The following is a 71247-nucleotide window of genomic DNA, read 5'->3' on the forward strand; positions in this document are numbered from 1 at the left end:
CACACAAAGTGTGTGACAAAATTTTTTATTTTTGTTTTTGAAATAGAATGAGAGAGGAAGAGAGTGATAGAGAATGTGGGAGTAGGAATTTTTTTTTTTTTTTAATATTTTTAATTAGAGATATGCTATGATTACACGTAGGTGAGGCTTTGAAGAAAAAAAAAAGCAAAATTTAGTTGTCTGAAATTTCATTTCTGCCCCATATTTCTTATTCCTGTTCTGTTTTAATTAGAGAGTTAAACTGATAATTTTACAGAATTTTGGTTGACAACGAATGCTTTATTAATTAGTAGAGATAAGTTGCTAGATATTCAGTAAGATTTCTCGTAAATAAAGCAACTCTTATATTAAATAGAAAATACACGAAGTCGGTTGGCTAGACAAACAAATTTCACTTTACAAGAAGCGTTTTATGGATATGTTTATCTACACAAATTTTTTTTCCTAATGCGGTGCTCATCGGTCTTTATATTTTTTCCGGGACGTCTTCTTCTGTATAATAAGGTCACATGTTTTGATGTTGTGGATAAGGATAACACTTTTTCAATTTTTTATTTCATTTCAATAAATCACCGAACATTTAAAACCTCAACATCCACCGTACCTTAGTTTTGCTTTCGTTATGGGATCCCTGTCTTGTTGAATATGACAGTGGAGCCACTCAACTCAACCCTATCCTGTTGAACTAAATAAGGAAAATATATAATTACAAGATAATCCGAATATCATTCATAATAATTAATTTCTTATCTTGGCATAATTGGATTATTAGTCCGTAATGATCGGATAATTGGAAGATAACCCATATGATAAAAAAAAATTAGGATTTAAGTCATTGTGGTGAAGTGTATTAGGATTTATGCTAAAAAATTGAAATTTTCGTCAACTCTCTATTAATTATTACCACATGAGCCACACATATTAAGCTAGTTAGCATATGGGGCTACACGTGTGGCTAACTTTATCTTTTTAATCTCACATGTGAGCCTTCACTTAACGGAGAGTTGACGAAATTTTCAATTTTAGGCCTAAATCATAACAAATTTCACCAAAGAGGCTTAAATCCTAATTTTTTTTATCACAGGGGTTATCATCCAACTACCCTATCACTACAGGAACTAATAATCCTAGTAAGCCTTCTTATATTTTACACTAGCATATGGGCACACACAAAGTGTGAGAAAATTTTTTATTTTTGTTTTTGAAATAGATGGAGAGAGGAAGAGAGTGATAGAGAACGTGGGAGTGGAAAGTTTTTTATTTATAATTAGAGATATGTTAGGATTACACGTAGATGAGGCTTTGAAGAAAAAAAACAACAAAATTTGGTTGTGTAAAATTATATTTTTGCCCTATATTTATTTTCATGTTATGTTTTAATTCGAGGGTTAAATTAGTAATTTCATAGGGTTTTGGTTAACAATGAGTGTTTTATTAATTAGTAGAGATACTAGCATATGGGCGCACACAAAGTGTGTGTAAAAAAATTTTATTTTTATTTTTGAAATAGAAGGAGAGAGGAAAAGACTGATAAAGAATGTGGGAGCGGGGAGAGGCTTTATTTTTTATTTTTAGTTTTTTTAGTTTTTAATTAAAGATATGTTAGAATTACATGTAGGTGAGGTTTTGAAAAAAAAGAAGAAGAATTTTGGTTGTGTGAAATTACATTTCTGCCTATATTTCTTATTCATGTTCAGTTTTAATTAAAGAGTTAAACTGGTAATTTCATAGGATTTTGGTTGACAATGAGTGTTTTATTAATATTTAGTTTAGATGTTATCAGAGTTCAAATCTTCTATGGCCAAAACGCTATGTGATTCTTTGTGACCTATTTATTTGAGTGACACGTATCCTTCTAACTTAACTTATCATTAGTTTTTAATCTGTTTATTGAGAAGATAAGTTGAATACTTAACACTGTTAAGTGAAGTTTAATTGAACGATCAGGTATCAACAAATGAGATAAGTCACTGAGAGTCTTAGGTGCAGAAGATCATTTTGCACATTTTGTCAAATTCTGGGCCATGTTTAATTGTCAATAAATAAATGTTGGATAACTCTAATAAATATTTTACGACCAACTATTAAATATTTTATGACTAACCACACCTCATAAACTATTATTCAACTTAACTCGAAACTCAATTTAACAAGTCATATTTTGCTATAAGGTACTTGTAATTCAAGTGTTTAAGAGCATTACCTTTATACGTGAGATCTTGGGTTCGATTATATACATATAAAAAAAAATATCTAATTTGTTCGAGCCGTTATACGACGAAGAATATACAACTGCTAAAGCAACGACTTTAGTAAAAACAAAAGAAAAGTTGGAAAAAAAAAAGTTGTGGAACAAATCAAGGAAATGAATTGATCAAAAGTTTTAAATTTTATCAAAATAATGAATTGAAAGTCCATGTCACCAAAATTAAGCACCAGCACAAGCCAAGCCCATAACTCCAATGAACCAAACCCTAAGAAAACACACCTGCCTAATATAATATGCACTATCGCTGCCACTTGAAGCCGCGCCGCTATTAGACTTATCTCATTTACTTCGTAACTGTAAAGGTTAAATATTGTCACATGTTGGTTTGTTGGTTGCCCTTTTTCAAATTCAAGGCAACCTAAATTTAACCAGAGATACAATATTCGGTGAGTGTAGCCGCGTAGGTGAGGCAATTCCGTCACCAAAACGAAAAGGGTTAGCATGATTGGAACTGGATCCTTTCTTTAGCTTAAGATTGGGATTCTCTTGAGCAGCTCATCTAGGCCGTTGAAATTTGATCAAACGGCTACAAACAAGGGATCCTCTAAAAGTTATAATAATTGCAGCCGTTGGATCAAATTTGAAAGACCCGGATGGGCTGCTCATGAGGATCCCCATCATGAGCTCAGGAGAGGATCCAGTTCCAGCATGATTAACCTAAACACCTTTTGGTTAAGCATTTTTAGAGTGAAAAGCATTTCCACAAATTTTATTAATTAATATTATCCTCCAATACTGTAATTTAATATTTTCCCTAATCACGTACTAATTTTTTATGCTACTTGTTTAGATTTAATCGTGTACAAAGTGTTCTCAGAGCATTTCTAATAGAGATGTCAAAATATAGATTGACATATCGATTGGAGTTTGCTCTTGCTTTCGAATTTGATTAAATGACTTTTTATTTAGGATTTGATATTTCTTTTGAAGATGTTATAACTTGTTTATTAAATTGAACTCTACTTCATCCAATTGTATGGGCTTTCATTAAGACAATGAATTAATAATTAAATTAACACAATAACCCACCACTTTTTATTTTTTATTTTATATTTTTATGTGGACACCAGTAGTGACAGGGTTGTGATAATCTACACATGAAAAGGCTTTTTGCAATGTTCATTTAACCTTGAGAGGTTCAACGTACTTCCCCCTAACAACAAGAAATAATATATGATTTCTAATCAACAAGAGATCTTCTCAAATGCCGAAATATGTCGTTGTACTTCATAAGTCATTATTTAAGTTCAGAAATTTTTTTTTTGAAATGTTATTCTACTTGTAGAACGACATATAGTGTATCTGTTTGTGTTTTAGAGCACGTTGAAAAATTTCTCCAAATTAAATAATTGACTAACTTGTTTAGATAAAATAAGATTATCTGCAATTGAGATGTGAAATTATTAACAATTAAACTAAATTTTCTGCAAATGTAAACCCGAAAAACATATCGAAAAATGAGGTCTCAATGATCAAATCATGCAAAATTGAAAAAAATTAAAATTGCAACATATTAAACTAATTAAGATTATAAACTCAAAGTCTCCTTATTTTGCTCATTTAATGATCGAAATATGGTTACTCACTATTTTGAACTTAATATTAATCGGCTGGCAAAAGATTAAAACACTAGAAACACGTTCATGTATTCTTCACTATAAATATTGATTTCAAGAGAGACAGCAAAATAATATTTTTCTATAAATATTTTTATAGAAACTATACGTTAAAAAGTGGACCGAAGTGAGCTGTGCGTTAATAAATGACAGCTGGGTCGGTTCGCGGCTTCGCGTTGCGGTTCCCCGTGCGTTCATAAATGACAGCTGAATGCATTTGTTCTCATCATTATTTAGTATGATGTATATTTATTATTCTATTTATTATCATTAGATGAATTTGAATTTTGATATTTGTGCTTATTTATTACACGAATCTTGAAATTTAAACTTATCTAATAGTGATAAATAGAATAGTAAGCATACACCATGCTAAAGGATGGTAAGCGAAAATACTCCCTTTTAATTTTGATTAACTTAATGCTTTTTGCGTGCGTGACCTGGCGGACACTACTACACCACTTTCACAGCTGGGATTTCGCTTGAGGATAAGGTTAAAATGGGACCATGACCCACGCTTTTACCAAATTACCGTTACCCTCTTCACTTTTAACGGGATTAGGTATTATTTTTAAGAAAAACTAAAAAATAAAAATAAAAAATTTTGAAAATTTTGAGTTTTAATAAAAAGGATAAAAAAGTATTGTAGATGAATAATACTAACAATGACTTTTTAAAGTAAAATTATTTTTTGTTGTTAAAAATAAACAGTACTAGAAATATTCTATTAAAACTTCTTTATTTTTTAAGTCATCGTGGTGCTAAAGTAATCGGAACATAAGCCTTGTGATATGATGTTACTATGTTAATAAATTTAGTGCAAAATAATGTCCATTGAATACAGGATAAAAATGTAATTTCACCTTCTTCCATTTCGAGATGCTGTATTTTGCATCTTGCACATGAGCAAGCACATGGATTTCTTCAATTGGACTAGCACATGGATCCCTTCATCGGAGTGGCTTAGCTCCGTCCTCACCAATCAAAACCCACCTCTCCATTTCTCAGCAGAAAACTCAAAATCAAACCCTCATTCGAATCCCAGCTACCTAGTTCATCCAGAATTACAATTTCAAACTCCAAAACGCTGCTAGTGTTCGCATCCGGCGCCAGCGAGTTGATCCACGCCATCCACAACGTATTTCTGGGTGTGGGATTGGGGCTGCTATGCACGGTGATGGAGTGCGGCGACATCATATATAGAAGCACTGGTTCCCAAATCCGATGACTTGATGCTCACGACCCCTGGTGCTGTTTTGATTTTGAGCGCCCTGTCATATTTTTGGGCCACCCTTGGCGTGGCTCCATGGCTCTTTGACTTGTTTGTGGTTGCTTTTATTGACAGGCTCTTCAGACCCACTTACAAAAAGGTGAAAACTTTAGTTGATTTTTGTTTAAATTATGGGTTTTGATTGAAATTCTAAAGTGGGTTTTGTGTTGATAGTTGTGGTTTTGCAGGATATTTTGTTTTGGGGAAGAAGGTGTTGATAATGCATAGTACAACATCCCGAAATGGAAGACAGAAAATGCAAATTACAAACGTGGTAGATAGACGGGGAAGAAGACGGTCTACATATGTTAAAGTACATTTTTATCCTTGCATTTAACGGACATTTAACAGAAAAATCACTTTTGTACTAAATTTGCTAACGGACTACAGCACCATGATTTAAATCTTTGTTTTTTTGTTTTTTGTTTTTTTTTTGTAATATAGAAGTTATCTTCCAATTACTTTATCATCATCATGATTATTTATCCGATTAGGCTTTATTTTTATTGGTGATTTTTTTTCATTTTAAGTAAGCATTATGATACTGGAGAATTTGCATGCAATGAGATACCTTAAATGAGTGGGTTAGATTCCAACAGACGGCGAATTATTTTTACTTTTGCTTTTGCTTGTGGTTTAAACTTAATATTCTAGTGGGTAGGGTGTTGAGTTTTTATTTATATGTCCCAGTTTAAAACTCATTCTCTTCTAAATTATCTAATAGTCTCGAACTCTCTCATCTCCTTTTATAATAGTAAAAAAAAATTAGGAAAAAAAGATACTGGTCAATGACCATATAATAAGTCAATCATGAATTATCGTGTAAGATATAAATCACGCACTGCCAATATATGAATTATTATCTCTCTAATGTAAGTTAGTTTTATGTGCTATAAACACCAATAATTATATTTTAATGTTCCTTTTAGATCATAGAAAAGGAGTTTCATACGCATATATTTTTGTATAAGCAAACATATAATACCGTTAAATAATATGAGCACAATTGTGGAAACTTGTTTAAAATGATATTTGTGGTGTTAGATTACTTTGATTTTGTAACATTTTTGTCTCTTTGAACTCAAATTCAAGTCTCTTTTCTCATAAGTTAAGAAAGTTTATACTGCAGTCATCTTCTAAATACCAAATATTTTATCAAAAAAAATACGTCAATGTAATAAATAGTATAAAAACATAGATAAGGACACCCAATCTTAATTAGATCACATCATCATATTCTAGAGTCTTAAAAGGTTACCATATACTTCCCTTTCAGGTGGAAGGGGTGTGCTATCCACACATCCTATTTTACTTTTCACACACCTCTTGATAATTTATGTCTGATGATCTTCTTCAATTCATCCGATCTGAAGGGCGAAAATTAAAAAAATGTATGAGAAGTAAAATAAGATGTGTGAATATCACACCCCTTTTGGAAAAGAAAAATGTCTCACAATTTTAACTATTTTAGGTCAAATTTTCCCCCCAAAAAAGAACAATGGCATGCACGTAATTATACTAAAGACGAGGTGTTGTTTTTTAATGGCCTAGCCTCGAAGTAGATAAAATCAAGCAGACAGGGATGTTCCCCAACATTTACCCCCACTTACAATTTTCCTCGTCCCAGTACGGACCCCATCGACACGTGGAGCACTCAAAACTGTCCCCAGCGAGGGGCCACCACGACGACCTAACGCGGACGGGACCCACCGCCATCATCCCACCACCACCGTCCCGTGTCAGTCGTCCACGTCGCCCAACACCCGAAACCGACAGGGAGCACGCTCGAGAAATGCGTCCGTCACGTGAGATATAAGTCAAACAAGTGGAACTCTCTGTGGGCTCGGGTTTATCTACACGCAGTGAGATTTTAAAGGCGGGTGCAATTTTTTTAGAGAGTTTTAACAAAATAATTTTGGAACTGTTTATTTTTAACCAAAAAAGACATTTGATTTTTTTTTATACTATTTACTTACATATTTATTTGTCATTTTTCATTAAAATTAAATAGTACATAAGACTTTTCGTTAATTTTTCTATTTTTTTTAAGATAATGTTAGACCATTGTATTTGTATATGTTCATTAATTGGATTTTAAAAATAAATTTATTTAACAATGATAAATAAGGTGATGGGCGTGAGTTTCAGCTCTTGTGGAGTCCAGAGTACCCCATATGCTATGATGTTTTAGATGTGTTTTTCACGCTATCCAACTCCAAAAACATTATCCACCCACTCTTTCTTAATTTCTGTTATCTACTTCATTCAATTCGACGATTGAAAATTTATAGACGTTTGTAAATGAATGTGTGGATAGCATTACACTAAATCAATAACTGAATTTTTCGTTTTCTTGAATACTTTTGTTTATACTGGCATCTACCAATACATTGTGTATATGAACATTTTTAGTTTTGTTTTTAAGGAGAGAGGGAGGGCGAGAGAGAGGGTGGGGTGGGAAGAAGATTTGTTATTTATTTTTTAATATTAAATATATGTTAAAATACCTGTATGTGAGGCTTTAAATATTTTAAAAAATATATATTATCTATTTTTTATGGTGTCGGATAGTGCAACATTTTTATTTAATGAAAATAATAAATTGGGGTAGTTAAGAGTGAGAAAGGATTCTCGCGCGGATTGTCTTTGTGAGGATTCTGTGAATCTTCTAATTATATTTGTTTATCGTACATCATGCGGTTATAAATTATTGTAAATTTTTTATCTAAAATTGAATGTAAACAATACATAAACGAATGTAATTGGAGTATCCCGATGATCCCACAATGAGAATCCAGCAAGAATCCTCTGTTGTTAAGAGTGAGCTATGAGTTGTGTGATTGCTTTATCCACAATATTTTTCTATTTTTTATTATTTAATGTGCGAAAGTATTTTATGCGTATTTGAAGTGTGGTAGTAATAAGATTTATCTTGACTGATCGATTAATATGCGTATTCAATAAACTTCCATCACTTAATATGTGTTGTCCGAGTGTTTAGCTTGAAAACTCGTCACACAAGAAAGCACATGTTAAAAGTATGAATCATGCACCTAAGAAATAAGAAAGCTTGCATGTGCTTGTATATGGTTGAATTAACTCTATTGGAGTCATAACCAATTTAGACTGATCAGTTCACTCCAGTTTGACTAGTTTTCTCGGTTCACTAGTTCAATTTTGTTAGATTGGTCTCGTATTTCTATTTTCCACAAAAACAAAATAAAAATGAATAACCAAGCGATTCCCCATTCCACTACTCACACCTATGTCAAGATTCAAGAGCAATGAGCCACACAGATACTGTCCTTCAACTTTTCATCTTATTACTTACACATAAAGATAATTCTAAAAAATTTATCACAAAATACCTCACTATAATTAAATGTTGAACGTCTTAATATAAGATATATTTTAATTTGATTGATTTTTCGGCATGAGATTCTTGTATTCTTCGAACAACTTTTGTTTAACTCTCCAAAAAGCATCCTCTACTGGAGCACAGGCCCACCTACAACTTCAAATGTTGTGGGTTTCCATTTTCCACTAGGCCTAAGCGAAAAGAGTTTGCAAGTGCTTCAAGACTCTACCCATTAAATGTGCAATACGAACAGGCCTGCTTATAAATGGCCCACAAATTGGCCCAACGTATTCATAACAAGGCATTCCTCTAAATATTTTCCTTCGGCGATCTTTATAGTTTATAGACAAGATGGAAGAGATTCTCGAGTGTCAACAATTGCATACAAGTACGTGTTTATTTCCGATTATGTGATTGGTCATGTGATAAGAGATTTAGATACAGTGGCGTACAACAGATCTTTAGAATTGAAATGTAACCACCTAAATTCAGCATCCCACATATATGCGGTTGTGGCAAAATTGACTATAGTATGCTCATCCTTTTGCACTCAAGTTCGAACCCCATTTTACTGGTTCAAAACATATTAGAATGTCGCTCGAACGAAGACAAACAAGAGAGATTATAGTGTAAGAAATTTGGGTATCTATTTTATCTGAGACCAAAAAAAATAACCAGTTCATCCTCCCACATCACAAAACCAAAATGGAGGATGACGAACAAGACCCTGCACCAAGAAAATGACTCAATTTCTGGGTATCTTTTGCATCTACTGTCAGCTGTAGCTACTGCACAACGTTACAAGATGTTGAATTTACACTATAAATTCCTCGTACGATCCGAATCATACATGGTAGATCATCCCTACCTCCAGCGTAGACGCGTGCGGTACACTGAATGCGTGGCTGGATGTCCTGCTGTTCCTTCTCAAGAATTCATATCCATAGTCGATCGCAATCCTTCTCATCAAACTAGATCCTTTCTTTGCATTCATGTATGTGTTTCCAAGTATGTAAGCTATTCCAGCTTCCCTAGCTTCCATTAGCTCCCGCAGTTCCTCCCTTACGCCGGTGTTGATCTTTGGACTCTCCGGGACAATGAATCTTACCTTCTTCCTTCGTTGGGCAACTGGCGGTGATGGGCTCATTTCTACGTTTGGACTGTCCTCGCTCATCTGAATTCCATCTGCATGAGTGGAACGTGTGCCAACTACCGTCATTTTATCATCTTCCTTCCCCGCGTCTTCAATTGAAAGACTGGATTCGGTGCTTCCTGAGCGTATGAACTCTGCTATGCTACACATAAGATCGTTCTCAAATTCCATGTCATCTTTGTGGATGTCGCGATATCCATATCTCACAATGCACCTGTAGAGCCGGTAGTCTTTAGGGCCAATTTGGCCCACTAGAAACCGTTCCTCAGGTCTAACATGGGGGACTGGGACGGATTTGATACAGAGGAAAACTAGGACCTGGTGGAAGGCCGGAAGGTTGGTGACAAAGTGGGAGAAGATTGCCGGAATTCCAGATACAAGATCGGTGTGTATGAGGCCAATCCCACGGACACGTACAAAGCCAAGGCTGGGACCAAGGCTAAGCAGCCAGTTAACGGAGACCTTGTTTTGGACTTCAAAATTGTACTTTTTGATCGTGCCGTAATGCCAAACATACATGACCAAGAAAAAACAGAAAGCAAGAGCAACGGGAAACCAGGCTCCATCAGGAAACTTTACAAGAGAAGCCGAGAAGTAAAGAGCTTCAATTGTGCCGAAAAAGGCCACAAAGCCAATTGCAACAAAGACACTCTGCTGCCAGCATAGGACGATAACAAGGGACATTAAGCACGTGGTGACCAGCATCACCGAGATAACTGCAAAACCTGTTCGAAATAAATCTTTAGTTTAATTAACTTTCACACGAAAGCGTCAACACATAAGGGATAACTAAATGTTAAAATCCAGCCAATGCATGCAGAAGCATTAGGGTTTTAGGGTTTACTAATTTCTAAAATGAAATATCGAACATTAATGGGTTTACAAATTTGTGAACAATGTCATACCTGAAGCATTACCCATGCGCTTTGTGTCTCTGAAACCAATAGTAACAGCCAAACACAACACCATCAAGATCCAATTGACTTCCGGGATATAAATTTGACCATGAATTTTGGATGATGTATGGACTATTTTGACTCTTGGGAAGCAATCCAGAGCAGAACATTGCTTGATGATTGAGAAAGTTCCAGTGATGATGGCCTGGCTTCCTACTACGGCAGCGAGTACAGCTATTACCAGGACGGGCCATCTCAATTTTTCTGAGGAGGGCGGGGTTGCTAGATTAGCCAAGAAGTTGCATATCTTTGAAACCTAGAAACTTCTTGCTAAACAAATCAAGCAATCTACCTGGTACAGATGGATAAAATCCAATCGGAGAATTCTTCCCAACATTGTGGTGTGAAGATATATACGCAGCCTGTCCCATATATGCTAGAACCAAAGCTGGATAAACCAAAGAGGTGAAAGCAATCTGCAAAAACGTGAATATTTATCAGGCAAAGCGATTGTTTTGAGACTGAATAAGGGCAGAATGTGTGCTGAAGTTTTACTACTGAAGTGCCGAATCAAATTTATACAATCATTATCAATACTGCCGTATGAATGCTTTCCGGATACTATAACAAGCCATGCAAAAATAATATAATCAAACTGAATTGCAGTTTGTGATTTCTAAATATATACCTGAATTGACAATTGTGAAAAGTGTCCAAGATCAGCAAACATGGCTTCTGAACCTGAAAAAGTTTTGTGTATTAGAGAAACAAGTAAACCATTTTGCTTGCGACGTAAGTCAATCCTATATATGCATACTTACCTGTTATACACAATAAAATTCCGCCGAGGGACATCCAGCCCCCTTTCTGAGTTTTCCTTAAAAATTTGTACATATGGTATGGAGAAAGAGCTTTGTACACACTCGGATTGAAGTGAAATATATTATAAACACCGATTGCACTGATGCATAGAAGCCATGTCAGAACTATAGGAGCAAACAAGAACCCGACCCTGTGAGTTCCATAATGTTGAAGTGCAAACAGGCCTATCAAAATGAGGCATGCAATTGGAACTTCTACGTCTGCAAAAAGATTATCACAATTTCAGGAGGAAGTATAAAGGCAAAGCATTGATAGAGTAAAATCAAATTGTCCACTCAATTACACGATGAGATCTATGGAGGGCGGACAATTTAAGAAAAAAACCTTATCAAGTTAAAGACCAACAACAGGACAATACATTTCTTCTGAAAAATAATATTCCAACACCTGTAATCCAAAAATTTCGCAGATATTTTAGTTGACCAAGAAGGCAAGAACGATGATGATTTGTTAACCTATGCGAGTACTACTTGGATCTTTGAAAATTTACTGTACTGGAAGTGCTAATAACACAACATCCAAGTCTAAAGGTGCCACTTCAGACTTGAGAAGCATCTGCAATGACTTAAGGAGAATAGCATTATAGGCAATCGAGGGATGACAACTAGAAAATTCCATACAACTAAAGTAAGGATATGATCACGATTAGCTTGAAATACAAGGAAATTATGATTGGTAAGGATGAGATACACTGTGGAGTTCCGGAAAGAGGTAAATGGTTGGTGTATTAAGGTGCAAAACTCAGTTATTCAATTTAACTCTTAGGAAATCCGAGTTGGAACAAACTGGATTGATTTATATACCTTCAATTCCAGAAATTCAAAGGAAAAAGTATACTAATAACAGATCTCTACTTATATCCAAGCTCTTAACAACTGCTAAAGCTCGAAAACTGAATGGGAAAAGAAGTTAAGCATCTTACATTTATGATGCTTTTCGGACATGGAAAATTCCAGCCCTGAAACCGCAGAAAATACTGCACCAATTTAAACCAAATTCAAGTTAGTCTCTAAAAACACAAAAAATTCCAACTTTCCAATAAAAAATAAAAAAAACCCAAAAGCACAAAATTAAAAGGGAAATTGGCTAAAATGGTCAGAAATCAAATTATAACTGTAGAATTGATCAAGATTAAATATCCACGATTAACGATATAGCGATCAGATACCGATGACACACTGTAAAGCTGATCATTTTAGCAATTTGGATTTGAAAAAACGATCATTTTGGTCAATTTTCCAAATTAAAATCCAAAATTACCAGAAAGAGCTGGTGTGAGAACACCGTCACCAATCACCATGCAAGTTCCAATCAAAGCAAGAACAAGCAAAAATCTTTGCAGTACCCTGTGCCTCTCCAACGTCGATTTCAACCTCGCCCCGAAGCTCGACTGCAGCGCCGTGCCGGCGCGTTCCTTCTTGTAATCGGAGAGCTCCTCGTCGGCGGACTGGCAGTTGGGCAGCGAGCTGACTCGGGCGTGTCGACACAGCAGCGAGTACAAGGCGAATGTTCCTCCCTCGCCATTGTCGTCGGCTTTGAGCACAATAAACACGTATTTGAGAAGGGGGACGAGAGTGAGAGTCCAGAAGACGAAGGACAAGACGCCGAAGATTTCTTCGTTGGTCTCTGACTGCTTGATATCTTCAGCAAATGTGCTTTTGTAAACGTACAGAGGCGAAGTGCTTAAATCGCCATAGACGACGCCGAGGCTCTGGTAAGCCAGAGTCAGAATTGTCCTCCATGACGCTTTCTGCAACACAAAAAATAAAGCAATTTGGTCACAAAACTCAATTGGGTTTCCTTCAATGTAAAGACAGACAACAATTTGATCACAAAATTCAATTGGGTTTTACCGTTTTACTCAATGTGAAAATACAGAAAAACACTGTACCTTTATATGGTTCTGATAAACCCCAGTTTCCAGATCCATGGCGGGTCGACTCAGTGATCGAGTAGAACCAGTATTGCTTCAGATTGGAGAGAGAAAACGAAACCCATTTAGCAAAAACAGCCTCCCCGAGTTTATATGCAGAGAAAAGTCACTTTCTTTTGGTGTTCATTAAATTGCTAAAAGATGAAATGGACTGTTTAATTTGATTCCCAATCTCGGAAAAAGAAACCCACATAAACAGAAGAAAAAACTCAGCAAAAACAAGCAGTTTCTGCAGAAAACGCCTCCCCAGAAATGGGTTTGGAAAACAGAGAGTAAAAAAAAAGGAGCGTTAGAGGAACACGAAAATTGGTTTGTAATCAACGAGGGCAACAGAGAAAGATTGTCTTTTTAGATTTAATAAGAGTTGAAAGATAACAAAAAGTAAAGAGGGAAATGTAGACAGCAGGTGAACAACCAGAAAATGGAGAACAAAGACGGTGGTGTCCGTTAAAAAAATTAGAGTATTTGGCTTTAAGCTTATATCTGGGAGGAGGGAGAGAGAGAGAGAGATTGAGAGGGAGGGAGACTGACTTGTTTTTGTATTATTTGTTGGTGAAGTTGGTGGATTTCTGCGTTTTCTTTGGGGAAGTAATTTAAAGACCGCTTGGTGGCTGTTGAGACGGAGAGAGTGTCGAAGTGGCAGTTTCTTCCGATTTCCAGCAGAAAAGTTAGGAGTTGTGATGGGGTTTTTTTACAAATCCAATGCTTTTTTTTTCTAAATTGCAGGTGGTTTGACTCAGAAATGGCACCGTGGAAAGATATATAACTGACACTTCTCGGTCAGCGTCAGCTCAATAGCGCATTAAAATGAATTTCGCAAAGTAATTATTTACGTGTTCCAATCTGATCTTCTATAAAGGGCAATCATAGCAACCATCACATATGGATATTTTCTTATTTTACTTTTCCAGCTCTCTTTTTTACTCTGTTGCATTGTTGCATGACGATTTTTTTGATTAAATATTAAAGATTATTTATGCAAAAATTAATTAAATCTGAAAATATTTAATTATTTAACGGTTATTCATTATATAGATGAATCATGTTTTTCACTTAAAGACTGATATTATGAGAACATTAATCAAACAGTTAAAATTTATAATACATTTTTTTTTTTTTTGCATAGTTAATCTTTAAATCATGACAAAGTTTTTACACGGTTCTAATTACCTAATAAATTGCATGTTAAAAAAGAGGTGCAAAAATGAAACGAGAAAGTTTGTGTGAGAATATCCCCGTTTCATAAATTAGACGTAACAATGACGGTTATTGGTTAAGGTAAATAATCAAGATAATATGTTCGCTTCTTTGCAATTAAATTTGAATTTCCTTTCTTATAATAACGCATGAGAATGGATAAGAAATTTGTTTTTCTAAAAATGGAACTAAGTGAACCAAATCTTTTGGAAGCTTTATGATATAAAAAAAAAAATCAAAAAGGAAGAACATATTATTATTTTCCATTTGTGGGGAGAACCAAATGTTTCAGCATTTGTTCATTGTTAATGTCTTGTGATCTTTGTGTGAATGCCAAGTACATTAGTTACTTACTTTACGGAATACAATTTGTCTACTTCTTTTGGCAGCCACCGCATATGAATTTTGACTATCTTGATATTTTTAGTTGAAAAGTTTTTTAATTGGCTCATAATTTTGGGATTTTATCATCTCTCTAATTCTCTCACGACTTCAAATCTCGTACGCAATTTTTGTGGTGGGTTCAGAAAGTTGAAGCTCAATAATAAATGGAGTAGGTATTTTTTAGTTATTTTTATTTAAACGATAACGATTAAATTACGTAATATTTTGTTTTTGCATTTTCTTATAAAGAGAGACAAAAAGAAAAATAAGAGAGAAAGAAATGGGAGGAGATGGGATTTGGAGGAGAGGAGATGCGAGATTTTTCAGAATTCCCAGAACACGATATATACATCATATGTCATTATATAATAGAGGGACACTTGAATTTTTTTTATCTTTACTTGTATAATGACATATATTGTATTCCTCTGTATTTTAGGTATATTAAAAAAATCTGTTAGAAAGAGAAAAAACGCTACTCCATAATAAATTGATAAATAATGGAAAAAGCAGGCAGCTTTTGAGCCTTTGGTGTGTGATTATTTGAAAAGCCAACAAATTTGAAGTTGGATTTTGACTAGAACTCAACACGTACGTGTAGTGTTTGATAGGTTATCACTAATAAGCAAGGGCAAGGTGTGTTAACAAGGAACATTCCTAATTTCCTACCACTCGGAATCTTACACGGAATATTTCTGCCTCCATTTGGGAGGTGCTTTAATTGTCTTTCCCTCCTACCACAAAAATTAAAGTTGAAATTGATGATTGAGAGAAACAATTCTGCCACTAGCTCGATTGACTAATTCGCTGATAACTACCAAATTAAAAGGGATTGCTGTCACTGCAACAACTTTGTTGGAACTTTATTGGCTGGCTTATTTGCCCAAGTGGTTTTTAAGGGTAACTCTAAGCTTTTAACGAGGAAAGAAATTTAGAAGGTTTGGTGACATGACATGGACAATTGTTGTTCATTGATCTATTGCCAAGTATTAGAACAAAATAATAATTACTCACCACAAACACGTTGCTTTAGAACCAATGTCAACGCCACCGCGTTATATATTGCATTAATTTTACCTATTCACGATAATCTTAGTTTTTTATCATATTAATTTGTAAGCAATGAACTTATACATCCAGAAGGCAACTTACGGTCAACTCTTTTTGAAGGTGATTAATATTCGTTTATGATGGAAACAAAATCGTATACATAAGAATAGGGTGCACAAGCAAATGCCGCGTTAAAATTTTGTCGGAACTTTCAATCTGAGAATAAGGGAGAGTACCATGCAAACAAGAGAAAACTTCAAATTAAGCAGGATTGTTTGTTTTTTGAGGGGTGGGGTTTGTTAGAGTGTGGAGTTTTCCATGCAAGTAACTTAATTAATTAAACATTAGTTAGCTTATGGAGTGTGGTTTCCTTTGTCTGTACTCTTTTTCTAGACAATTCTATGGACGTTGACAAGAATTAATGTGTGTTGTGTCAGTCGGCAAGCTTTTAACCAGGCACACACAATGGAAGCGTCTAGAAACCAAATTAGCCCAGGATAGGAAATAATGGTACACTTTGTCGAAGTAGGACTGCATCTACAACGGGGGATTAATAGTATAATTAACTATAAACTACAATAATCCAGAGGGTTCCTTTGATAAAGTTAGGTCATTTCTAACTGAAGGCTGGTCAGATGGTTCGTTTTAGCTATTTAATCCTCCAAGAAATTAATATTTTAATGAACAGTACAAAGCCATATTTCTTACCATCTCCAACTGAGGGCCAAAGGGCCATAAGGCTCGTTTTAGTTCTGTCACAAAAAACCGTCTCCAACTAAGGGCCAAACATAATTTATTATTTAAATTTAAAAACTACAACAACGTAAATTTAATATCCATAATCAACATCATTTTCATCATCCGCTATTGTATGAGTATAGTAAGAGGTAAACAACTGCTTGCCGGGTCATAATATATATATATTTTCTATCGAAATAAGCCTTACTCATTGGAGTGTAATTCGAAGTGTTCATTTCCATATTCTTATCATCTATCTCTTCTTGTATTTGTTTGGCCCGTTCTTTATGCCTACGATTCCTATCTTCCGCAATAATGGCATTTTGCTCCGCCATTAATCGCAATGAGGCCGCCACTTCCTGTTGAGCGACGTAATCATCATTTGCCTTACTATTTTCCTTCAACCTTCGGGCCTTGTTTCGTCCCATAACCTTAGGTATGGAATCTTCACCTGAAGACGGATTTTCTACCCTTATTTGTTGAATGGTAGGAGAGCCATCTTCATCCATATCTATAGCTGAGGATGCAATTTCGAACACTGGCACTTGATGTTGAGGTGGATCTTCAAATAACACCCACCCTTTACAAATTTCCCAACAATCGTGAAACTGAAAGGGTTTCAAGCTGCCCTCCATATACAATTCATCCGCTTGGCGTACCTAGAAAATATAATTACAAAAATTAAAGGAAATTAATTTATGAAATTAAATGTAATATAATTAAATATTTAAAATAAATTGTGTAAACACTTACTTCGTCATAGTAATTAGCGCTGCTTTCATGTCTACTTGCGGCTGCTAACAATACTTGATGTCACTTGTTCAAACTTGGCAGAAGATGTTTCTTCCATCTTGAAGAACAACTCTTGTGGTTTCGGGTATTTGGTGGAGTGGTGCCTTCGTAGAACTCTAAGTATTTTTTGGACACACGAGTCCAAACACCTGCCCTTGTTTGAGAATTTCCCCTCACACTATCTTCCAACACCCATCTATAAGCCTTCTAAAGAGCTTTATCTTCTTTTCGGGTCCAACCCCTACCTTTCATTATAGACGAGGCTATTTGAAAATTATAGAAAAAATTGAAGGAAATATTTTTGGAAAAGGTAAGAAAATATGAGAATTGATGACACACCCCGACCGGAGTCGAGACGTGCTGGCCATCACATGAGGGTGACGTAACCAAGTGCGCAACAGAAGTGATAATAATAAGAAAATGCGAATAAATAAAAACCAAAACTAAACTTATTTAACTAGAGATAATATGTAAGAGTGTGAAAGTGATCAAGTATAAGATACACGCATTTCAGAGCATAGGTAAAACAAAAGTGCAGTCGAACTAACTAAGTACTAATTATACAAATAGGGAGAAGATCCCTACTTTTATTTATGGAAACGTTAGAACCGCCGTGTAGTCCTTGTGAGCCACCAAAGATGAACAGCTACCTAGAACTTGGAGGGGCTTAAAACAGAAGGGTGAGTGGGCAAAAACAAAGCGTTTGAAAATGTATTTATCTTCATGAACATAATAACCCCTTTCCGTAAAACCCGAATAGTTTCTAGAAGATACTATTATGTAGGTATGAAAATCAATGAACAAGAGTGGCAAAAACTGAAGTATGTCATGTCATAATATCTTAGCAATAATAAATGTAAGCCAGGTGTGAAACCAATATAAAATAGTACGCCAGTCGGAGTCACCTAACGTGACCTGTAGCTCATCAATCTAGGCTAGCACACGAGTCGGAGTCACCTAGTGTGACCTGTATGACAGGCTGGGTATAATTATGTACGCTCAAGTGTTACGATCACGTGAAGGCTGTGCGATAATTCGTCGGCCACCTACGAGTCGGAACCACATATTGTGGTCTGTACGACAGGCTGACACCAGACTTGTATTCAAGGTGAACATACGGTGCAGGAGGTGAACAATCACGTGAAGGCTGGCCCTAGCCCCGGGCAAGAGCACTAATAACGGGTGCAGCCATGATGAGCTCTAAATAAATGTGTGCATACCAATGCAATACAACCCATTCAATCACATAATACTCACCTGAAGTTTACCTGAGTCTCCGCAGCATCTCACAATACAATGCACAAATGTAATAATGCAATATTTAAAATGTAACTTATTTACGACATGGCAAGCAAATCATAGTTCTATATAAAAACGTTTCTAAAACTGTATATATATATATATATATATATAAAACAAATGCCCACTTACTGATAAGTAGCAGGATCATAGCCTTCTAGCTTCGCTTATACACGCTCGTCCTAGGTGTACATCTCACCTATATGCGATACAACTATTTTTACGTTAATTAATTAGCACATAAACAAAGCCTAGGATTAATTCCTCATACGTTGCTCAAATGGGGTGTTTGAATAAACCAACGTGATATACTCGACAACATGAACATCCCCATATTTTTAGAAATTTTTTTGGATGTCGGACGTGCCCTCACGCTTCGGCTAAGACACGGCCACACACGCCGGCCATGCGTAGGCAAGTAACTGGCACACTGAACGGAAACCCTAACGGCGTTAGGAATATTCCATTAAAATAGCAGAATATTCCGTTAAATTCTAACGGTGTTACGTGACGCTGTTAGAATATTCCGTAACTTTGACGAAATATTCTTCTTCACTGGTGGATCATGCCGGTCTCCACCGTCCACAGCCACCGGCCGCCTTCTGGTTTGCCGATTTCCAGAAAATTTTCAAAGCTTAATATCTACTTCATTTCTCAACCAAAATCCATGAAATTTATATGGATTTGAAGGTCTTGAAGAGTAGAACACATTCATACCTATTATGAGTTCAAAATCCTACGAAAAAAGGTCGGAAAATTCCTTGGAAAATCCGGCCAATTTTGCAACTTTCCAAACTCACCTATACCGACGTCCGCTTTACTCCAAAACTACTCCAAAGTGTTAGGGAAGTTGCGTGGATACCTTTCCAAACCCTAAAACCTCGAAACCACGTCAGGATCGCATTGGAGCTCGTGAGTCGACGATCAAAACTCACCAAAACTGAAACCTAAGGGTATGGCTAGGTTCGTGAATTTGTGAGGAGTGCGATGGTAATCTTTGTAGGTTCAATCTGTATTGTTTTGGTGTGGTTTATGCGTGTGGGGTGTCTCGGGTGTAGAAGGAAGAAGAAAAGAGAAGAGTCGAGAATGAGGGAGAGAGTGTACGTGTACGTGTGTGTGTGTGTGTGTGTGTGTGTGTGTGTGTGTGTGTGTGTGATTGGCCAGAATCAGAAAATAATATTTTCTGATTGGGTCGCCGTGAGAGAAAGATAGAGTTCCAATTGGCTCAAAGAAAGATAAAAGCCCAAAATCTGATTGGTTTAGAGGTAATATGAGCTAATATAATTGGTTTGTGATTTACTCGTTTACGTATTCAATTAATCATAACTTTTCGTTACGAATCCAATTCGGCCCTAACTTGCGTCGAAGTGCTCGTGATGTCGAGTACGATTAATTACGATGGTGAGGAAATAATTTAAAACTACATATGTACATCCACGTCACTAAGCCAACGAGGATAATATCGTCACTTTAAAGACTAGGGGAGAAAATATATAATAATTTGGGACGGGTCGTCACAATTGAAATGGTGTAGGAATGTGAAAAATTTGTGAGAAGTGGTGAAGGAATGGTTTAGGTATTTATAGGAAAAAATGAGAATTTTTTAGAATTAAAAAAAAAAAAAATTGGCCCAAAAAAAAAAAAATTAAAAAACTAATGGTAACTGACTTCAGGTAGTCGTTGGGGATTCAAAATGGAGCCCTGCCCGGGGCTGGTTGGCTGGCTAATTTAGGCCAGTTGGTTGGCCCTTTTTTGTCCCGTGGGGCCACGAGCCCTTTGGCTAGGTCCTCGGTTGGAGATCGTTTTCGGACTATTTTCGGCCCTCTGGCCCTCTAGACCCTTCAGTTGGAGATGACCTTAGAGGTGACAAATCAACCTGTGGAGTTATTAATGAGCACCCGTTAAGACTCATTTAATTTGATTTTACCTTACACCATTATCATCATTATCAATCTAACCTCTATATCTCCAAATGTACAACTAGCAAGAGGTTTGCTAGTCAATTACCGTTCTTCGTGCATATGAACACGACTATAAACTGTTGATAAACGAAAATGTATTTGCATTTTATACGATACATAGTCATTTACATGTGTACATCATCGGTGAATTGCAAATAGCATTTTCTTAAAAAGATTTTTTTTTTTTCTTTCTAAAATTGTGAACAAATAGGGTTCTTCTTTTGCTTTATCACCCTTTTTGGCTTTTTTTGAAGGATGGTCGTTGGATGAGTTGCTTTCTTCTGGTGAAGTTGGTAATTTCCACACTCTTCTTTTTCATTTTGTTTTGCAGACTTTTGTTCCTTTAATTTTTATTTAAAGTGTTAAATTCAATGGTCTCTTTTTGGCAAAGTTATATTCAATGGTTGAAAAAGAAAGAAATGCAAAATCTAAAAAGAAGAGTGCAAAATCACACTCATTTTTCAGAGCATGCAACACTGCAGCTTGGTTTACCTAATTTTTTGTTTTTTAGAAGGCTGATATTATCCATATATATTTTTTTATTTTTTATATATTGTTTTCAATTTTGGCGGTCAGATTAAATGAGTTGTAGAAGATCAAACGATAAAAAGTAACATGAATGTGTAGGAACTAAAAAAGAGTGTGAATAGCACCACTTTGTAAAGAAAAGAGAGAAATTTTCAAGAATAATGCTACATTTACCATCAAGTTGTACCATCATTTGTACAAATAGATGATGAGAGTAGTATTTTTGAATTTTTGAAAGGAAAGGGATCCTCCCCCTTCCACCAAATCCATAAATCTGAACCTTTAAAATTTGATCTAACAGTTAAAAACAAGAGATTTTTTTAAAAGTTATGATAACTTTAGCCGTTTGATTAAATTTTAAGGATTCGAATCTGTGGATTCGGTGAAAGAGATCCAAAAAGGATCCCTTTCCTTTTCGAAGGGGCGTTCGGATGCATGAATTAGACACATCTCGTGCATGAATTACACTTGCCACTCATGCATGGTTGGAATTTGAGAACGCATGCATGGCTCACGTTTTTTTTACATTTGTGTGAACATTTGGAAGCGTTGACAGGTCGTTTGTTTTCAGTTGAGTAAATACGACATCATGTCGTATGGATCTTCTTCGAATATTTTTCTACTGTTGTTGTTGGTGCAATTCTACAAAATATGATGAGGCAAGCCGCAAAGGTGGAAAGTTTTATTTGAAACTTGAACTTGAAAAATCATTTGATGTACTGAATTTCGTATTGTTCAAGCATGACCTCATTTGTGATTTTTCCTCGTTGACTAGGATTCAGAATTGCGGCCAAAATGACCGACTTGGATGAAGGGAGTTTTAACGAAATATTTTTAGTATTATTTATTTTTAACGAAAATGATATTTTTTTTACTTTAAAAATTTATTCTTGGTGGCTGGTACTATTCATTTACAACACATTTTTGTCATTTTGATTAAAACTTAAAGTTTTTAAGCTATTTTTATTAGTTTTTCTTTGAATGAATGATGTTCCAATTTGCACATGTGTATGCCATAGACAAAATAATTGTTGACAGTAACAGAGCTAGCATGGGTTTATTGATTTCCTTTAATTATAGCAATTAAAAAAAAATTCACATATATTTGTTTTTGTATTGTATTTGACCTTATAAACAGTTAAGACAAACTAAATTACAATCTCCTCTGCCTACTTCTTCTATTTATCATCTTTGTTTTCCTTCTCTCTTCTTGTGTGCGACTTTGTTGTGCATACTAGGTGCTCGATGAAATATCTTAGTTGACAAACCTTGACAGTCTTTACTCCACAATATGTTACATCCACTCTATACAAGCCTCTACAAATAATGGTATTTGTCGACATATGTTGGCTTAAGTTTTTGACATATGTTGGCAGGAATGGGTAGGTGGATACTAGTGCTTGATGAAATAGACAAATGAAGTTTTTTTTATTGATATTATAACCCTGTCATTTGAAAATCTTAATTCAACCAATGATAAATACGTGTAACTTCTTGAGCTACAAATTCTTTAACATTTAGCTACTGAAAACTCATTTTTATATACAAGTTACAGTATTTTATTTATTATCATACCTAAGTGGTTATCCAAATTACTTTATTAGGTGACAATCAATAACAGTACTATTATATATCAACGAATTTTGAAGTTAGGATTTTTAATTTGCATGGGAGGAACCCAAGGTATTAAGTAGGAGAGAGAGATTAACAAAAAATAAGAGTCGGTATCAAAACCAGAATTCAAGCTATAAATGCAGCAAATATGCATGAATCAAATTAATTAAATTAGTACAATTCAGCCTGGGTGATTAGGTAGCTTGATTTAACCTTCACCATAGCATGCGTATAATAAATTAAGTAACCTAATTCTGTCTTAATCTCAACCATGTTAGGAAGCACCGGATCTCACTAATTAATAAATCAGTAGTAGTTTAATTAACTACTTCGAGCTCTAAGAAACCCTAGGGTTTGTCGATGTTTGTGGTCCATGGATGGCGATGGATACAGTAGCCTGTCGGTTCTCAAATAAACTAAAACGATTAGTCATTATTTAATAGGAAAATTTTAACGAAAAGTTTTTAGTACTATTCATTTTAACGAAAAATCATATTTTTACACTAAAAAGTCAATTACAATACTATTCATTTTACCCTTAATTTTGTCTTTATCGTTAAAACTCAAAATTTTTAATCAATTTTCATTAGTTTTCCTTATTTAATATCATTTAATTATATTATCCCTAAGCATTCCAAACCAATCCAACCCCCATGATCTTTATAATGATGCTCGCCTTGTTTGTTACACTACCGCACTTATTAAACCCACACTAGGTACGTTCCCAAATAGTTATGTCTTCACCGTTAGAGATACTGTATATGTTGGAGGTTCACAATATAGACTTTAGTTGCAAAATCTTTGAATTATTCCAAGACTCACCCCACCTTACTACACTACACGTGAGAGACATGGTTGAGAGCTCTTATTGAGATTATCCGAAGTACTTGTAGTTTTTCATCCATGGTTGAGTCCTAACGACGATCCATAAAAACTATGCCGTATGTATCAACCATACCAAAACATGGTACATCAACGAAGTCAATGCTAAGCATATTGCCTCTACATAACATCATTAGAGCGTTAGGAGATTGAAGTTAAGCAAACTGAACCCAGACAACTTTACCGATATTTTCACAAAGTCATTGTCAAAGTCTACCTTCTAGAAGCTTGTCTGAAAAATTTGTATGCGTAACTATCTTATTTGCAATGCTTTACTTGTATCTCATTTGAAAATTTTATTAAACTCACGAGTTTGATGTGTAACCAGCATCACATTAGTTTGTGCAGCCAATAATTCTTTACAGTTTTCAAGGATTTCAGTTCAGAAAATTAGTTTTCAGGAATTTCTGATGAAAATTAAACCAACAAGAAAACAATTTTAAGTATCTGAAGTCTCTCTAGTGTGCTTTCGTCACGTTTTAGGACATGCTCTCCAATCTAATTGACCGGGAACGAGTCCAATACTGGTCCCCAATCTAATTGATGATGTAAAGTGCAAACCCTACTCATCTTCGTCTATTGTCCATCTACGACATGCTCTTCACTTTCATTCTTTTTAAAGTACGCACAAACTCTACTAAAGACGATTCGTTTAAGATGCCTTTAAAATAACTGAAAGCGTTTAAAACAACATTTGATAGAGCAAATTGATATGATTGTAATTTTAAGGATACTCTTTACTAGGGCTGGGCACGGGCCGGGCCGGGCCCAATTTTGAAGGGACCGGACCGGACCTAGGTTCAAAGGGAACGGGGCGGGCCGGGCCGGGGATTACATTTTTTAATATAAGAACCGGACATTACCCGGCCCGGTTGAAACGGGCCTGTTCGGGCCGGGTCCACGGGTCCCTTTGTTTTTTTTTTTTTTTTTTTTGGTTGTTTGAAAGAAAAAAAAAATTGTACAGATTCACAGATTGCAAATAATCAATCAAAAAGCTTATGCAATTATGTTTGAAAGAAAAAAAAAATTGTACAGATTCACAGATTGTACAAATAATCAATCAAAAAGCTTATGCAATTATATCGCAGTAGTCCATAATCATATAATCAATTAGAGCCATAAACAACTTCCTACACTGATATACATAATCGTGTTATGAAGTAAAGAATCTATTAAATAAGTAGGTTCTTTTTAGGCCACATTTCAGCCTCGAATGGCAGGCAACAATACTAGAAACTAGGTTTGAAATCAGTTATGAGAGTCATAATCGGTTTTAACATTTGTTTACATGTATGTTCTGAAGTCAATTGATTAGTTACCAACACTTCTTGAAGCAGCCAATACTTCCTGGAACGAAATTAAACTGATTAGTTACCAACAAATAAATATATTCCCCGGGAGCACTGGCTAAACTTCAACTAAATCAAGAACTAAGTATTTTGCATTGAGTTGCATCTGAACCATAGACCTCATGAGGTACTGCAACAAATCAGAGGTGTTCAAAATACGGTTTAAAGTTTAAACTAGGCTTACGTATCAAGGCCTTCCTCAAGAGGTTCATAGATATCAGTTATGTCTGTGGAACCAATTGTAGTGTTCTGATGAAGACCAACAATTCTTCTCTGAAACAACAGTAATAAGAATATCTTGTCAGGCTAATCCAAGAACGGAAACAAACATCTCACAAACAATATATAACGATTCAGAACAAGACACATAACCTTGATTAACTCCACAATCGTTAGTCTTGTTGATGGCTCTTCCCATGGCCTTGAACACAACTTCATCCGATCCTTTTTCCTGCAAGGATGCAGCACAAGCAGATAAAGAAAACCTAAGGTATTGTAATAACTAATATAGGTCTAAAATAACCTAAATTACATCCGAAGTCTCTTGGATAAGCAAAATCTAAGGTGCTGTATCAAGTAATATAGGTTTATCAAAACCTAACATAAATCCGAAATCTCTATTCAATCTTTATTCATTCATCCCTACGCATTCTCAAACTTCCATACGCATTATATACTACCATATAATCGCATACGAGCAGAAAATCAACAGCAGCAGGTAAACACACAAGATTAACATCATGGTTTGAATTTGTTTCATCATAATACACAACAAAATTTCATTATTTTCAAATTTTTTTTTTCAATTCTATGCATCCGAAAGCAGAAATTAAACACAAAAAATGGAAGAAAAAAAATAAAGGAGAGGGAGAGAGAGACCTGAAGCAGGGTCATGGCGTAGGTGATGTAGTTGCGCATCCTGCCCTGACTGGTAATCCTAATCTCGTTCTCATCGATAGGCGTCTCCACTCTCGGCGTCTCCACTCTCGGCTTCTCCACTCTCTGGTAACGATCCATCTCTTCCGCCCTACAATTTTTTAAAAGCACAGAATTAATCATCTCCAAAAAAACCAAAAGAAAATTTAAATTAAACAATCACGCTATACAAATTCCAGGACAAACAAAACAAAACCAGGTCCCAAACGCACAGCTCAACACAAACAACAAAATCAAAAAATTTCTTTGGAAAACAGATTCTCGGAAACCAAACAGAAGCTAAGGAGGCGGAACATGCAGAATCGAGAGGGGAGAGAAGGAAACGGAGGGTTGGATCTGGACGGAGAGAGGAAGGGGAACGTACCGGTGGTGGTGGTGGTGATTCAAAAAAGGATAAGTAAGCGCTCCTTGAGCTGCTTAGCCCCAAAAACCCTAAATTCCCAAATAAAAAACCCACGTAATTCCTAAATCAATTGAAAAGCTTATGCAAAAATCCTAAATTCCTAAATCAGAAACCCTAATTCATATATTACCTAGGAATTTGCAAGATGATGGTAGTGTTCTCGACGGCGAGGTTGGTGTGGACCGTGTCGTGGTGGTCGGAACTCGCGATTGGGAGGATTGAAGGAGAGTCAGGACTCAGGAGACGATCCTGCGATGGTGATGTCGACAGTCACTGACTCACTATGAGTCTCAAGGAGTCGAGTCAGTACTCAGTAGGGGTCTGAGACGAGAGAGGAGAGGAGATTTGGGGAGTGAGGTCTGACTCTGAGACGATCGAGCGAGGTCTGAGACGAGAGAGGAGACGAGATTTGGGGAGTGGGGTGTCAAGTTGAGTCAGTCGACTGTGGGTGTGGGAGTCTGGCAGGCAGAGACAGAGTGATCAGATTAAATCAACGCATCAGATTAAATCAACGGATTTTTGGAAGGTGGAAACGGTTCGGGTCGGGGACCCGTTTCCTCAGCAATTAGGACCCGTCCCGCCCCGCAAATGACATGGACCCGACCCGCCCCGCCCCGTTTCAGAATTTTAAAAACAGGACCCGCCCCGTACCCGCCCCGAATCGCTTGGACCCGCCCCTAACCGCGGGTCCAGGCCCCGTTTGCCCAGCCCTACTCTTTACAGTTAGAAATGAGATTGCTTTTAAAAAAACTAAAAGAGTTTTCTAATATTACAAAACGTTTCTAACTGCGTTTGGCAAAACAATCTAAAAGTATTTATAGATTTTAGAAGCATTTACGAAAAAAGCACATGGATGCTACTTTACGAAGCACTTTAAAAAACCTTGAAGCAATCCCAAACAAGTAGTCTTATGCCGAGTGCTTCTTTTGAGAAGTAGCTTTTCTAAAGCGTTTTTAACAAAAGTTCTTACGAATATAAATGAATGTTTACGATAAGAAACCTCAAGCAAGCCCTTGCATTGAGTTGGCCTTATTAAAATCCATTTTTGATGTCGGCCTTCTGATTAAATCCCTACTATGAGAAGAACAATATTTGGCTATTTAAAATTCTTCAAAATTGTTCGTTGTCAATTAATAGAACTTCGTATTTATAATAAGAACCGTTTATATTATAAATCATCCTATAAATATCGTATCTACAAAAAATCGATTAAAATTAATGTCGTTTAGTCATCAAACTATTTAAAAACAAATGAATGGTATTGATAAAAGCATTACGAACCGTCTATATATTTGCTACAATAGATTGACTAAATGAACTTAGTTTTAATTTATTTTTTGTAGATATGATCTTTATGGTGTGATTCATAATGTGAACGGTTCTAATCATAAGCACAAAACTCTGTAATTAAAACACTAAGAGTTTTGAGTAAGAGTTCACACACATTTTTGAGTAGTCAAATATTATTCATGTGGCTCTAATATATTTATACAAAGATATTCTTTATTTTTTATACTAAAGGTCGACACCTTTCCACCAAGAAAATGAAGTTGCCACTTTTGCCTAAAGGCAGACAAGAAAAATTGACCCAAGAGGGGCCTTCTTGTACGGCACGAACTACTTCGGTTGGTGTTGAAAAAATGAACTAAAACCAAGAGAAGGAAACACAAAGAGACCGACAGAAGGGGGAAAAAAAAATATCACTTTCAACTGGCACGTTAAGATGGCGGCATCGCAAACAAATCACGTGAAACCACATATGGTGTGGTGAGTCAGTTTGAGATAGCGTCACCTGAGCGTCATAGTTACATGTTTATGATGTAATAATTCTGTTACAGTGTCTCGCATAGAGGTTGCAATATGCAGCAGATTAATCTGAATAAAATGAGATAAATTCTACAAGTGAAAATAAATGAATCAGACCATGTAAGTCATTCCCACTCGCATGATGTTCATGTGAGGCACACTCATATTTGCAGGACTTGCTCTGCTGTTCCTCCTCAAGAATGCATAGAAGTAGTTTATGACTAGCTTCTTGAAGAAAAACGATTTCTTCTTTGCCCTCACATCTCCGTGCGCTAGCAAATACGTAAATCCTGAGTCCATTGCTTCTCGAAGTGCAGAGAGCTCATACTCCAGACTCGGGTCTTCGTCCGATGACATCACACTGGACGGCAATGTTGCAGCGGCAGCAGTTTCTTCAAAGGTTGAACTTCCTCCTACCCCTCGTGATCTTCCATTGTGCATCAATGGAATCCTGAGTTCCTCAATCTCATCGCCTCCTGGGACTCCCGAATCCCTTGAGCTGGAAGAATCGTTGTCAAAGTCTGAGTCATTTAAATTGCTCTCCAAGGCAATCTCGTGAGCTTCCATCCTCAGAAACTTCTCCAGGCTTTCAACAAGAAGTTGTTCAAATGAATGGTGATCTTCCTTCCGGATATCCTTGTAACCGTATCGGGCTACACAGCGGAACATATGGTAGTCTTTTGGGCAAACTCTTCGAAACAGAAACCTTTGTTCCTGAGGAACCACTGGGACAGGGACATACTTAATGCAGACAAAAACTATAGTGGAGTGGATAGCTGGAAGGCTAAGAAGGAATTGCACAAAAATGGATGGGATGCCTTGGACAAGCTCACTATACAGCAATCCAATTCCCGGGACTCTCACAGTCCCTAGTGTGGAGCCAAGATCAGTCACGGAGTCCATGGATAACTTCTCCCTGACCTCGCTTCGGTACTTCAACACACTCCCATAGTTCCAAGTGTACATCACACAGAGGAAGCAAGAGGCGAAGGCAAGAGGCAACCAGCCACCCTCTTTGATTTTTGATAAAACCGCACACAAGTAGATAAACTCTATTGATCCAAATACAAGCGGGAAACATAAAGCCAGAAACAAGTTGGTCTGCCAAATGAGAAGCATTACAAGTGTCACCAAGGTTGTGCTCACCATCATGACACCGACTTCAGCTATTCCTGCATGAATAAATATAATTGTATTAGCAAAATTATCATTACACATTTATAGTTGATATATTGTTAGCTCAACTCCAGTCGGATTAATAAAACTCATATATATTGTTGTGAAGAATATAAGCGGAAGATTCCTGCCTCGCGGCATATAGAATTTCATGTGATAAAATCAGAATATGAATGTTAAACCAACTTCATTTCAAATATAAGAATATCTTTGCATATCGAAAATATTATAGGAAGGAGAGGAAAAGGATAGTTCACCATATGCATTGGCAATCTCTGTGGTGCTTTGAAAGATGGAAACTACAACTATGCACATGATCATTAAAAACCAATTGATAATAGGGATGTAAATTTGGCCCATTCGCCTCTTTGAGGTGTGAACTATCTTTAGCCTTGGGAAGCATCCGAGAGCCATTGATTGCTTAACACATGAAAATGTAGCAGATATCATCGCTTGGCTAGCAATCATTGCAGCAAGGGTAGCTACCACAAAGACTGGCCAGAAAAGACTATCTGTTTGTTCACAAGATTGAGGAACTGTAAGTTTCAAACTGAGGAACCAAATAAAGAGAGATGCCCCTTTACGGAACAATAAGAGTAAAGCTGAGAAGAATGGTAGCCAAGATGTTGGAAAGTGTCACCTGGCACAGAATCATAGAATATTCTAGCCGATGAATCTGTATGTTTCATCAGATAGGCAGCTTGGCCCATGTAAGCTAAGAGAAGGCAGGGGAACACCACAAAACTGAAGGCAACCTGCACAAGATGTATAGATTATACAATGCTTTCGGTAAAATAATATGGATGAAGCTATTCTTCAAGGGAGAGATGAAGGTATGCATTGGCCAACCTGAATGGCTCGCACAGAGAAATGTCCTAGATCAGCAAACATAGCTTCGGCTCCTGAAATAGCATAACCACAGTTGGGAAGTTTTCTTTACTATAATCCATAGGAGAAGTTGAAAAAAGGAAAAACAAATGGCTCTCATTAGAAAACCTAACAGGCTTTAAAGGTGAGATATACCTGTTATGCACAGAACACAACCACCAAGAGCGTACCATGCTTCCTTATCGTTCTTCTTGAAGAAAAAATAAATATAAGCAGGATTGAATGCCCTCAGGACGGTAATGTCATATTTCACTAAATTGTAGATTCCAATTGATGCCAGGCTGAAAAACCACAAGGCAAGTATTGGAGAAAACATGACACCCACTTTACCAGTCCCAAACTGCTGTATGGTGAACAATAGTAGGAGAATTACAATCGAAAGAATAACCACAGCATCTGCAATAAAGATCAATCAGATAATGGGTCATATTGTCCACAACTCATAAGTTATTATTTTTGCTCTACTCTTTCGATTCCATCCCAGGTAAAAAAAATAGTTCAGTAAACAAATGAACCACAGATTCTCAATCAGACAAAGAAAAAGATACTCACTTGTACCAAAACCTGGCACTTCACCTTGCAGGCCACTCACAGCAGACATCACTATGACAACCAAAAAGAAGAAAGTACATCAATATACTCTCCTACACAGATACAACGGAAAACACTTGTATGTAATGTATGAAAATGATTGTGCACAATATCACAGTTTCAGCCAGGTTTAATGAAAAGTCCTACTTCCTCATTATGATTTCCTGTCTAAGGAAGAGGTACTTGAAAACGATGCCAGAAAAATCCATGGCTGTTAACAGGAATGTAATTTCATGTCAGTAACTACAGCTTAGACATATTTTCGTTGGCTAAGTATATCATGAATTTCCACCTCAAGCCCAATCAAGTAATGTACCTGATATTGCTGGGGTTAGAATACCATCTCCTATAACCATTGACGTTCCCATCAAAACGAACAACAAGAGGATAGTTTTCAAGAGTGATTTCTTTTCTAAAGTTTCTTTTATCTGCAAAGCCCTTTTCAATTGTGGAGTGGGCAATTTGAGCCTATAATTTGAGATGTGTTCATCAGCTGGCTGACGATTTGGCAGCATATTAACATTTGCATACCTGCATATCAGTGAGTACAATGCAAATGTTCCTCCTACAATTGGAAACATGAATAGTGTAAAGGTTAACAAGTACTCACACGACCATATTACTACCAAGCAACTAAGGACAAAATAATTGTGAAACGAAAAAGCGCCTACCTTCTCCATTATCATTGGCTTTGAGAACTACGAAAACATATTTTGCTAAAGGTATAAGCGCAATTGTGTACATCACAAGTGACAAAGCTCCCAAGACATCAACATCTGATTCGACGGGCACCCTGCTGAACACATCAGCAAAGACATATAAAGGGCTCGTTCCCACGTTACCGTAGACCACACCAAGAGTCTGGAATCCTAACAGAAGAGTGCTCCAAACAGAATGATCCTGATTTATTAATTTAAGTTAGTCATACATGGATAGTATTATAGTAGCATTTTCTAACTCTTTACATTACAGAATTGAGACAAGGTAATTTTGTCAGCAAATATGGAGTACCAAATCATGATTCTGCTGACATACAACCTCTTAAAGAAAGGGTTCACACGTTGTAACATAAATGCCATATTATAAAGATTATGTTTTTGATACAAACGATACTCTACCCCAAACTAATCTAAATTGCAAGGACGAGGATTCAAACTCGGGTGCATAGCGAAGCACCTCCGCTCTAGTGGATGCGGTTACACCCACGTCTGCAAAGTAACATATTTCATTCCAAATATACCAAATTACCAATCTTACACCTTTGATGAATATGGAAGTAATTAACACATAAAGAAAAACACTAAAAGCACATAAATTTCTCTAATTTCACAAAAAAAAAGGGAAGAAAAACGAAAGTAATTGTGGTATTACCTGGCCACCAGCACCAGCAATCTCCATGGCTTCCACATCAAGAGAATCAACTCTATCGGGCTTCTTCCCAAGCCTCCTCCTGAGCGATCCTCCATACCCTTCTCCACCTTCGCCTCCTCCATTCTCAGAAAGCAACGACCAGGCCGGCGACTCCGAGTCCACCTCGCTCCCATCCACCCACCTCCAGTCACTCCCGACCCCACTCCAACATCCTCCTGCCAATCTCTCACCCCTCTCCACAATCCCATCTTCTTCTGCCATTTTTGCACAAGTCCTTCAGAACCCACATGCAAAAATCCAATCTTTTTACTCTAGCTTCAGTAATTGGTCAGAAAATTGAATGATTTATTGTGGGTTATTAGTCGTGCCTGCCGAGGTTTGAGCCTGGCGGAGGAGCGAGGAGTGAGGAGTGAGGAGTGAGGAGTACAGCGACAGAGGGTTCGAGTACCGAAACGTACATTAGTGACATGATGACAACAAACCATTCTTTTATCTTGGTTCGGCTTTTCAGCCGAATGAGTAGATGGATTCTGGATAATCTCTATTGGGCCATAATCATAGGTTCACTCGCATTTTTCATATTTTATAGGTACTATCTTGCTTCTTTTGATAGGATTCTTTGCATATATCCTCACAGAGTATCTCAGGAATTTTCTAATTACATCCATTCATCGTATATCGTGTATTCATCGTATATCGTGCAGTCGAAAGTCATGTAGATGTCCTAAACAACATGATGTTTAGAAGACAATAGAAGACTGGGCCTCGAGATCAGATAACTCTACACATAAGCCCAATAATGGTCCCGTTGGGCTTGTATTACTCAAAACTCGCAGACAAGGTTAAGAGAGGAAATTCACCACAAAGGTTAAAAGAGGAATGTACAAGCCAACGAAGAACACGCGGGGAAATAGGCTCTGGTTTCTAGGGTTTATTCGAGCTCTGCGATTCCACGCGCAGAGCACCCAATTCGTTTCCCTGTCGCCCCGATCAATCAAATTTCACAAATTCTAGGGTTTTTCTCAAGGTAATATTCAACGATATTTCTGCCGCTTTTCGCTTCGCCTATATCATTAAACTTTCCATATGTTCAACTTTTTTTTTCCTGGAAAGTTCGATTCTTTCTGGAATTTATATGAGAATTCGTTTTTATTGGATTAATTTTGTTTGTTATATATGTATGTTTTATTAGGTTGAAGGTGGTATTGCGACGATGACTCGGGTTTATGTTGGGAATTTGGATCCTCGAGTGAACGAGAGGGATCTAGAAGATGAATTTCGGCTGTTCGGTGTTCTTCGCAAGTATTTTCTGCTGCATTACTCTTGTTTTTCGTTGTCTTAACGACTCGCGATCGATTTTCTAAGGTTGGAAAAGATTTGTGTTGCTAAGGTTTATTTTTATGAAATTGATGACAGTGTATGGGTTGCACGAAGACCGCCGGGATACGCATTTATTGAATTCGACGATCGCAGGGATGCTTTAGACGCGGTTCAAGCTTTGGATGGTTTGCCCAATTATCCCTCTCTAACTGTATTTGTGTGTGTTAATTTGTTTTTATTTTAACTTTTGCAACTTTAATTTATAAGCTTTTGTGTCTTATCATTTTTTTGTCTGCAGGTAAAAATGGGTGGCGTGTGGAGCTTTCCCACAATTCTAAGGGTAGTGGAGGCCGTGGGCGCGGTGGAGGAGATGACTTAAAGTGTTATGAGTGCGGTGAACCTGGCCATTTTGCTCGAGAATGTCGCATGCGTGTTGGTTCACGAGGAGGGAGTGGTGGAAGGCGCCGAAGTCCATCCCCTCGACGCCGCAGAAGTCCTAGTTATGATGGCCATGGGCGCAGGTGTGATCATCTTTCTTTTTTAACTTAACTGTGTTAAAATTGTGCTTCTGTATTCTGATGACCCGTTGCCTTTCCTCTTTATGCTTTTGTTGGTTTCAAATTCAATGGTTATGAGGATTGCTTGTACCCTGATTCACCGCATCATTCTTGGTATGCGTGTCTCAGCTGACTTAGAATAGAGTTATAGAAACTTCGATACATTATTCCTGTGTGTTTGTCGACCTGGGAATTCGATACATTGACTGCCTTGTGCTTGCCAGGTTTTTTGATCTGGAACAAAACATTCCTACTGTTTGTCGACCTGGGAATTGAAAATGTTTTGTTTTGATACGAAGGATTGAATTTGTTACACAAATGATTTCTTTTTTTGGCAGGAGTTATAGTCCGCGTAGGAGAAGATCACCTCCACGACGCCGTAGTGTCACACCTCCTCGACGTGGACGCAGCTACAGCAGGTCTCCTCCATATCGCCATGCTCGCCGTGCTTCACCTTATGTCAATGGGTAAGTCATGGCTGTACGATGTTTTTACAAAATGGTGAAAGATATAAGCTTGAACAAGTAGAGTGTATCTGGATTGAAACTTGAAAGTGTTAGGGCTTTGTGCGACTTCTTTTCTTGTTGATACAGCTGAGTGCATCTGCTTATTTGTCTCTGCAGGGACTAAGCTGGAATTGGAGCAACTGCTGGATGATTTGAAAGGATGATATCGCTGCTATATTGTAGTTATAGTAGGATCGACAAGAATCATGATAGTTATGTTGATGTTGTGACACAATGGGTTTTATTAGTAACTTGGATTGGATGACTTGGACACCAGTTTGCGTCGACTTTCTTGCTTCAGCGTACTAAAAATGAGAGGTTGCCTTCCTACTTTGAAGTTGGCATGTTATATATGTTTATATATGGTTTTGTGTGAACTCTTTCTTTGTGGTTGAATTTTCATTGTTTGCAATAGATGTTCCTAAAGTTTGTTTGTTTTGATTTGAGGTGTATTTTCGGCTAAAACGGCTTTGTTTCTCCGCTTACTGCATCTTAGTGCTCACGGTTCCTATCTCTGCTCTGCATCCACCAAAGTCTTCTTCTTGTCGTTGCCCCTGCCTATTGTTCAGTGGAAGTGGAATATCCATAACCTTTGGTACTTTGGTTGCACACGACACTTTTTATTGCATTCTTCTACAACAAAGCTTCATGAACACACTTTTTTTATTAGCCGGTTCAAGAAGATGAAGTTGTTTGTCGCCTTCCCCATCTCAGCACCTCTGCAGCACATCTACCTGCACGTTAGTCTCCTTCTTTTTCATTGAGAAATTTGGCTGCATCTGACCATGTTAGAGTGTCATCACCATCATCTGCAGTGCTTCTATCATAGTAAGGCCTTATCTTGTTAGTTCTCCACTTGCTGATTGCTGATTGAAGAAGGTGAAGCTGTTGCCCTATTGGTGTTCCCTTCTCTCGAGTCTGATTATCGGTCGGTAATTGAAAGTTGAGAGCATCCATGGTAGTAATTTTAGAGTGCAGTTAGTGTGGTTGGTTAATCTACCGAGTTGCAGTGAATTGTGGAGTCCTTCACACCCATCATTCATCACCATCTTAGACTCGTCACTGAAATCGTCTGGTTGTGCTTCGACCGCCCGCACACGGCTAGGCTATATAGGATACCAAGTATTTTACCATAATATGTCTCATCAGGTAATGCTGCTTGCCTACTTTGTCAAAGTTGACATGATAAATCTGTGTCCTGCATCAAGTCATTGTTTTCCAATTTTTTTTTTTTTTTTAACTTTTTTTTTCTCTTTGAAATTTCCTTTTTTTATTTTATGTTGGATGACTGTTGTAAATTGATGATCCGGATTGAGATTGAGTGGATAAAATATCCTGAAAGTTTGAATTTTGGAATCATAAACTGTTTAGATGGGAATTAGTGAAAGAAAACATTGAGATATTAGTGGATGTTTCAAATAATTACGAATTATATTTTTATTATTTTCATGGAATATACCGTTGCAACAACTATTTCTTGATCTCGTTCAAAAACTTCGGATGGATGCAAAGCAATGGATCCAAATATGCCTTAGGAAGAGGTCATCGTAAGTTCTATTGCAATGATTGAAACACGTGAATAAGTAACGCCAAGTAGTAGTGTAACTGTTACGCTAAAAATATTTCTCTTCCCCAAAGGGTCTTTGGTTCCCTTGGATTTTGTGTTTGTTTTTATGAGTTAGTTTCTTTGCCTTCTTACTTCTTATGTTTGTCTGTGTTCTCCCATTGTCCTCTACTTCTTTGGACATTTCAGTAAATTAAGAGTGCACTAGCAACTTTATTACATGATCTGCTTTGGGTCTTCATCCCAAATTAAGAAAATGTGAAGCAACAGCTAGACTTCTCCCGTTGCAATCGAGAATTAAACTCGATTTTTTATCCTACGTTTTGTATCACAGCACTACTCAATACTTCCATATATACTGAAGAGGAAGCAGTTCATAGTATCGAAACGGAGGGAATGGAGATACCAAGATTTTCCGAGATGAATCTGTGGTTTCGTGACACCATTGGCGTAATCGGATCGGCCGCGAAAATCCCACTTCGAAATCCCAGTTTCATAACATTCGTGCTGGTTACCTCCTTTCCACTATTTTGTACGACTTTAGTACCAAGATTGCCTTCTAGCCAGCCTTCTTTGATCATGGAGAAGGCAGCAATTCAGCTAAGAGTTCTTACTCACCACCCCAAAGGCCACATGATTCAACTTCTGCGAGTGTACCTTTTTGAACTTGTTAATTTCTTCACCGCACTGACAACTATATATGCTGCTTCAACAGTCTACATTAGTAGTGATAGGTGGAAGGTGAGTCTCCGAGATCTTCTTCGAAACTCAATAACAAAAACAAGGTGGCGCGAGCCCATGTTTACATTCTTGACCATGTCCCTCTTGTCACACATTTGTTTAAGTTCTGTTTACTATTGGCATCATCACGCGAAGCCATTACTTTCGTCAAGCTGCTCAAACAGGTTACTGCAGGCTGTAAACATGGTAGTTCCTTTTGTGGCCTTTGATAAATGGGTAGAGTACAGCGCTTGGTGGAATCTGAGTGTTGTGGTTTCCATTTTAGAGAAGGATAACAGAGGTTTCGAAGCCTTTTCAGATGCAGCGGAGTTGAGCGAAGGAAATACAAGAAGAGGGTTCGTTTTGATGCTTTTGTATTCTGTTTGGAGCTTCCGTTTTCCGACCCTCATTGCAAAATGCACTTTTCCAAGTGTAATGGCATATGATGTTCTTGACACAAGCTTCCTGTGCTTGGGGAAGGTTATGAATTGGGTGGTTCTCACGGTTTATTACTACGATTGCAAGAACCGTCACCAAGGGTTGCCATAAATTCCAAGGATTTAACACTAAGATCTCGTAGAGTAAAATCACTGTGTAGGGAAGATGATAACTTTAGCGAACGTGTACCATTGTCAACTGGAATATTACTAAAACGTATACCGGGCTACCCTATAACTTGAAGAGGAAGGAGTACCATAATTGCGAGAATTGCAGCAGAGATCGACAAAGGTTGCCCTAGCTAGAAGAAAATAGAGGATACGAAGTTGTCGATAGAAGAAGATTGATGTAAATTATGTATTTCTCAAAGCAGCTGCCCTTAAATTGTATAATTTACAGTTCTTATGTATTTCAACTTGTCCTGTACTTTGTGGAGACTCCAACATGCTTTGGTTCTTCATCCCAAATAAGAAAATGGGAGGCGCCAGCCGGCTAGACTTAAACAGTGTAATCGAAGTAAAACTTAGAACTCCGCATTCTGTTTGGAGCTTCGGTTGCCAACACTCCTTGCCACTGTCCTGATCCAACCTTAGAATATAACCAAAATTTGCAGGCGCTTACAAGGGGCTAAGAAATTGCTGCTTTTCTTGTAGCAATTTCTTCGTTGTGCTCACAACTATGTAAGTCTACTTTTTTTACCCTTGTTAACTTCCTCGTTGTGCTTACAACTATCCATGCTGCCTCAACAATTTATACTAATAATGAGAGGTCAACGATCTGTCTGTGAAATCTTCTTCGAAATTCAGTAACAAAAAAAAGGTGGCACGAGCGTATGCTTACATTGATGTCTATTTCACTCTTGTGCTATCTTTCTCTAAGTGTTGTGGAGGGTTACACAAGGCCGTTAGTTCCATCAGGCAGACCAACTGGACTCTCCCAGCTTTCCCTGGCTATATATTGGATAGTTTACAGCTTGGCCATTGCGTGGTTGGAGTACATTGCGCGGTGGAACTTGAGCATTGTAGTTTCCATTTTAGAGGAGAATAGAGGATTGTTTGAAGCCATTTCAGCCTCATCAGAGTTAAGCAAAGGATAAAGGCTAAAAGGGTTACTTTTGATGCTTCTGTTTTCTCCTTGGAGCTTCAATTTGTCAAGCCTCCTTGCCAGATGGACATATCTGTACTATCCAAATATACCTTCATACGATCTCCTTGACACAAGCTTCTTGTGTTTGGGGAAGGTTATTACTTGGGTGACTCTCACAGTTTATTACTGCGATTGCAAGAATTGTCACAACCATAAGGTCGCTATAAGTTCTTAAAAAAGCAATAAGAATCTCTCATCCTGAAGATTGTAATGCGTAAAACTACACGTGTAGTAGTTTCTATGTCAAAACTTTTCTTGTTCTTGAATGTATGTTTTTGTAGATCCTTGTTGGCTATTGCGTCCAGGTTAATATGAGGATATCAAGGTTAACCACCATGCGCTTAGGAACCATTCCTTGTAATTATTATTAATTTTATATCTTAATAATTCAATTAAACGCCATCAAGGAAGACATCATGTGAATTCGTTGACAAAGTCTCTCCATTGTGTTTGGATCGAGCTATGAATCGAAAGCATGGAGATCGGAACCAGCCTTATGGCGAAGAAACAGAAGTCTCTGCCAGAAACATCGACTTCTTCATTTTCACAATTCTAACCTCCCTCCCTTTGTTCTGTTTCATGGTCTACTATGAAATTTGTTTCCAAAAGTTCCTGTCAAAATCTTGGAAATTGCAAAGCAACCCCTAGTTTTTCGCTACAGCATTTTTCCAGCAGGCCCAGCAAATACTAATATAACCAGTAGACTGAACAAAGAGCTTGTTCATCAGTTGATTCAGCTATGTCTTCTTATGTGGTGCCTCTCCATCTCCTTGAGGCTAGTGCTTGGAAGCATTATTGTGATCTTTGACTTGGCATTGAAAATATACATGGAAGCGACACCAACGATGACTCTCAAGGACATGGTAAATAAATCCTTTTCTAACATAACGCTCAAGGGCACTTCATTACATATCCCTATGTTCTCTTCTTGTCAACTTCTACTTTACTTGGACTAATATGTATACCAACAACCTACACTGTTATTTTGAGGAACTTTGTGTGCGATGTGTTGTTTACTGTGCTGTGTTTTCTGGCATTTGTGGCGCTGAGCACGGTGTGGAATGTGAGTCTCGTTGCCATGTTTGTACTTTGGCATGCATAAAAAGGAGAATGGGATCCTTGTACAGATTAGCTTGTTCTGCTTGGGGAATGTGTTGAAGTGTGGGTTGTCTGCATGGTATATTTCTACGATTGCAAGAATCGAGCGTTCAATGAGAACAATGATTGTGTCAAATGGTGTAGGAAGAGAAGTGAAAACTCGCGAGCAATACGAAAAGCATGTCGAATCTGTTGGCAATGAAGTAGGAAGAGAGGTGGAAGCCGTTGAGGAATGAGCACTACATGCAAGAACTAGAAACTGCAATCAAGACTTTATAGATGCTCCTTTTTCTGCATTTATTTATGTGAAAACTATGTATTACTTCCAGTAATATTTCTCATCTCATGAATTTGTGCATCTTTGTATATACATGTTATCGTAAATCAACTATATTCTAACCTTAGGGAAGGGGCTTCGAACTTGGGTGCAGGGGCGAGCACACTTCGCCCTAGCCTAACCTTAAAACAGAATTAGGATTTCAGGCGTTTAGAAAAGTTAGAGTTGCGAAAAAAATGGTGTCATTTCTTTGTCCTCTACTCTTCGGACATTTCAAAACTTAAGAACGCTTAAACTTAATTTACCATATGATGTGCTTTGGATTATCATTCCGAAAAATAAGATGAGACGCACCAGCTAGACTTCTACCGTTATTATCGAAATAAAACTGGAAACTTACTGTTTTTATTTTATTTAATACTCATATGTGTTGAAGAGGAGGCAATACAAGATCCACAAGCCTCAAACTTTGTACTGGTGCAGCTGAGGGAATGGAGAACCCAAGATTTTCTGAGATGAAGCGATGCTTTCTCGGCACCCTTGGTATCATCGAATCCGCCATGAAAATCCCATTTCGAAATCCCAATTTCATAATCTTAACATCGATCACTTCCCTTCCACTATTCAGCCTGACATTGTCACAAAAATTGCCTGTTGACTACCAGCCTACTTTGATCTATGAGGCAATAGATCTACTAAGAAGTCTTTCTGGCCATGCAATGACTCTAAATGTAACCATTAAAATTATAGAAATCTACCTTTTTAACCTTGTTAACTTCCTCATTGTTCTCACAACCATCCATGCTGCCTCATCAATCTATACTGGCAATGTGAGGTCAGTGACCGGTCTGCGAAATCTTCTTCGAAATTCAGTAACAACAAAAAGGTGGCACGGGTGTATGCTTACATGGTTCAGTATTTCCCTATTGTGCTCTCTTTCTTTAAGTGCTATTCAGTATTGGCATTACGGAAGGCCGTTAGTTCCATCTTGTTGCCCACCTAGGCATTTCCCGCTAGTTCAATCGGGTTGCCCAACTAGGCACTCCCGGCTTTCCGGCCTGGCCATGCATTGGATGGTTTACTTTGTGGCCATTGCGAAATGGTTAGAGTACAGCGTGCGGTGGAACTTAAGCGTTGTTGTTTCTGTCTTAGAGGAGAAGAGAGGATTGTTTGAAGCCATTACAGCCTCATCAGAGTTAAGCAAAGGAAAGATGCTAAGAGGGTGGTTGTTTTTTATGCTTCTGTTTTCTGTTGGAAGGTTCAATTTACCAAGCTTCCTTGGCAGATGGACTTATCAGTATCATCGAAATATAATTGCATATTATTTCCTTGAAACAAGCTTGTGGTGCTTGGGGAAGGTGGTTACTTGGGTGCTTCTCACAGTTTATTACTACGACTGCAAAAAGATCGTCCTACTAAATTCCGAAGATCAAGCAACAACATCTCCAGTTCGTGTTGAAAATATCACATTGCTGAATTGACAAAATAAATTACATTATACAAAAATTGGTCTGTTCCTTAATTACACCGAGTCCTTTTGCAGTGACATCCTCACATCTGCCGTGCTATGTAGATGGTGTGATGCGAGTTGAGAAACAATATCGGTCTGACTAGTAGCGGGGCAATGATCCATTCCTCTGAGCTCTTTGAAGAGATTGTAATGATGTCTTTGTTAGATCTATGTCAAAATATTTCTTGTGCATTTTCGTATGTATGTATTATAAGCTTTCACAAAAGTACGAAGGGTGTCATTTCCTTGTTGACAATTTCAAGATTTATCTTTTTGCTCTTTTTTTGAAAAGAACATGAGAACTTTCCAGGAAATCAACCATTGATCCTAATATTTGCTCTTTTTATTAACATTAATCACCCTAAATTTCCATGCTATCTGGGATCATGATTTTCTATGTATTAACTTTTCATATCTTAATAAAGCAATTAAACGAAGAGTAAAAGTCTTAACAAAGTCCCCCCATTTCATGTGAATTAACTGACAAAGTCTCACCATTGGGTTTGGATCGACCTTGGAATCGAAAGCATGGAGATGGAAACCAGCCTTCTAGTGAAGAAGAATCAGAAGCTGGAAGCCTTCGATATTCTCCGAAAATCTCTTGCTATCTCTGCCAGAAACATCAACTTCTTCATCTCACAATTATAACTTCCCTCCCTTTGTTCTGTTTCATGGTCTACTATGAAATCTACATCCGAAAATTCCTGGTTGCGGAAATTGCAAAACAACACCCAGTTTACAGCTACAAGTACAATATATTTCCAAGATGCCCGATAAGTGTTGGTATAGCGAACAGACTGAACAAAAAGCTTGCTGATGAGTTGATTCAACTGTCCTCTCTATCTGGTGCCTCACCATCTCCTAGAGCTGGGAAGCGTGATTGCGATCATTGACTTGGCATTGTAGATATACACCGAGGAAAGACCGATGATGACTCTCATGGAGATGGTAAATAAACCCTTTCCTAACAACTTCTCTGTGTCTTGAGAAACTTCGCATGGGACCTGTTGCTTGCCACATTGTGTTTGCCGGCATTTGCAGCGCTTCTAGCTCTTCATTTGGTGCTAAGCGCGATGTGGAATGTGAGTCTTGTGGTTTCGATATTAAATGTGGTTCATCGAACTGGGGCATTAACCCTGGCAATTTTTTACAGCGGAGGTAACGAGCCGCGGGGGCGTTGTTTGATGCTTGTTTTCTTTGCTTGTGGAGTAGGTTTGAGGCTGCCATGTTTGTATTTCGGCTGCTATGAAAAGGAGAATGGAATCATTGCACAGATTTGCTTGTCCTGCTTGAGGAATGTGTTGAAGTGCGTTGTCTGCATGGTGTATTTCTTCGATTGCAAGAATCTGGCGTTCAAGAAGAACAATGAATGCATCGAATTTGTGGTTGAAGAAGTAGGAAGAGAGGTGACAACTGATGAGCAATAAGCGCTTATATAAACTGCAACAAGTTCACTCTATAAATTTATCCGTTATCTTGAATTTTTTTTCTTGCTTTTGATTATTTCTACGTTGTGTCGATTAAGTCTTTTGGCTCGATTTCCGAAGATTATTGTTTTTGTTTTCGTTGATGATGTATGAATTTACTTGGAAATGTTCATATGAATTTGGTATAAGCTTCAATGTAGAACTCTTGTATCTGCAGTTTGAACCAGGAATGCCATTTGACAAAGTGACATGGTCGTTCTGTTAAAGTATAGACATGTGTCATTAAACTAGGCCAAGGACATGGGGGGTATAGGAAAAACGGGGACAGCAGATTAGGATCCCGGTTAGTGTCAATACTTGGTTATCATAATCAAGCTTAAGACACAAAATCAAGGTTACTTTGTTAAAAAAAAAAAAAAAAAAAAAGGAAAACCAAATCAAGGTTGACCAAACAATGGCTAAGAACCGAAAATTAGCACCTTGGGGGCAGGGAATAAGAAAAATTAGATTTTATAATCCCCTAATTTACTTAATTTCAAAAGAATCTTGACAGACTTGTAGCTCATTCACTAATTGCATTCATTGTTGTATATGAAGTCTCGAATTTGATTCTCTCATTTCTCAGGGTAAATTACACTTTATCACTTCAGATTTGAGGTCTATTGCAATCTCATACAACATTTTCGAAACATTTCATTTTCATATCTCGAGTACTATTTTATTTTAATATAATACATTTGTTCCATTTTTCATTCATTAAGAGCTAACGTGACTGCCACATTTGTGTCACGTGGCAAAACAATAATTTTTTACGCATTAAAAATATTATAATAATTTATCCTATTTAAAAATAAAAAAAAATAAAAAAAAACCATCTTACTTCCCTGACCCCTTCCCCTTCCTAGCAACCCAAACCCCCCACCCCATCCCACCCCACGCCCACTGCAACCCCCTCAAAAATGTGAGATCCCACATTGCCTAAGGGAGTGGATTCCTTATATATATATATATTTTCATCTCTACCTAGCACGAGGGCTTTTGAGAATTTACTGACTTAGAATTCCGTAAAAACTTCATAGTTAAACGAGTTCGCGCGAGAGCAATTCCATAAAGGTATAATTTAACTGCAAGTTAGAGCACCGTTTCACGCCATGCCATGCGCCCCTCGTTTGTCTAAAGTAAAAAGAATAATGAAAAGTCGTCCAAGTCAAGTCCACCCTTTGACTAGTCATCATCCGCGTCATCTAGGAAGACTTCCTCCTCACTCAGAAACTCTCTTTTTTTGGGTACAGCTCAATCAGAAACTTTAAATTGTGAGGGGATTGAGCTTGGAATCGAAGCCATGGAGATGGAGAACTACCTGGTTATGAAGAATCAGAAGCTGGGAGCATCGGACATTCTCAGGCAAGCTCTTATAATCCCTGCCAGAAACATCAAATTCTTTATTTTCGCAATCCTCGCCTCCCTTCCTCTCTTCTGTTTCTTGATTTACTATGAACCCCATTTCCAAAAAATAATGGTTGAGACCTCGAAAATCCTAAACCCGCTGCGAAAAGCCGACATCAACGGCTACTTGATTGACTTTGGCTTGAGTTGGTCAATACCAATTGCCATATCAAGAAAATTGAACCAAGATTTTCCCAATGAGTTATTTTATCTGGAATTTCTCTATCTAGTGCCTCTCCATATCCTCTACCTCGTAACCGCGATTCCGATTGTTTACTTGGGATCCAAGATATACACAGAAGAGAGTCCAGTGATGACTCTCAAAGATATGGTGAAAAAACCCTTTGACAAAACAAGACTGAAGGGAACTTTTGTTACATATTTTTATGTTCTTGTGTTGTCAAGTTGTAGTCTGCTAGGGCTGACATGGCTGGGAATAACCTACTATGCTGTCTTTCGAAATTTCGAGCATTTCGATGCTTTGTTCTATGCCGTGCTGTGTTGGCCGGCATTTGTAGGGCTTCTGGCAATGTTTTCGGCATGGAGTGCGGTGTGGAACATGAGCATTGTGATTTCGATACTGGAGGGAGGGAGCGGAATCAAGGTGTTTGGGCAGGCGATATATTTGAGCAGCGGAAGCGAGTGGAGGGGGTTTATTTTGATGCTCATTTTCTTTGCCTGGGAAGTAAGTTTGAGGTTGCCTTGCATCTATTTCGGCTGCTACGAAAGCAGGCATTATTTTGGTGGTATTCTTGCACAGGTTTGCTTGTTCTGCTTTGGGAATGTGCTGAAGTGGATTGTCTGCATCGTATATTTCTACGATTGCAAGAACCGGGCGTTGGAGAAGAAATTGAAGATGCAGGCCAAGAAGAGAGGTGAAAGCATTGGATGAATATCCTGATTATCCAAAGTCTTGTAAATTTGTAACTTATTTTTGTTGGTACTAGTTAATATGTGTTTCTTGGAATTGTGAAGATGTTGCAATCTTTCATAAATACTATTTCAACTGGATGCGTTCTTCCTTCAAATGATGTATTTTTTAAACTCTCCAGCAAGTAGTACAAACTGCTCCTTTCTGATAGGAGATGCCAAACTAAGCCAGATAGTAATCTGTTGAGTAAAAAATAGCAAGAATTTAGCCATTCGCAGCCTCGTTGCTAAGGCGAATGTATTGTCTAATCAGATTTTCAAAGCACCCAGCAAAGAAGAGCTAAAAGCGTACTCTGGTAATCAAAAGCGTAAAAATGCTTTTGGCTAGCAGAGGAGCCTTCTGTAGAAGTACTTCCAAGGGCTTGAATTTTAATAAAAATTTCAATGTGTTTCTATCAAAAGCATTTCTAGAGAAGTGCTTATGAACAAAACTGCTTTTTACAAAAGCAGACGCAAACGAAACTTTAAAGTCTATAAGTCAAGTCCACCATTGGCTCTCCTTCAAATATTCGATAGGCTGAAACCATCAAGAAAGACTTTCTGTGAATGGTTTGTGTGGACTTTGACTTGGACTTGTCCCCATTGCTAATTGCTTACAGAAAGACTTCATGTTCATTTAGAAACTCACAGTTGTATTTGAAACTCTCTGGATTGAGCCTGGAAGTGAAAGTATGGAGATGGAAAGCAACCTTACGGTGAAGAATCCGAAGCTAGAAGCCTTCGGAATTCTCCGAAAAGCTCTTGCAATCTCTGCCAAAAACACCAATTTTTTTGTCTTCGCAATCCTCACCTCCCTTCCTCTTTTCTGTTTCATGATTTACTATGAATCTGTTCTCCAAAAATTCATGGTCGAAATCTCAGAAATTCTAAAACAAAACCCCGATGATCTTGACTTCTATTGGCTCGTACCTCTTGACACAGCCAGAAAAATGAAAGACTATTCTGCTGGGTTCATTCATCTCGGTCTTCTCTATCTTGTGCCTCTCCATCTCCTAGAGCTCAGCACCGTGATTTTGATCGTTGATTTGGCATCGAAGATCTATGAAGAAGAGAGATCAACGAAGACTTTCAAGGAAATGCTACATATACCCTTTGACAAAACAAGATTGAAGGGCAGTTTTGTTACATCTGTCTATGTTCTTGTCTTGTCAACCTGTACGCTTCTCGGATTGATATGGTTAGCCGCAACGTACTATGTTGTCTTCCAGCCAGTAATGTACGGACTGTACTTTTCTGTTTGGTGCTGGCCGGCATTTACAGCACTGCTTACGATTTACTTAGCATGGAGTGTTGTGTGGAATGTCAGTCTTGTGATTTCAGTGTTGGAGGGGACACATGGAATCAAGGCGTTTGCGCTAGCGATATATTTTAGCAGCGGTAGTGAGTGGAAGGGGATTCTTTTGATGCTTGTTTTCTTTGCTTGGGAAGCAATTTTAAGGTTGCCTTGCATATACATTGGCTGCTACGAAAGAAGGACTAATTATGTTGGTCTCGCTGCTCAGATTAGCTTGTTCTGCTTTGGGAATGTGGTGAAGTGGGTGGCCTGCACGATATATTTCTGCGATTGCAAGAACCGGGCTGTCGAGAAGAAGTCGGCGATGAAGGGTAAGACAAGTGAAAACTGTGGATGAATTTCATGATCAGAAACTCCAAAGCTCAGTTAGGAACAGCAATCCATCAGTTTTCGCATTATGCAGATAAACTAGGTCTTCTGGCTCAATTTGTATCGCTTTATGTATCACTTTGATTGAAAAAGTTTCATATAATTACGTTGCCCTTGTACTACCGTTGTGCAACATAGTCCCGCTCAGGTGTAGGGTTTTATCCAAAAGGTATCAGTGTTATTAGCACTAAACTGTTTGTATTTGGTAAACGATGTGCAATATATTCCATATTTATAATTGTTTGTGTAGCATTTTACTATGTTGCAATATGGGGACATATGAAACTACAACTTGTTGAGATCACTTTCCTTCACAAAGAGTCCATGGAAGCCATAAGGCACCCGCCGGGGCATCCTCACAGCAGCCACAATGTCAAGCTGAGTAGACTTGGCATCCATCACCAAGAACTTCGATTCCCCTGCCTTCTCATCGTGAACATAGGACACCACATACCCGTCGTCCTCGTCCGCATCAGGATTCTCGGGCTCTCTGGACACGAAAAACGGCTCGCCCCCGTAGCACCCCTGGCCAAACATCCTGCTGGCCACAATGGACTCCTTGTGCTCCGAATTAGACACATCCAATTTCACAACTCCTGATATCTTAGGCATGGGATCACCCACAGCTGCATACACATACTGATTCTTCTTCCCCATGTAAGCCGGATTGATCACGGCGAAATCCAGATTTCTAGTTGAAATCGGCTGCCTCGTCACAATCCCCGTCTTCAGATCAATCCGAACCTTCTCAACCAAAGAATGAACAAGCTCCAATCTCTCCATTGTGTGTTCTGCTGACAAAACGTTTGGTGCCACCATCACAATAGCATCCTCCTCATCCCATGCATTGATGGCATGTACGTTGTTGAAACCCGGCACCTCAAACCACCTCATCTCGGACTCGTCCTTCGCGTACCGCAGAATCACTCCGATCCTCGGCACTTTGGAAGGGTCCAAACCAACAGGGGAGGCTCCTTTAGTGATCATGTCAATAGGGTTCATCCCAATTTGTATGTCAGCAAATATGGCATATTTTTTGGTGATTGCAAAGTCATGGAGGAACGACGGAGTGACCATGGAGAATATCGGCACGTCCGGCTGCTTCACGCCATTCGAGTCGAAGCGGAAGTAGGTTAGAAACGGCGGTATAGGGCCATAGCGGAAGGCGAATGCCTCCCCCGTTTCAGGGTCTACCTTCGGATGAGCTGTCATACTCACGGAGAGCTTGCCGTCGAAATCATGGCGTCCCAGAGTCTCGATGTCTCCGTTGGACGTCAGGCGGAGGGAGTAAGGGAGATCGGACTCGCCGAGAGCGTAAAGTCGGTCGCCGAAGAAAGCCAAACTTGTGTTTGCAAGACCAATGCCATTTGCAGGATTGAATTGGCCTGTAGACAAAGTAACGTTTTAATATTTGCATCAAGAGAAATTACGTGTAAAATGTTGGAAGTTAATAAGAATTGACCAAAAACTTGTGTGACAGTAACAGCTTCAATCTATGCACTTGAACCATAGTAGGAGTTAGGTTCATAATTTAGTCTGTGTTAATATGTAACTTAGTAATGGAGTAATTAAAGTATGGCAAGTGATTTTCCCGCTTTCCTTTTCTGTTGGTGCACTAATTTCTTGTTTTGTGACATTTAAATTAAATAAATTCAATACGAATTAAAAGATAAAGAAGGCTTTACAATCACTACCCTAAAAATCCAGCCTAAGAGCGAGCTTCCGCCCCTATGCTTGACGATTGGGGCGTTGTGCGGTGTTTTTTGTTTTTCAGGAAAAAAACAAAAAAAAAAAACAAGGCCAAAACGGCGTCCTTTTTTTGACCTGGGATGAAAAGAAAAAACGTGGTTTCGTCTCAAGAAACATAGCAGGGACAACTTGTCAGGTCAAAAATGTTATTTTTGGAAGTTTAAATTTGCAAACCAAATAATATGATTGTAGAAGTTTGAATTATTAATTAAGTATTAATTAATTGACTTGTTTCTTATTAGAGACATATCATTTGATTTGCAATTTGGTTTAGAACAACACTATATTTATCTTTTTACACAATTTATTGTCTATTTAGTATTACTTCTTTTTACATTTTCACTGAAAATTTTATTTAGTTCTATTTATGCATATTTTTTTGGATAATGCTATAAAAATTAAATTCGTAGTCAAATTTTATTAATTAAATAACATAAAATAATGATTAAATTATTACTTAAGTGTTGATTAACATTCTTACTTCTTAATAAGTAATGTTAAATATTACATTTGTAAACCAAATGATGTATTACTAATATGAAATAGGCACATCAATCAAAACTAAGTAATAATTTAATCATTAACTTTTGTGTCATTTTGTTTATAAAATTTAATTTATCTAGAAAAATATTAGTGTTATTGGTGAAAGAAAGAAATATAAATTAAAAATTTTGTTATAAGGTATTGCGGACCCTGCCTGTAAGGACGCGGGCAGCGGAGAGAGCGCCACGTGTAGCGGAAGCGGTGAGGCCGTTGAAGCCGGAGAAGACGTTGGGAAGAATAGGGTGGCCGGCGTCGCGCTCAACGGTGTACTTGTAGGTCTTGACATATCTGCTGCAGAGCACCGCCCGGCCTCCAGAGATCCTAACGGAGTGAAGCATTCCGTCCCCGTCGAACAGGTGGTAGGGCCCACGCGGAAGGTACTGCGGGTTCGGGCCATTGCGAATGTAGGCTCCGTCGAGGCACGGCGGCAGGGAGCCCTGTATGATCTCGCACTCCGTGGGCGGAAGTTCCTCAACCGGAGCAAAGTTGTAGGAGAGCACGTGCCTGGGGTCCACTGAGGGTTTCGCTGGAGGGTCTATGAAGTTGTTGATGAAGTCGTCCAGAGCGTTGAAGATCACTGCGGGTAGCGCAGAACTTTGTTGTCTTGCCGCAGTGAAAGTTGAAGCATTGTTTTGAAGTGCACGATCTGTCTTCGCCTCTAGCGGAGGCTGTGGAGTGCTTTTCGGAGGCGGCGGCGGCGGCGGCCTTGAAGCTGGTGGTTGGGAGGTGGGTCTTTCTTCAATTCTGACAGCGGAAATGCTGCTGAGCTTGGGGGATGTTATGGCAGGAGAGACTGATATCTTTTGAGTGGGAAGTGTAGATAGAAAGGAGGAAGAGAAGGCATCCATATCTGGTATCTTTGATCTTCACAACGAAACCCAACAGTTGGATTTTGCTGAGAAATGGTAGATCTGTTGGTCGGAATAAATAAAGGGCGTTGGGAGCTTGGGATATTTCCATGGGGTGTGAGGACCAAAGCATTTCTGGCCCAAGTACAGTAGAGGGACCACATTTCTGCTATATCTGTGCCACTTCCCAAATGGATGGTTCTCAGACTTCAAACCACACATCTGCAGGTAATAATTTCATATCCTTTGCCGTGCTTTGGAGAGAATCTACATTCCAATTTATGGTGTAGTATTTTCGGGAGATTGTGGATGCCATTTTAATTATGAATATTGAAATCTTGTTGATTTTTAATTTTTAATCAAGGTTTCTGAATTAATGTGATAATTTATTTTTATTTATATTATTATATTTTTTAAATTAAAAATTAGAAATTTTAGGTTTTTATATAAATGAGATTTTAAATAAAAAACCATAATTTGTGGGATTAAAAATATTAAAATATAAATATACTATTGTGTGTGTATATAAACATGGGTACATTCATCAAAATTAACCAAAAAATTAATTGTATCTAAACATGGGTACATTCTTCAAAATCACCAAAAAAAAAAAAAAAAAAAATAGAGACATTAAGCTTAATAACATTAGTAAATTTCTTCGATTAAACTTGACATGGATGCATTTTAAAATCAAAGAAAAAAGAATATACCCATATAAGTTTAAAAATGGATTAGAAAAAAATTGAATAGATTTTATATAAATAATTGTACATTTTACATATAACAAATTGGTATATTTAAGAATGAGTACATTTTAAGATTAAAATGTTTTACATGAATGGGTAATTAGCAAAATAAAAAGTACACATAAAAAATATATATGGGTACAAATACAAATAAACTTTAAAAAATATGGGCACAAAAAGAAATTAATATATGGGTACAAATTAAAACTGAAAAGAAAATTGGTACAAATTAAAAAAGAATTACAAATTAAAAATGGGTACAAACTAAAACTAAAAATATATGATAAAAAATTTAGTCATAAATATAAGTATACTAATTGTAACATTTTTAACATTAAATGAATATATTTAGAAATAAAAAAATATTTTATATTGAAATAATTAATGATGTTATTAATACCCAAGGACCTTGATCAAAAATTGAAAATGAATAGGATTTTAATCAATGGAGTAGCAAAAGGAAGGATGAGAACCTAATTTCTCCAATATTTTCGTTTGTCTCTCTTCTTTCTTACGTGATTACTTGACCTAACGATGCCAAATTGTACTGTATTCGGTTGTATATTATTTTGTGTTTATCTTTTCTGTTACGTGATGAGAGTAATAACACATGCTACGTACAGTAGGAGATAGTTGAGTTTATTTATAATTAAGACGTGACAAGAAACGCGATGAGAGCAATAAACATATGAGAAATACGTATGAGGACAGCTAATTTCATCTCTTTTGTGATGACTACATGACTAAGTACCTTGACAAGAGCGGTAGACACATGGAATATACATATGAGAGTAGTTAATTTCATCTCTCTCATTACGTGACTAAATAACGTAATAAGAGTTATGTGACTAAGGCCTCGTTTGGCAGGTCGGATTGTACTGACTACTTCAGTCGGATAAGAATAGTCATCGGATAGTACTGACTAAATTAGTCGAGCGTTTGGTGCAACATCAGACTAATAGTTGTATTATTTATACTATGTTTGTTTTTATCTATAAACCTAAAGACTTTCAAATCCTATCTTCAAAATAAGAAGCAAATAAAAAAATCTCCCAAATTTGAGCAAAACCTAATTTCAACTATGTTTGATTGTATGCTGGATTAACAGAACTTTAGATTATAATTATTATTTTTTTTAATAATTTTTAAATAATGATTGATGGTAAAATGAAGAAAAAAGGCAACTACACATAAGAAAAGTTGAAAAAAAAAAAAAGATAGCATAGCACCGCCACCATTGTGCTTCTCACCATCGACTACAAGCCATCATCTTCATGGCTTCTAATCCTTTGAAACCGAAAAATAACATGAATTCTCTCCTAACTTATTGAAATTTCCAAATCGAGCGAGGAGAGAGAGATTATGCTTCGAGAGGATTTCCAAGGAGTTAGACAACTATTGAGAATTTCTAAAGTCGCTAAAATTTCTAGATTGAGAGGAGAGAGATAGGGAGATTATGGTTCGAAGCTTTGAGAACCTAGAAAGAGGTTGTTGGGTTGGAGAAGAAGATGAAGAACCAGACGGCATCGTGTTTCTGATCGAAAGATGGAAGAGAGAATGCGCAACGTGTTTTTGATTTAGCGTCTGGACTAATTATCCTTTGCCTTTCGAAAGTATTAGTAAGCTGGTGTTGACTGTATAAAAGAGGTTGGACCATGTTATTAATTCCCTGACTATTTTATACCGAAGTGCACCAAGCACCCGAGTCCGTATAATTAATCATATCCGATTCATTATACGAGTTACCAAATGAAGCCTAAGTACCTTGACGAGAACTGTGGACACATGGAATATACATTTGAGGATAGTTAATTTCATCTCTCTTGATACGTGATTAAGTAACCTGATAAGGGTAACAAAAACAAAAAATATACAACCGGAGATAACTAAGGACCTGTTTGGTATCCTATTCCAAAAATTTCATCATTTATGAAAGCACTTTTTAAGAACATCTATTGAAATAACTTCAAAAACTTGTTTGGTATGAAATTTAAAATTATTTCAAATCTTAAAACTTAAACTATAAAAAAGATCCAAAGATAAGGGGTCGGAGGAGAGGAAGAAAGAGGAGACATGAAAGAAAGAAAGAAAGAGAGGATCAGAGAAGAGAAAGAGAGATATAGATGTTTTGGGACCATTTGCTTTGGATCAAAGATAAACGAAGGGAAAATGAATGGTAGCCGTGTTGCGTGTGTAAACAAACCACATTGAATTTAGAGGGGCACCATTGGTCATTTTCTTATCAACAATTTTTGTATAATACTTGGACTAATATCTAAGTATCAATCTTCTACTGGGGAATAATGTGTTGTGATACCAATAAGTATAAATTCCAAGAAAAACTTATTCAGGATTTTGTTTGTCAATGAACCTTTTTGAATGGCACTACAATCTTTGCCACAGTGTAAATCTTAAATATAATCTTTTTTTATTATCTTTATATTTAAAATTCTCATAAATTTCTCCGCAAGGAAAATATAGAAAGTGAAAAGGGACTTTTAACGAAAAATTCTTGGTACTGTTTACTTTAACGAAAAACCACATTCTTACACTAAAAAGTTAATCGTGGTACTATACATTTTACCTTTTATTTTGTCCTTATTGTTAAAAATCAAAATTTTCAAATCTTTTTCATTAGTTTTCCTAAGTGAAAACGACATTAGAGGATATTATTGGTTGCAGATATAGAAAGCGAAAACAACAGTAAAGGATACAATTGGTTGCTGTGTCACAAGAGTGCATTTAATTTTGAATTTCGGTGCACTCGCATCACATTCATCTTGGTCTTTTCTTATCAACTTGTCTAGACTTTGGATTATGATTATTATATATATATATATATATTTTTTTTTTTTGAGAAATAGACAAATAGATACTTTTAATAAAAATAAATAAAATTGGGAGACACTAAAAATCATAAGAGAATGCCTTATGATCTTCTGTTATCGTACATTTGAATGAGAGGATGTAATAAGAAGTGACAACGAGTCATTGGTAAACCAATTGTTTATATATCTTTGTAATGATCATCTAGTGCATTTAAGACCCTGTTGCTTAATGTTTTGGAGTTCATTATAAAGAAAAAAAACAATGAAATTGAATACATAACTTTTTTTTATTTTTTTATTTTTAAACTCTCACTCAGAGAAGTTTAGAAATAACGACTATTTACATAGAATAAACTTGGAAATTTGAGGTTCCAAAATCCAAGTTTTTTTTTTGCAAGAGAAAATTCTAAATTTCTATGTTTATGAACATGTCAAGTTATAAATTCTGACTTTTGTCAAAATTTCAAGTTTATTTCTTTCATCCAAACATATTACAAGCGGCAAGTGCTTATGTTTTCACTTTGTAAATCTCTCCTCACGTGTAGAGTGAGGGACTGAAACTTCAATTTTAAAAAGAAGAAGACTTAATTTAAAAGAAAAAAAATGGTCCCAAAAGGGAGGCAATGACTTTTTTTAAAGAAAAACTGATGAAAAGGACTTGAAAACTTTGAGTTTTAACGATAAGTACAAAATAAAAGGTAAAGTGAATAGTACGAGGATTGACCTTTTATTGTAAAAGTGTGGTTTTTCGTTAAAGTGAACAGTACCAGAAACTTTTTGTTACAGTTCCCATTTTTTAAAGGGTTGTGTGTTTTTCATGATCACATGGGTTGTCCACGTGATTTGGTAACGCAACTGCAAAATGTGTGGATTTAAAGAGCTGAAAAGATACAACCTAGTGATATTTTTATTTACTTATATATAAAATGTCTTAAGTTTAAATATCATAAATGGCAAGATCACAACTAATTTATTCTCTCATATATTGTATTAACATTTTTGTTGCAACTTTTTAGTTCATTTGGAAGTGGAGCTTCAAGATCTGTATTTTCATCAATATTTTTAGATTCCACATTAGCACAGGGTCTTCTTAGTCCATAATGCTTTGGAAACAATTGGGCTACCATATTTCTTACTTTAGGCCTTATCATTAGACATGTTTCCTTTTGGGCTCAAATATGCAGAAGTCGGGCAACAAATGATCAAATAATAAAGCCATGTTAAAGATGTGATATTCTAACCACTCAGTATTACGATTCAATAGTATTTCTCTTCAATCATAAGTGAAAGGTTTTAATAGAAATATATCAATATATTAAAATAAAAAATGTGATGCACCTGATTCTAGTTAGTTAGTTAGTTAGTTAGTTTTTTTTATTTTTTTTAACAAACGGTATTATTTAAACTAGGTGTGGGCTAAGTCTCACAATAGGTGAGCAATAATAATGTAGTTTAAATTCGCCTTTGGAGAGAATTAAATCTAAGACCTCTCACTTACAAGTGAAGAGGAATATCACTAGATCTTAGTACTAAGTGGAACCATTATGGTTAGTTAAACCTAACAATTACCCCCTAAGAGAACTTTTAACGATTGAGGGCTCGTTTGGGGGTTTTTCTGTCCAAAAAAACTTTGCTCATAAGTTCACTAAAAGTGTTTTTTAAGAAGCATATTGAAACCCTTATTGGGCGTAGTCAAATTACGATTTGGAAGGATTTTAAGAGATTTAAGAATCATGGAGCAGTCAACTAAGATTATAAAGGAAGATTTTAAAAGACTTTGAAATCATGATGCAGTCAATGCATCGAAATCCAAGTGCAGTCGACTAGGATCTAAAAGACTTTTAAAGAGTTCATAATCTATAGATATTAAAAAAGTCATATATTTTGAAGGATTTCATTGAATAAGAGATTTTGTGGGATTTCATATTATTGATATGCATAAAAAAAAAAGGCTATAAAGAATCCCACCTCCACTTGTAGGATTTCAAGATTTCCTTTCATGTAATCCCTCTATTTTCTGAATCACACTGGAGTCTTCTTCATTAAAGATATCGATCATTCTCTGCTGCCAACGTTCTTGGTTGTCCTTCCCTCTCAAGAGATGATGCATCAGTAAAAGTCTTGTGACATCGCCTCATTCATTTGCTCCTCATTTCTTAGAGCAACTTTAGCCTAATTTTTTCGGCTGGCCCAAAATCACTCCAGCCAAGCCTAATAGGCTGGCACCTAGCCCAAGCCAGCTTTTAGGCTGGCCCAAAATGTGTTGGGCAAAGGCCCGACCCATGTGAGATCACATTGGCGTCAGCATGATGTCGCATAAGCCCACTGATTTTTTTTGCATCAGGCATTTGGGACACATGCGTGAGTGGGTGCGCATTGGCAACAAGAAAAAGCACGACGGGGTCTGCCGTATCAGCGCACTAACTTGGATTGGGGAGAAGCCAAGTGGCTCGTTCTAGGCCAATGGATTTCCAACGGCTAGTTTATTAGACCGTTGGATTTCCAACAGTAAAAAAAATTTGAAATTCAAACCCAACGGCTAGTGACGTGGTGCATTCTGGGCCGTCCGATTCCAAGATCAATGGTCCACAATTTTCGCCCAAAAACGAAAAAAAAAATACAAAACGGTCAGAATTATGACCGTTAGACATGTGTCCACTCTGGGCTGTTGGATTTGAATCTTTTTGAAATCCAACGGTCTAGATTAATTAACTTATTAAAAATTATTTAAAAAATATTAAAAATACAGAAATTATTTAAAAAAGAAATTATTATTATTTTTTTCTATAAATACCTAACCATCATCTTCCACCTTACACCACATTTAAATATTTTCAACACTTTCATCTACTTTTTTGTGAAAAAATGGCTACGTGGAAGCTCATCGAAGATGTTACGTTGTGCCAATGTTGGGTTCAAATTACTCATGACCTGTTTATGGGTAATGAGATGCAGTTGCGAGAATTGTGGACCAGAATTACGAAAGCGTTTTGCGATAGGCTTGGAGATCGCACAAGAAATAGTCAAGGTCTTCAATGTCTTTGGAAAAAACTCAACATATCCTTTACTTGTTGGAAAAATGCTCTCTCTCATGCTTCCACTAATCTAAGTAGTGGGAAAAGTTTAGCGGATCAGGTGACAATATTTTTATTTATTTATATGTATTCCACCCACATCAATATTTTAATTAATTTATTTGTGTTACACCCGCATTTTATAGACACTACAAGCACAAGCATTCTACAATGCGAAGAACAACAACAAATCATTCACCAAATGGGAATGTTGGGATGTTATCAAAGATTGTCCCAGATACAAACTTGTGCCAACCGGTCCAGAAGTTATCATGCATGGCATCCGCCTACACAGTTTGCCAAAAGCAGACTCAGCCGAACAGGAAGGCGGCACATTTGAAGAACGAGAAGGGATTGAACATGGCACGGGAAACGGCTAGAGATGAGGCAAAATCTTGTGTAAATTGTTGTAAACAGATAGTGACACGTGGCACGTCAGGATTGGTTGAAAATCTTATCGGAAATCTATTCACAAAATAGTACTTTCGGATAATGACACGTGACGTGAAAAACTTGGTTAAAAATCCTATCCGAAATTAAAATTATTTTTTATTATTTTATAAAAAAATAACAATATTTTAAATGAGCTGGGTGCCAACGCATTTTGTAGGGGTAGAGTTGCATTTGCCCAATTATTGTTCGTTGATTTCAAGTGTTTAAATATGAATTTAATAGGTTTTGTACGGAAAAATATATTTTGAAGAACAGGAAAATTATTGTTTGTTGTTATGGTAAGAGAAATAAAAGAAAAAAAAACTGGAAAAGAAAAAAAAATGAAAATGGGCGCATCGGTATGAAACTAGCGACTGAATCTCTTCATAGTCGCTACCTTATGAGCAACTTCTTCCGTAGAGAATCAGTATCCCAGTACCGATCGTATCCTTTTCTATTTTTTTTTTCTTTTCCCATTGAATATTTTTTTCTTCCTACATTACTTTATTTAGATTGAAATTCTTTTAGATTAAGATTTATATCCTTGTTTGCAGATTTTTTGACATGGATTATAAAAAAAATTTCATCGAAAACACATTTTCTAGAACATGAAGATGATAGTTTGGTGTTATGGTATGGGAAAAACAAAATTTTTTTTAAAAAATTTAAAATTAAAATAAAATTAATGGTTTAGGTGCAGGGAGACGCAGCCTAAACTCATGCCCTCGGGAAGGCCTAAGGCGCAGTAAAAGCAGTGGAGGCCCATGAGGTCCAGGGTTTAGCGACGTGTGGATAGTAACACCTTCAGTTCCAGTGTTTAGGGGCGTGTGAATCATAACACCCTGAGTTCAATGCATTTTAGTGCCCAGTGCACTTGAATTCTTTTCGCAACAACATGGTGGAGAAATTTTTTATTTTTATTTTTAAATTTATTTATTTATTTATTTAAAGAAGGGGTTACTGAATTAAAAGTTACGACTTTTGTGTGAATTCTATCATGGTTGATAGCAGCTTATAAATGCCCCAACCTCGATAATCATACTTCATCCCGCCAACCATGGTTGACCCTTGAGATTAAAACTAAACCATACTCCCTATTAATAACGACCTATAAATGCCCACCCTTGACACCAATGCTTCATGCAGGTAACAACGGTCGAGCCATGGGATTAAAACTAAACCTATCCCCTATAAATGCCCTACCCCCAACATAATTGGTTCGTACGGGAAACAATGGTTGACTTATGAGATTAAAAATAAACCCTACCCTATAATGATAGCGACTTATATATGCTTCACCTTTAACACCAATGCTTTGTTGCGAGCAACAATGGTTGACCTATGCACCTAGGATCACATTGTTTTGCATGCGTTAGGCTGCCTCGTTTTGTGTGCCAAGTATTTTCATGTGTTGATCTCACCTCGTTTGGCGTGCATGAAGCACGTCTTGTTTTCCGTGCGTTGATCTCACAATTGGTTAGTACAGGAAACAATGGTTGACCCGTGAGATTAAAACTAAACCTACCCTATATTGATAATGACTTATATATGCTCCACCTTTGACACCAATGCTTCGTGCGAGCAACAATGGTTGACCTATGCACCTAGGATCGCATTGTTTTGAATGCGTTAGGCTGCCTCGTTTTACGTGCGAAGTATTATCGTGCGTTGACATCACCTCATTTTGCGTGCACGAAACACGTCTCGTTTTTCATGCGTCGAGTCTGCCTCATCTTACGCGCCCAATTTTCATGCGCCCCATCTTTGCCCCCACAAAACACAATCTTTGCCCACACACGTGGTTGACTGTGATTCTGCTTTCTTGAGTCCCTTCTTCCCTTGGTCAAACAAAAGTTAGAAGGTTAGAACCATGCATATTCATCACCTTTGTCTTCTAGCTTCTGGATAACTTTGAGGAAATATTTCGTTGGAGTATTGTGGTCGTTGATAAAAACTAAAAGTTATATCTATGTTTGGAAGAGAAAAACTACAGAAAAAAAAAACAAAAAAACAGAAAAGATAAGCTATTGTATAGCATTCTCAAAAAGAGAAAAATTCCTAAAAGATGAGGCATTCTCATGTGGGTGGGGTTGTTTCCCACTTGAAATCAACAGTGGGCCTACTCCTTGAGTCTATACATACAGTCCTTGCATTTGAGGATTTCTTTAAGGTATCCGTCGAGTTCATATATTGAGATACTTTGAATACTTCTATTATGACCCATTGGTAGCCTTTTGTCTCTAAATGTAAGGACTATACTGTTGTAGGAACTCCATTTAGGGTTCCCATTGCAGATGTTTTTATATTTTTGCCAACGTTGTTATTAGCGGTTTTGATAACATTACTCTTCAACGTTAGAATGTGAGCAACTCTACCAGGTATACCCTAAAAACTAATTGGCAATGTTCCATAACATACTCAATCCATATACAAGTGTTATAACAATGCTACAAAATTACCGGTTAAAAATTTGGTCAGTTTGAGTATGCGATGAGCTATAAACTCTTGTCTTTTTATAATGATGAAATATAAAATGCATTTGATGGTTAATTAAAATTCAACTATTTATCTAACTCACTAACGTTACATATGTAATAAATAAATTCTAAACTTAAATTTCAAGTTTCTTGAAGCAATAATGGCGGTTCAGGAGTCACCTTGGTGCAGTCGACCCTCCTGAGTCCTCGTCCAGCCGACAAAAAGAGTCACATGCTTAGGTGTTAGGACGCACAAATTCTGAAGGTATAAATGGAACACATGAACTGTGCCATGTGCAATTACGATAGGTCTCCATTCCTGATATAGATCTCATACGGATTCAAATAGTAAGAATCCTCACATCTTAGTCATTTATTGTACATTGTTCAGTCAAAAATCATTTGAATTTTTTTATTTTAAATTAAACACGAATAGTACCTGACAAAAGTTGGTAGCACGATGTATGATGAACGGTTAGGATGTGAGGATCGTAGAATCTCCATAAAGAGGATCCAGAGAGGATCCTTTTCTCTCCATTCCATGTCGATGTTGGGCCTACCTCCCACCTCTTAGTGAGATTTTTCAATGTATTTATGGGTGGTACTCACTTTATAAATAATGAGATGAGTAATGTTATTCATACCATGTTTTTATATCACATTTCTATACCATTTTAGGTGGCATCTAATGTGGACAGCCACATCATTTAAAAAATTTGCAAAGCCCAAGGAAAGGAATAAGAAAGACTCCTCGTATACCACAATTATCATTTAATTAACTATTTTTTCTTCATTATTAGTTTATTAAACAATGAACTAAATTTAAAAATCTGATTAATTCAAATGATGTGGTTGTCCACATAAAATGCCATCTAAGGTGGTTTGAAAATGTGGTATAAAAACATGGTATGAATAGCATTACTCTAGTAAGATACTTGTGTCAAAAAGATTAACAACTTAAAAATAAAATTTTCCTCTATTTATGTAAAGACACATGATGTACATGCCGTATTTCGAGCACAATAAAAAAAATTATCCACCTCTTGGTGGAATTGATGATGATAATAAATCACGAGGCATGTAGAAGATGCACAGCATGCAGCCGTCACCATTGCCACTTGTCATACCTTAATTGTGCAAAATTCAATTCACATCGTATGTCCAATTTTTATGTTGGGCCGTACTCATCGACAAACCTAAATTATTGTACATCTTTTCATCATTGCCAAAATACACAAATCTCGTACAAGTGGCAAAATAATGTTAGGTTCCCTAATTTATAAAAAAACAAATTTCATGACACTTGTATGCGGATATTTTGATATGGCGAGTGACAAATGGGTGGAAGCTGAAACCTCATTCCCCAACAGGTATAGTATCATTGTCAAATACCAACCAAGCGTACGACTTGATTCCCACTGTGTTGAAACCAAACCAAGTCTTCTCAATCCGTTGTGATTGACTTGCTCAATAATCTTTTTACATGAGAAGTGCTTTCCGCAAATCTACTCTTGTTTATTTCCGGCATTTGAATTGAAAACAAATGCGCTTGGATGGAAATCACTTCCTCTTCATATAAGTAATGAAGCATCCCCTCCCCTGCTTAATTTGTAGCTAGTGAAGGTTGTTGATATGGAAAGCAACCATATCATGGTGAAGCAAAAGTTAAGGTTCTTTGACATACTGAGACAACCTCTTAACTTAACCTACAAGAATACCCACTTTATTCTGCTCACCTTTCTCTCCTCTCTCCCTCTCTTCTGCTTCTTACTCTACTATGAACTATTGCTCCAGAAAACCCTGGTCCGAATCTCGGAATTCGTACGCCATCAACACCTCGATTCCTTCGGGTACGATTGGCAAACGCTGCTCCATACAGCCACAAGAACGATCGTTATATTTTCCAACAACTTGATCCAACTGGGAATTCTCTACCTTGTGCCTTTTCATCTCCTAGAGCTTTGCTCTGTTTATGCGACCGTTGATTCAGCATCAAAGAGCCATCGTCCAGAGCAAAAACCGGCAATCAGAGCCGGTTTGAGAGGCACCGTCGTCACGTCCATCTGGGTTCTTTTCTTCTCAACTTGTACTCTACTTGGCTCAACATGGTTAGCATCAATCTACTATGTAATACTGAGGAACTTAGGGGGTAAATATAATATGTATTTTGGAGTGTTTTATAGGGCAGCTTGTATGGCATTGCTAGCAAAATATTTAGAATGGAGCTCTATATGGAACATGGCAATTGTGATTTCAGTACTGGAGGACAAACATGGAGCCAATGCATTGATGCTCTCAGCTTCTCTAATCAGAAGTAGCGAGCGGCGACAGCATCAAGGACTTGTTATTTCACTCGTCTTCTCTGTTTTCGGACTCGGTTTAAGAGCGTCATGCTGGTTTTTCGCATGCTGTGGAAGGAGGAACGGAGTTGTTGCTCATGCGGGAGTTTTCTGCATCGTGAATGTGATGAAGTGGGTTGTGTTCGTGGTTTACTTCAACAACTGCAGAAAGCAGAGCTTGGGGAGGAAAGGAGGCGATGAAGCTTTCGGAGACAATGGTTTGAGGAATGCCAAAACGGCGTATGAGGTTCGTGTTCCGCCAGACGACGGACTTGATGTCCGGACCTGTTGAAAAGTCACGCATTTGCAGGAAAATATGATCTAATTTAAGATTAAATGGAGGCAAAAACAAGATTTCATATATATAACCATCTCTGTAACTAGTCATTAGGAAAGACGATCTTCGAAAACACTGTTGATATCACTACTACAGCTCCAATAATCCCAACTGGGAACAGCAATTCAAATATCAAATTATTCCATGGTCCATTGCTCTGGATTAAACTATTTCAACTACGCTTAAGCAGGTGCTCGGCAACAACAAATCTGCTTGTTGGATGCTACTGAAAGTGTTCCTCACCTTGCTTTTGCGTCAATCACCTTCTTTGAAAAAGACGGTTTGTACCTTTCTATTATAATTCTCACTTCATTTTTTATTAGTATGCTCTGAACACAATATCTCTCTCTAATTACATATTTTATTGGTATGCATGTTTTTAATGGATTTTCAGTTTAAAAACTCTAAAAATTCGCTTTTGGTGTTTTAAAAGAAAAAAAAAGAAGAAGAAGCTATTTTCTTAAGTTAAACTTGAGTTCAGTTTTTGAAAATATTCCTAACCAACAAGTTTTTAAGGTCTAAAACTTGAAAATTGTTTTTGAATTTAAAAAATTGCATTCAAATAGAATACCAAACATATTTTAAAAATCTCATTCTGATTTTGGCCCATTTACTTTGGATCAAAGATACATGAAGGGATAATGAATGGTAGCCAGGTTGAGTGTGTCAACAAACCACATTGAATTTAGAGGGGCACCCTTGTCGCATTCATCTTGGTCATTTTCTTATCAACAATTTTTGTATAATACTTGGACTAATATCTAAGTATCAATCTTCTACTTGGAAATAATGTGGTGTGATACCCATGGGTCTAAATTCCAAGAAAAACTTGTGCATGATTTTGTTTGACAATGAACCTTTTTAAGTGACACTACAATCTTTACCACACTGCAAATTTTAAATATAATCTTTTATTTATTATCTTTATATTTAACGATATTAGAGGATATTGGTTGCAGATATAGAAAGCGAAAATGACAGTAAAGGATACAATTAGTTGCTGTGTCACTAGAGTGCATTTAATTTTGAATTTCTGTGCACTCGCGTCACATTCATCTTGTTCTTTTCTTATCAACTTGTCTAGACTTTGAATTATGATTTTTTTTTTTTTTTTTTTTTTGAGAAACAGACAATTAGATACTTTTAATAAAAATAAATAAAATTGGGAGACACTAAAAATCATAAGAGAATGCCTTATGATCTTCTGTTATCGTACATTTGAATGAGAGGATGTAATGAGAAGTGACAACTTAAGTGAGGCAGTTTAAATTTCTGTAATGATCATCTAGTGCATTTAAGATCATGCTGCCTAATGTTTTGTAGTTCATTCTAAAAATTGAATACATAATTTTTTTATTTTTAAACTCTCACTCGAAGAAGTTTAGAAATAACGACCATTTATATAGAATAAATTTCGAAATTGGAGGTTCCAAATTCCAAGTTTTTTTTTTTTTCAAGAGAAAATTCTAAATTTCTATGTTTATGAACATGTCAAGTTATAAATTCTGACTTTTGTCAAAATTTCAAGTTTATTTCTCTCATCCAAACATATTACTAGTGGCAAGTGCTTATGTTTTCACTTTGTAAATCTATCCTCACGTGTAGAGTGAGGGACTGAAACTTCAATTTTAAAATGAAGAAGACTCAATTTAAAAGAAAAAAATGGTCCCAAACGGGAGGGAAGGACTTTTTTAAGGGAATTTAACGAAACACTTCCGATAATGTTCACTTTTAACAAAAATAACATTTTTACTCTAAAAAGTCACTTCTGATACTATTCACTTACTACACCATTTTGTCATTTTGATTAAAATTCAAAGTTTTCAAGCTCTTTTCATTAGTTTTTCTCTTTTTAAAAGGGTTGTGTGTTTCTTGTGATCACATGGGTTGTCCACGTGATTTGGTAACGCAACTGCAAAATGTGGGATTTAAATAGTTGAAAAGATACAGCCTAATGATATTTCTCTTTACTTATAAATACGAAGTGTTAAGTTTGAATATCGTAAATTGCGAGATCACAATTAATTTATTCTCCCATATATTGTATTAACATTTTTGCTGCAACTTTTTAGTTCATTTGGAAGTGGAGCTTCAAGATTTGTATTTTCATCACGAGTTTCAGATTCCACATTAGCACATTGGGCCTCCTTAGTCCAGAATGCTTTGGAAACAATTGGGCTACCATATTTCTTACTTTGGGCTTTATCATTAGACATGTTTTCTTTTGGGCTCAAATATGCAGAAGTCGTGCAACAAATGACCAAATAATAAAGCCATGTTAAAGATGTGATGTACCAACCACTCAGGATTACGATTCAATAGCATTTCTCTTCACTTATAAGTGAGAGATTTTAATATAAATATATTTAAAAATGTGATACACCATTCTGGTTAGCTTTTTTTTTTTCTTTTTTTTTTTTTCCTTTTTTTTATTTATTTATATTTTATTTTGAACAAACGATATTATTTAAACTAGGTGTGGGCTAAGTCTCACAATAGGTGAGCAATAATAATGTAGTTCAAATTCGTCTTTGGCAAGAATCAAATCTAAAACCTCTCACTTACAAGTGAAGAGAAATACCACTAAATCTTATTACTAAGTGGAACCATTATGGTTAGTTAAACCTAACAATTACTCCCCTAAGAGAACTTTTAACGATTGAGGGCTCGTTTTGGGCTTTTTCTGTCGAAAAAAACTCTACTCATAAGTTCACTAAGAGTGTTTTTTAAGAAGCATATTGAAACCCTTATTGGGCTTAGTCAAATTACGATTTGGAAGGATTTTAAGAGATTTAAGAATCATGGTGCAATCAACTAGGATTATAAAAGAGGATTTTAAAAGATTTTGAAATCATGGTACAGTCAATGCATCGAAATCCAAGTGTAGTTGACTAGAATTCTACAAGACTTTTAAAGAGTTCATACAAATCTATAGGGTATTCAAAAAGTCATATTTTGAAGGACTTCATTAAATTAGAGATTTTGTAGGATTTCAGAGTATTGATATGCATAAAAAAAAAGGCTATAAAGAATCCCACCTCCACCCGTAGGGTTTCAAGATTTCCTTTCATTTAAGAGAACTTTAACAAAATACTCCCGTTACTATTTACTTTAACGAAAAACCATATTTTTACACTAAAAAGCCAATGTTCTTGATTGGCCCTCCCTCTCAAGAGATGATGCGTCAGTAAAAGTCTTGTGACATCACCCTCATTCCTTTGCTCCTCATTTCTTATATACCAATCGTCATGCTGCTTCGAAAGAGCTTTGTAAGGTCCACGTAAAATTTCAAGAGCTTCCTAAGTAAATCTTTGTATTTGCTTTCACTTATGGAATTCAATTATCCACCGTCACTTTATAAAGTTTATAAAATATGATCTAAACGGACGGTCTACCAATAATTTTTCCTTCGTTTTTAAGACAATATTAAGTCAAATGTCAATGGGTGGAAGCTGAAACCTCATTCCCCAACAGGTATAGTATCATTGTCAAATACCAACCAAGCCGATGACTTGATGCCAACTGTGTTGAAACCAAACCAAGTCTTCTCAATCCATTGTGATTGACTTGCTCAATAAATCTTTTTACATGAGAAGTGCTTTCCGCAAATCCCATTTTTAATCATGCACGCTTGTTTATTTCGGGCATTTGGATTGAAAACAAATGCGCTTGGACGGAAATCACTTCCTCTTCATATAAGTAATGAAGCATCCCCTGCTTTATTTGTAGTTAGTGAAGCTTGTCGATATGGAAAGCAACCATATCATGGTGAAGCAAAAGTTCTTTGACATACTGAAACAACCTCTAAACTTAACCTACAAGAATACCCACTTTATTCTGCTCACCTTTCTTTCCTCTCTCCCTCTCTTCTGCTTCTTACTCTACTATGAACTACTGCTCCAGAAAACCCTGGTCCGAATCTCGGAATTCGTATGCCATCAACACCCCGATTCCTTCGGGTACGGTTGGCAAGCGCTGCTCCATACAGCCACAAGAACGATCATTATATTTTCCAACGACTTGACTCAACTGGGAATTCTCTACCTTGTGCCTCTTCATTTCCTAGAGCTTTGCTCCGTTTATGTGACCGTTGATTCGGCATCAAAGATCCATCGTCCAGAGCGAAAACCGGCAATCAGAGCCGGTTTGAGAGGCACCGTCGTCACGTCCATCTGGGTTCTTTTCTTCTCAACTTGTACTCTACTTGGATCAACATGGTTAGCATCAATCTACTATGTAATACTGAAGAACTTAGGGGGTAAATATAATATGTATTTTGGAGTGTTTTATAGGGCAGCTTGTATGGCATTGCTAGCAAAATATTTAGAATGGAGCTCTATATGGAGCATGGCAATTGTGATTTCAGTACTGGAGGATAAAAATGGAGCCAATGCATTGATGCTCTCAGCTTCTCTAATCGGAGGTAGCGAGCGGCGACGGCGTCAAGGACTCGTTATTTCACTCGTTTTCTCTGTTTTCGGACTCGGTTTAAGAGGGTCGTGCTGGTTTTTCGCATGCTGTGGAAGGAGGAACGGAGTTGTTGCTCATGCGGGAGTTTTCTGCATCGTGAATGTGATGAAGTGGGTTGTCTTCGTGGTTTACTTCAACAACTGCAGAAGGCAGAGCTTGGGGAGGAAAGGAGGCGATGAAGCTTTCGGAGACAACGATTTGAGGAATGCCAAAACGGCGTATGAGGTTCGAGTTCCGCCAGACGACGGACTTGATGTCCGGACCTGTTGAAAAGTCACGCATTTGCAGGAAAATATGATCTAATTTAAGATTAAATGGAGGCAAAAACAAGATTTCATATATATAAGACGATCTTCGAAAACACTGTTGATATCACTACTAAAGCTCCAATAATCCCAATTGGGAACAACAATTCAAATATCAAATTATTCCATGGTCCATTGCTCTGGATTCAACTATTTCAACTACGCATAAGCAGGTGCTCGGCAAGAACAAATCTGCTTGTTGGATGCTACTGAAAGTGTTTCCTCACTCTGCTTTTGCGTCAATCACCTTCTTAGCAAAAGATGGCAGACAGAAAGCAGCTGTATGAATCTGAAAATGAGAGAGAAAAAAAAGTTAAATACAGGGATCATGTTGACGGAGCTCAGCGAAAACAAGAAAAAGCAAAATCACACCTCAGAGTTGTAAAATCTTAAGGGTCGTTTTGATGCATCAATTGAATTCACAGGGTGCTTAAAATCCACAGCAGGTCCCTCGGTAGAACAAAGCATAAAACCAATCACCCCACTGAAACAGAAACGAAAAAGCAAAAACAGCAGTAAGATAAGAACATTTCCAATCAGATTTAAAGACGGACCAGCAAACCAACATAGATAATACCCTACTACATACAACACAACGCAAGTTGTGATAGTGGAAGAAAATTTATAACTGATGGCCGTGTAAGTGATAGAATCATCGCTTTCAGAAAAAACAAACAATAGATTAAGCTAACTGTGGAAAAAATATTGTGAAACCATTAGCTGTGATAACATACCACCTAGTATATTGCAAAATGAAAAAAAAAAAAAAAGAAACCGCAATTAAACAAGTCATAAACACAAATGTGGTCATGCAGGCACATCCTTGTACACCTGTGTGTGTACATGAGAGAGAGAGAGAGAGAGAGAGAGAGAGAGAGAGAGAGAGGATACCTTGGATATGTAGGGACTGTAGTCCATGCGTAGTTGACAGAACCTTTGAATATCTCACGACAGTTTTCCACAATATCCTCAATGATGTCCATGTGAAGCCATATACTTTCTGCCTGTGTACACACAACTCCTCCTGGACGAAGAGCATTAGCTACCGTCTGGAAAAAGGGCTTCTCAAAAAGTTCTTTTGCAGGACCTGATTGCAAACAAGCATTAAAACCAGTAAACTCACAACTCTCATCTTTCTATTAGGAGTGAGATGCATGTAGTTTCTTATTAATACCTATTGGGTCAGAAGAGTCCACTATTACCGCATCATAAGTTCCTGCAGGAACGGCCTTCAAAAACGCAACTCCTACGGTATTAAGAGAGAGTTTATGAGCAAGTCATTTGCAACAAACGAAATGAAAGGCAAGAAAAATTCGACAGACGAAGAAAAAGCTGATCTTACCATCACCAACATGAAGTGTGACCCGTGGGTCCTCATATCCAATAGCCACATCAGGGAAAAACTGTTTAGACACCTGGAATGCAGAAGAATAATAAATCTGTTATCATTTCATCCGATAAAATTCAGAAGTCTCTAGTCCTATTGTGCATATTGACAGACGCTATGTCAAATGAGAACCACATGTTAACATGCATGTTCCAGTCAAAGAAAATTCATTCGAATAACAAATTTATGTGTACACAAAATATTCCACTAGCTACTTTGAATAATTGATACATTAAAATTAACAAACAGAACAAGCCCAAAGATATCATCATTATTACTTACATCAACCACCATCTTATCGATCTCACATATATCAATCTTCTCAATTGAAGCATAGCGAGCCACTTCCCGCAGTACCCCACCATCTCCCCCACCAATAACCAAAACCTAAAGAAAACCAATTTGGAAAGATGATTAATAGACAGAACCGATTGTAAACAGAAACAGGGTTCATCAAAGTATTAGACTTCAAAAATGACTCACAATGCTCAAACCACTCGCAGTTTATTGTTTAAAAAACAATAGTCAAAGCACAGTTTTAGTAAATGGTAGTTCAACAGAATACAATATTAACCTTCTTTGGGTTTGGAATTGAGCAGAGTGGGAGATGAGTAATCATTTCTTGATAGGCACATTCATCCCTTTCAGTTAACTGAATCACCCCATCTAATACAAGAACCTTTCCATATGTCGCTGACTGTAAACAGAAATCGTGGAATCAATTGAGACAATTAGAAATGGATGTGAATAGAAAAAGTAACACTAACATCTTCTGAGAAATGTCAATTACCTGGAAGACCATCACATTCTGATAGTTGGACTTTCCTTGAAACAAAATCTTCTCTATCTTCAAGGAGTGTGCCTCTCCTGCATAATATCATGTATAAATCAATTTCCATACAATATGCCGTCTAGTTCTATAATCAGTCTACCAAACAATGGGAAGATACAATAAACAATCAACAAAACACCGATTAAACCTTGTTTTCATTTGCTAAGCATCTGATTGTTAATCTTATGTTTTAAACATCAAGCAATACGCACTATAATATGAACAAACAATGGTTGAGAAATTATTCACTGTAGTTAGAAAGAGTGCAAATTGCAGCATGTGACCATCCTTGCAAGTGACCCATAACTGCTATGCATTGCAACATCAAGCAGTATACCTCGAATTCCAACACTTGATGACATATAAGAAAGCAGAGGAGTGAAATTTATCATATGCTCTATATCCTATAGGCTATAATTCCTGGGTTTGGAATACCATAGACCCCAAATCTAGAACTTCACGAAAAAGGCAATTGAACACAGATTTTCATGGAACATAATATTAAGGGTACAAGTGTAATACAGTTAGTAATACAGTTAGTAAATTTGTTAGGATTTCTCTTTTATAAAAACAGTGTGTAATCTTCATTTAGTTAGTTAATACAAATCCTATTTCTCTCTCTAAACTCTCTCTCTCTCTCTCTCTCTCTCTCTCTCTCTAATATCTCTGTGTTCATCATTCTCTTCATCCGTTCTTCTTGATTTTCTCTTCAATTCCCAAACACTACAATGTAGTTAACACATAAGGCCCAGACGTAGACTAAAACAATGCCGAAAATCGACGTGAAAACCTAATGTGACTTTGGAGAAAGAAACGCTATAATTATCAACACGAACCGAGCATATGAACTAATAAATGTGTTTGAATATCTAACAAAAAACTGAATAATCAATATTACTCTGACAAACCAATATGTGGTCCATATAAAATGGCACAATCTATTAGTTTCAGCCTAAACTGTTATTCTGTGCAAAACCCCATTTCCAAGATTTCAATAGCAAGCATTAATCCCTAACAGGCATACAAACAACGATTCAGAAAACCCACCAATGGTTTCATAAAATTTATAGCTATAAATACACTATTTGGAAACTTTCCCACAATTTCTGAGCTTCCAAACACAAGTTATAGCGACAAAATAAATGGGAATGGAAGAGAAAACCAACCTGGCCACATTGGGCTAATCTCAGAAAACCAGCCGGGAATAACAGCGGAGACAGAATCCGGCTCCTTGCCACCGTCAGTCTCCATGGACACGGCTGAAGAAGCAGCTTCCGCGCCGTTCTCTTCTTCCTCCCTGGGCCTCTTCACGGGCAAATCAGCGGACCCCACGACAATCTCATCCGCCATGGCCAAACGCACCAAAGGTATGAACCAACGAAACCTAAGGAGGCGATATGAATGAGCGAGCCGCCAGCGAGCGAGTTTCCAAGCGGTTTAAGGACACTCGGAGACGGAGACCATTCAGTCTCGGTTTTGGTTGCTTTATATAATGCCACGAATATTATTTTATTCTTTAATAATTAATCATGTTAATTCAGGTTATTAAATTTAATTAAAATATTGTTTGGTAAATTATTCGGGTGCAACACAAAAAGAGTGTGTCTTTCAATGTGATTATCACTACAAACCAGGAGCTAGTGGTCTAATTGTAAATAATGAATTGCGAGATTTTCTTAAAATTAAAAAATGAAGGTCAAAAATGGTAATTGCCACTAGTATGTAGTATTACCCCTTTACTCGTATTATAAATGTAATAATTTATATAAATGATTGGAAGCGGTTCTAAAAGAGATATTATATATGGCTTATTTGATATACTTTTGAAATTGCTGAAAAAGTTTTTAAAAAAAATATTTTTTGAATCAACTCTTAATACTTTAATGCTTCGTACAAAAAGCATATAAAATCGGTGTTTTAACAAGAAACATTTTAA

The 71247-nt window shown here is 37.0% G+C and overlaps 6 protein-coding genes, 1 long non-coding RNA gene and 1 pseudogene across 9 annotated transcripts; 3 read left to right on the forward strand and 5 right to left on the reverse strand.

The window, feature by feature from the left end:
• Positions 1-9009: 9009 nt before the first annotated feature.
• Positions 9010-14092, reverse strand: LOC137731163 (potassium transporter 6-like; annotated as a pseudogene).
• An 11263-nt stretch (positions 14093-25355) lies between these two features.
• Positions 25356-26159, reverse strand: LOC137730832 (uncharacterized). The gene is made up of 3 exons (XR_011068222.1): positions 26051-26159; positions 25544-25622; positions 25356-25444 (listed from the first exon to the last, which is right to left on the reverse strand). It is a non-coding gene; the product is annotated as an uncharacterized lncRNA (long non-coding RNA).
• A 2041-nt stretch (positions 26160-28200) lies between these two features.
• LOC137731161 (putative potassium transporter 12) lies at positions 28201-32781 on the reverse strand. The gene is made up of 9 exons (XM_068470270.1): positions 32343-32781; positions 31643-31871; positions 31288-31536; positions 30933-30983; positions 30516-30776; positions 30342-30394; positions 30133-30247; positions 29750-30004; positions 28201-29488 (listed from the first exon to the last, which is right to left on the reverse strand). The coding sequence occupies exons 1-9, from the start codon at positions 32601-32603 to the stop codon at positions 28428-28430; spliced, it is 2535 nt and encodes an 844-aa protein (XP_068326371.1). The 5' UTR covers positions 32604-32781; the 3' UTR covers positions 28201-28427.
• Positions 32782-33234: 453 nt separating this feature from the next.
• On the forward strand, positions 33235-35166 carry LOC137731254 (serine/arginine-rich splicing factor RSZ21-like). Of its 3 annotated transcripts, none has more exons than XM_068470354.1 (6): positions 33235-33369; positions 33535-33644; positions 33759-33847; positions 33961-34183; positions 34558-34686; positions 34843-35166. In XM_068470354.1, the coding sequence occupies exons 2-6, from the start codon at positions 33556-33558 to the stop codon at positions 34847-34849; spliced, it is 537 nt and encodes a 178-aa protein (XP_068326455.1). In that variant the 5' UTR covers positions 33235-33369; positions 33535-33555; the 3' UTR covers positions 34850-35166. The 3 variants fall into 3 exon arrangements, with proteins under 3 accessions (XP_068326455.1, XP_068326456.1, XP_068326457.1); XM_068470355.1 differs by having other exon boundaries at positions 33542-33644; XM_068470356.1 differs by lacking the exon at positions 34843-35166 and having other exon boundaries at positions 34558-34690.
• A 9036-nt stretch (positions 35167-44202) lies between these two features.
• LOC137732495 (uncharacterized) lies at positions 44203-45373 on the forward strand. The gene has a single exon (XM_068471811.1). The coding sequence runs from the start codon at positions 44248-44250 to the stop codon at positions 45241-45243; it is 996 nt and encodes a 331-aa protein (XP_068327912.1). The 5' UTR covers positions 44203-44247; the 3' UTR covers positions 45244-45373.
• A 515-nt stretch (positions 45374-45888) lies between these two features.
• Positions 45889-47182, forward strand: LOC137731068 (uncharacterized). The gene has a single exon (XM_068470139.1). It carries the CDS (start codon positions 45953-45955, stop codon positions 46910-46912), a length of 960 nt encoding a protein of 319 aa, XP_068326240.1. The 5' UTR covers positions 45889-45952; the 3' UTR covers positions 46913-47182.
• LOC137731067 (probable carotenoid cleavage dioxygenase 4, chloroplastic) lies at positions 47101-50380 on the reverse strand. The gene is made up of 2 exons (XM_068470138.1): positions 49391-50380; positions 47101-48329 (listed from the first exon to the last, which is right to left on the reverse strand). The coding sequence occupies exons 1-2, from the start codon at positions 50082-50084 to the stop codon at positions 47230-47232; spliced, it is 1794 nt and encodes a 597-aa protein (XP_068326239.1). The 5' UTR covers positions 50085-50380; the 3' UTR covers positions 47101-47229.
• A 16724-nt stretch (positions 50381-67104) lies between these two features.
• Positions 67105-70779, reverse strand: LOC137731030 (spermidine synthase-like). The gene is made up of 9 exons (XM_068470083.1): positions 70478-70779; positions 69270-69346; positions 69054-69176; positions 68762-68866; positions 68435-68507; positions 68267-68338; positions 67984-68179; positions 67465-67576; positions 67105-67381 (listed from the first exon to the last, which is right to left on the reverse strand). The coding sequence occupies exons 1-9, from the start codon at positions 70659-70661 to the stop codon at positions 67316-67318; spliced, it is 1008 nt and encodes a 335-aa protein (XP_068326184.1). The 5' UTR covers positions 70662-70779; the 3' UTR covers positions 67105-67315.
• Positions 70780-71247: the final 468 nt, after the last annotated feature.

The sequence above is a fragment of the Pyrus communis genome, chromosome 4 (assembly GCF_963583255.1).
Source record: "Pyrus communis chromosome 4, drPyrComm1.1, whole genome shotgun sequence".
NCBI classification, from domain to species: domain Eukaryota; kingdom Viridiplantae; phylum Streptophyta; class Magnoliopsida; order Rosales; family Rosaceae; genus Pyrus; species Pyrus communis.

Excerpts from the sequence above, each read along its gene's own strand:
- LOC137731161 (XM_068470270.1), bottom strand. The coding sequence starts at position 32,603 with ATGGCAGAAGAAGATGGGATTGTGGAGAGGGGTGAGAGATTGGCAGGA. Across the intron at positions 31,872-32,342 it reads TTGCTGGTGCTGGTGGCCAG|GATCATTCTGTTTGGAGCAC; the intron begins GTAATACCACAA and ends TTAATAAATCAG. Across the intron at positions 30,395-30,515 it reads TTGTGTTCTGTGCATAACAG|GAGCCGAAGCTATGTTTGCT; the intron begins GTATATCTCACC and ends ATGCTATTTCAG.
- LOC137731254 (XM_068470354.1), top strand. The coding sequence starts at position 33,556 with ATGACTCGGGTTTATGTTGGGAATTTGGATCCTCGAGTGAACGAGAGG. Across the intron at positions 33,645-33,758 it reads CTGTTCGGTGTTCTTCGCAA|TGTATGGGTTGCACGAAGAC; the intron begins GTATTTTCTGCT and ends AATTGATGACAG. Across the intron at positions 34,184-34,557 it reads TATGATGGCCATGGGCGCAG|GAGTTATAGTCCGCGTAGGA; the intron begins GTGTGATCATCT and ends TTTTTTTGGCAG.
- LOC137732495 (XM_068471811.1), top strand. The coding sequence starts at position 44,248 with ATGGAGATGGAGAACTACCTGGTTATGAAGAATCAGAAGCTGGGAGCA.
- LOC137731068 (XM_068470139.1), top strand. The coding sequence starts at position 45,953 with ATGGAGATGGAAAGCAACCTTACGGTGAAGAATCCGAAGCTAGAAGCC.
- LOC137731067 (XM_068470138.1), bottom strand. The coding sequence starts at position 50,084 with ATGGATGCCTTCTCTTCCTCCTTTCTATCTACACTTCCCACTCAAAAG. Across the intron at positions 48,330-49,390 it reads CGCTGCCCGCGTCCTTACAG|GCCAATTCAATCCTGCAAAT; the intron begins GCAGGGTCCGCA and ends CTTTGTCTACAG.
- LOC137731030 (XM_068470083.1), bottom strand. The coding sequence starts at position 70,661 with ATGGCGGATGAGATTGTCGTGGGGTCCGCTGATTTGCCCGTGAAGAGG. Across the intron at positions 68,867-69,053 it reads CAATTCCAAACCCAAAGAAG|GTTTTGGTTATTGGTGGGGG; the intron begins GTTAATATTGTA and ends GGTTTTCTTTAG. Across the intron at positions 67,382-67,464 it reads TAAGATTTTACAACTCTGAG|ATTCATACAGCTGCTTTCTG; the intron begins GTGTGATTTTGC and ends TCTCATTTTCAG.